A 72,089-nucleotide genomic window follows, 5' to 3' on the forward strand; every position below is an offset into this window, starting at 1 on the left:
CGGGGGTAGACGGAAGCTCCGCTACCCCAGTAGAGGCAAATTTAAGAAGAAGTAAAGAGGCTCCTCACTAAGCGATTATGTAGATTTTAGTGCATCAATACCACTAACGTAGCACTCGAAAAGGACATAACTTGTACGAGCAACTCATCTTTTACTAACAAGATCGAGTAGACAGAACCACCCCACATACACTGGCAAATGCAAAGATTACTTCTTTTCTGACAAACACAATAACTCAGCCTAATGGCGCGCCGGGGGAAAATAGGTATCAGAAGGACACACCAGCCCAACCACTAAGTGTTGGAAATGTGCCCTAAAACCAATCATATGATGATACTTTACGGACATTTCAAATGTTAAACTAATCTAGTTTAACATATAAAGGGCAAAGATTATTGTTTGAGCCGTCTCATATAAATGTTATATGCTTAAACGATAAAGTCCAAGGAATATGTGATTGGGAGAATGCAATCTAATGAAGTTAGATTAATGAGACCATTCTTTCGTAGACACATCCTAAATGTTCCTGATCATAGGATTACCAATTGGGCATTGACAGTCCGTTAAGATCAGTACGTACTGTGTCTTCTCTCAGGGAGAGTGACTAGTCTCGAGTCATTGGTGTGTGTGACATCAAGACAAGTACGTAGGTGCTCAATAAGAGAATGAGTTCACTGAACTTGATCAACGAAGAGTTCTTATATTCCAAGTCACATGAGAACTCATGGTTGGGATAATGCAAAGTAGTCCTTTGACCTGAGGCATCACAGTTGTCTTGTGGTTAAGTCCTTGATCTTTGATTATGTCAAAGTCACCCCCTCGGGGTGTCCACGGCATCGTTGGGGTTAAGCCACTTAGCTATGGAGACAAGTGAATGCGCAACAAGGGATCTCTAACCTTCAAACAGTTGAGGGAGAATACTCTATGATATGATTTGGAATCTCTGGCCAGAGTATGAATGAGATTAGGGAATGCGTTCCAAATCACATTCAAGGAAATCATATAAGCAAACGATTCACATTGGATAGTAGACATGAGTAAATAAACTATCATACCAAACAATGTGGTCAAGAGTATTAGATTAGAGAAAGACCGTATTGCATTTGTAATCCCGAACTGAATAGGTTCTCTATCCTCTTCTGATTAGCTTGGGTAACCATGATATGCTGCTAGGTGTCACTCATGGTTTGTGGAAGCCCTAAACGTGTGTAATCACTAAAGGGAGAATTGAAAATAGTTTCAATTCACAATCGATGTAAAATGGTTTTAATCGCCCACTACCTCGCTAAAAGGAACCTAATGGATCGCACACCATAAAAGGTGGAGATTGAAGATTAAACGGAGATGAGTAAGAATGATTAAATGGTTTAATCATTTATTTATGGCAAGGATTAATTAATATGTTAATTAATCAAACGAATAAGTTCGTTAAAGACTTCGGGATAGTTTTGGACCTTAAGGCCCAATGGGCTTCGAACGTCAAGCCCATTAACTTAAGTTGTAGGACAATTTAATGAATGAAGATTCATTAAAGCCCAAAAGCCCAAAATCCCCTAAATGGCCGGCCATAGTGTGATGAATTAGGGTTTTGGTTATTTAGGTCACTTAAAGAAGTGACTATATAAATGACTTTATAACTAAATATTCATTAAGTGATTAAGGGTTTATTTTGGGGGAAAATTGGTGAGAATTGTCTCTCCATTTTCTCTCTAAAGAGGCCAACACCTTGGAGGGTACATCTAGCAATCCTACTACTCCAAGGTCACTCATTTCTTCTACAATCAAACCTTGGTGAAGAGACTTAGAGGTTCCCTATTTTGGGAACTTGGAGAAACCTATTTTCTATCCAAATCCATGGATCTAAGAAGCAAGGAATGAAGGCCCTATCTCTTTGGGTGATTAGCCTTTGCTTATGCAAAGAGGAATCTACAAAGGTAATAATTTCAACTCACTTTGTTTTGAGTTGATTATTGGTTCACCAATCTACTAGGCTTTGAATTTCATGGTAATGTTTTGTTTTTGAGTGCATGCAAGCATGATTCCGCCTTTAATTGTTAATTGCATGCTATATGATGTTGCTTGAATGAACATGTTTTTCAAAATAAATCCTTCAAGTGGTATCAGAGCCTAGGTCTAGTAGTTGGTGAATCCTTTTGGGTTTTGTAGTTCATAAGTTTATGATCTAAAAGTTGTAATTGTTACAAGCTTTATTCTTGCTTCTTTGAATGAAAATTTTGTTTGAAAATTTGCCATCTCAAATGTTGTAGATGTAGTTCATATGAGGATGAATATTGGAGCTAAAATTTGGTGCCATGATTTTAGGGATTTTCGGCCAAATCCAAAGGGTGATTTTTTGGGTTCATGTTTGTCTTGTTAAAAATGTTTTAAGGTGACTTTTGGAACCCCTAAGTACCCTAGGATGTTAGCACCATTTTGAATGGTAAAAATTTGAGTTTTATTGCATGAAAACATTCATGGAGCTCTTATGGGTTTTCATGGATGTTCTTCATATGTTCTTGATGTTCTTGCCAAGAACACAAAGGTTTGTGTTTTGATTCAAAGTTTTGATTTATTTCATAAAGTTTATGATATATGTTTTTCAAATGATTTATCATGTATTTAAAGTGTTAAATATTTGTATAAATGATGATGGAAACATCAATCATCAAAACATATATTATTTTTTTTTGAAAGTATTTAAAGTGTTAAATATTTGTATAAATGATGAAAGAAATATCAATCATCAAAACATATATTATTTTTATGAAAGGTGAAAGCACTACTTGATTGTTTTTGACAAAACTAATAAATCAAAACACCCACCACTCCTTTTTATCCCTAAAAACCGGCCACCCTAATAAAATAGGGTATTTTTGGGGCTTTTATGCAATTACATAAAGTTTTGATACTTTTGTGTATTTGTACTTTGACCCGAAAGTTTACGTTTTGACGTTAAGGCCTAAAAACGCTAAAGGACAAATTGTTTTGCTCCTTTAATGAAGTTTTGAATTTATTTAAATTTTCGGTTCTAGTTGTATTTACATGAAGTAGTGACTTTTGTGTTTTTACAAAGTGACCCCAAAAGTTTATGTTTTCGCAATATGGCCCAAAAAGTTGTGGTTATTGCATGATGGCCCAAATAGGATGAGAACAAAATTGTTTTGTCTCTTTAAATGAGAATTGGATTTTCATTTTGTTTAGCTCCACTTAAATCAATTTTATGGATACAAAAACCAAATGAAAATGTTGCATTCAATTAATTAGTTAAAGCGTTAATTAATTAAAGGATGATTATGAACCTAAGCCTAATATAATTGAGCTATGTGAAAGGCGTTTCAAATTTGTTTGAACCATGGGAATGTGTAGATTAGATTTTGGTTGTAATTTGATTTGATCAAATGTTGTAAAAGGGCATAAGTCCTTCTTTACTTTAAGGTAATTTGTTTTATGCAAATGTTGTAATGAGCATAAGCTCATCCTTTACTTTGAAGTATTTCTTTCTTGCTTTATATGATATGCATGAAAATGAAGTAATTGGGTCCAACGCCCCTATGACAACACGCCTTAATGTGATTAAACGCGTAACTAAAATCAATCTCCATCCCTAGACCGAGATTCAACACAAGGCTCGTGTTGAATCTAAACAAAGGTTCATAGTCATCCTAAGGCCCTAAGGCAACTATATAGTCCATCAAATGAATGCAAACCTTATGTTAGTAGTAACATATACTTTTGCTTTAAAAACCGTTTTAAAAGCATAGTGGGAGTATTATGTACAACTAAAACAATCATATGGACCAATAGTTGTAATAGGACCAAAATTGTTTTAATAGAGATTAAAATGTATATTGATATGTGATGAGACCTAAAACCCTCAACCAAACCATTATTAAGTTGATAAGCGAAGAGTGCTTTGAACACTCTTTCGTGGCCTTCCACCGTGGTAGGCTTCAATCGTTTGTGACTCATACACCGTATTCGTCCAGTTCTGGGGTTGCAAAGTATGTGCTTACATTCAGGAGAAGCCTATAAACATATGATGAAGTGAAAGGTAGGCAACGAGTGTGGCCAATATGGAGTTCTTCTGAGGCCATTCTTGAACCCCTACTTGAACTAGCATGGTGGGAATGACTTAACTAAGTGCAATGGTGCCAATATGGAGTTCTTCTGAGGCATCATTCTCTAGAGGCCAAACGAGATGGGTACTTGCATTAGTTGCAAATGAGTAAGCGTACTCTCTCATTATTATTGTTGCTAGCCAATATGGAGTTCTTCTGAGGTGGGCTTGGTAATAGTGAGCCTCCCATAACCTACTAAGAGTTTCATCCAAAACTCTCGAATTCCAATGAGGGATATGGAATTTGCCAAAAATAGTGGGTGGTGCTATTTTGATTTAAAGACCCGAATCAAATGGCTTAAATTCAATCAATTTATATTCGTTATGTATTTGTTTACCAATATATTTGCAAACGCTATCCAACACTTGACAAATAAAAGCCGAACGTTTAGTTTACGGACTTGGTACTACAAAACCATAGATTGTCTTTAATGGCTTGTAAAAGTACCTAAGTAGTCTCATCCTCACAATCTTCCTATTGATAATGTATCATTAGAAGAATATGTTAGAAAAGGTCTATCATAGAGAGGACAACACTTTTAATGTCATAATTCTTCAATTACAAATTGTTGTATGAAGAAATAAGAGTTGCTTTGAACAACCCTTAGTCAATACAAACACTTAGTGCTTATTTCTTTGTTAATTGAACAAAGAACTTGAGAAGTAAGCACAAGGGCATGGACACTTTATGTGCCATGATTCTTCACTTACAAATTGTTGTATGAAGAAATGAGAGTTGCCTTGTACAACTCTTGAAAGTTTGTAATTATGTTTAGAACATAATGGTTGGTTGACAAAAATAGTCCATTAACATGGACTTATGATGATTTTGAATCATTGAGTGTTGAAGTGTTAAACCACTTAACGAGACGGAAACTAGGCAAGGACTTCACCTTTGTTTCCCTATCCTAATGGTTCACTAAGTTTATGGTAAACTATGTAGTGAACAATAATCACATACTCTCCAAATTGTTTGATGTGTATAACACAATTGAAAAAGGTTTCAAGAGAGATAGTGGGAGTTTAGGGACCATGACTAATGTAGTCAAAGGTGAAAGTCAAATAAAGAAGATAAATAACTCCAAGGGAACAAACTTTCTTTATGAAAGGATGGACATTGGAAGGGGTATTTGCAAGAAATGTCTTACATGTGTCAAAGAACACACCTTTCGAAGGTGTTGTAAATTGTTCTTGAATAGTTCAAAACAGTTGGTTCTTCTACTTGAATGTATGATTCCGTATTAGTAACTATGTTTTACAAATCGTTGTAAAAGTGTGACTAATAAGAAGTAGAAGATATATGAGAGAAGAAAAGGTGCTTCACATACGGAACGTGAATAAGATATAGATCTCTGCGAAAGCAGATAGTACTTACTTCCTCATATGAACTACCAAAGAAATTGGATTATAGTAATCTAATTGATCGTCTCTATAGTAGAGATGATATGGTAGTGTTAACTGTTTAGAATATAATGATGCTTAAAACCCAAAAGGTTGCAAGGTAGTGACTAATCCCAACTAAATTGTGATACCTTTAAAACATAAGTTACGAGTTGGTGAAACAAGGATGCTTTGGATCGTTAGATCCGGATCCAATACCTTCTTGTTAAAATTGTATAGAGGCGAAATGTTCGAATCTTTATTCTTTTGGAAAGAAGAAAGAATCACAAAGTTGTTGAGGTTAATTCACTTAGATGTTAGTGGCACTTGTCCACAAACATAAAAACTACTCATGTTGGATAACATTCACCGAAGATCACTCTCGGTTGGACTATAGTTTATTTTGAATAAACACAAGTCCGAATACTTTGCAAAATGTTTCAAAGAAATTCAAGGAATGTAAATAGATGAGTAAGATATCTAAAGTATTTACCTCTTTAGATTTGATCCAAGGAAAGGTAACACTTTAGATGAGTTTCCTTGAATGATATCAAGGAAAATAGCATCATAAGATAACGTATTTCTCCATTAGGAGAAGAACGAACTCGAATAAGATTTAGTTCGTTAGATGTTATCTATTACCCATATATAGGATATATACTTCTAAAAACAATATGATTGTCAATGAGAAGATCTTCCAATATTTTCATGACTCCATAAGATGTAGTTGGAAAAGAAAGACAAATCTTAAGCATGTTAACGATTTGAGGTTGTGTGCTAATAAGCAATATTTGTTTGATAACAATCTTGTGGGATATCCTTAAATTAAATTTTGGATATCGCTTCTATAATCCAACTAACAAATGTTGTTTTGTTGGGAAGTTCATTGTAATCCTACAATGTGATTTGCCTAAGAGCAAATGAACGAGAGATAGAACTCAAAGAATGGGTTCTTTGAGAGACAAGGAAGTAATCAACAAATATAACAACCTAGTTCCTATACCTCAAGCTCCAAGGTAGTCAATAAGGATTTATAAACCGTCTCAGTTGAATGGTTTTGAACTTTATGACTATGTCATAGAGTTGCACCTCTTAATTCGAAAGAAGTAAGAATGAAAATCCTTATACACTGAGTGCATATACGATATATACTCAAGGAAATGGTAAAGTACCATTTGACTTGAAATAATGAAACCTTCATAGCTAATTGGTAGCTTAAGGTGACTACAATCAAAGAAAATGGTTGACTTTGAAGAAACCATCTTTGAGATAGTCTTAGTTTCAATTAATTCGAAGATTGCTAGCTACAACTAAATGGTGATTCAATGTTTGGACATTATTAAGATAGTCTTGATAATATATGTCTAAAACTATGAATCACAAGACATGTAAGTTGTAGAGATCCATCCATCATGGATCTTAGCAAGCTAGTGGGAGCTATTTGCATCTTATGAGAAAAAGATCAAATCGTTTGATTGCTTATAAAGATGTAAATGAATCTTTTGTTTACTAGGTTTACAAAAGATTAGTGGGAGTTAATCATGTTCCTAAAATTTAAAATATATATGATATATTAATTTTGGAAATGAAATGAATTCTTCTTCGTTAAAGTTATGACTTTAAGCATTCTATAAACGATAGAATGTATATGGGAGATATAGTCTATATACATGGGAATGAAATCTATATTGATAGATTTTAGGATATAATTGGATTGTATCAATCCCTAATAATAGACAAGAGATGCTGGGAAGTTTCTCATATGATGATAAACTTCAATCAAATGGACAATTCTAGTAAGACTAAGAAGTTGTTGACTCCCAAAGAAATAATGCGTAAATAGAATCCTTTATGCGTAAGCAGAAAGGTGATTTATGTATTTCATATTGTATGAAAAACATTGATATGAGTTGTACCTAGAACGGTACAAGACGATATCAATACAAGCCCAGGATCAGAACCATGGCAACTGTCAAGTGAGTCCTTAAGTATTTAAGAAATACTAAAAGATAAATTCCTCAAAGATCGAGGAAGAATTAGAGTAACGTAATGGAAGCGTAAATGTATTAGATTATGAATCTAATCCATCATTGGATGTTTCTTCATTACGAATGAAGAAATAAACAAATATCTCTTTATTATGACTAAAGAGATATTTGGATGGAAACATTAAAGTAATGACTTTAGTGTGTTCCATTATGAATGCAAGATATATTGCCATATAGAAGTTTACAACAATGTTGTTTGGATGGGAAAGTTCATTTATGAACTCTCTATACGGTTCCAACCAGAAAGTGTATGACACTAATGGGGCGATAGCTCAAGCCTGGGAATCAAGGGCTCATCAAGATCCGAACACAAATGAGAGACTGAACCACATGATTGAGAATCATGTATAATGGTGACGTCGATATTCTCAACGTTGCTTCTATGGATAACATATAGATATCCATTGTCTAGGCCTACTTTTCAGCCATTTATGAAATGACTACAGAAGAGGTATCATCACTGATGACCAATGCTGATTGGCTCTAGTGCAAGTGGGAGATTGTTGGAAATGTGCCCTAAAACCAATCATATGATGATACTTTATGGACATTTCAAATGTTAAACTAATCTAGTTTAACATATAAAGGGCAAAGATTATTGTTTGAGCCGTCTCATATAAATGTTATATGCTTAAACGATAAAGTCCAAGGAATATGTGATTGGGAGAATGCAATCTAATGAAGTTAGATTAATGAGACCATTCTTTCGTAGACACATCCTAAATGTTCCTGATCATAGGATTACCAATTGGGCATTGACAGTCCGTTAAGATCAGTACGTACTGTGTCTTCTCTCAGGGAGAGTGACTAGTCTCGAGTCATTGGTGTGTGTGACATCAAGACAAGTACGTAGGTGCTCAATAAGAGAATGAGTTCACTGAACGTGATCAACGAAGAGTTCTTATATTCCATGTCACATGAGAACTCATGGTTGGGATAATGCAAAGTAGTCCTTTGACCTGAGGCATCACATTTGTCTTGTGGTTAAGTCCTTGATCTTTGATTATGTCAAAGTCACCCCCTCGGGGTGTCCACGGCATCGTTGGGGTTAAGCCACTTAGCTATGGAGACAAGTGAATGCGCAACAAGGGATCTCTAACCTTCAAACAGTTGAGGGAGAATACTCTATGATATGATTTGGAATCTCTGGCCAGAGTATGAATGAGATTAGGGAATGCGTTCCAAATCACATTCAAGGAAATCATATAAGCAAACGATTCACATTGGATAGTAGACATGAGTAAATAAACTATCATACCAAACAATGTGGTCAAGAGTATTAGATTAGAGAAAGACCGTATTGCATTTGTAATCCCGAACTGAATAGGTTCTCTATCCTCTTCTGATTAGCTTGGGTAACCATGATATGCTGCTAGGTGTCACTCATGGTTTGTGGAAGCCCTAAACGTGTGCAATCACTAAAGGGAGAATTGAAAATAGTTTCAATTCACAATCGATGTAAAATGGTTTTAATCGCCCACTACCTCGCTAAAAGGAACCTAATGGATCGCACACCATAATAGGTGGAGATTGAAGATTAAACGGAGATGAGTAAGAATGATTAAATGGTTTAATCATTTATTTATGGCAAGGATTAATTAATATGTTAATTAATCAAACGAATAAGTTCGTTAAAGACTTCGGGATAGTTTTGGACCTTAAGACCCAATGGGCTTCGAACGTCAAGCCCATTAACTTAAGTTGTATGACAATTTAATGAATGAAGATTCATTAAAGCCCAAAAGCCCAAAATCCCCTAAATGGCCGGCCATAGTGTGATGAATTAGGGTTTTGGTTATTTAGGTCACTTAAAGAAGTGACTATATAAATGACTTTATAACTAAATATTCATTAAGTGATTAAGGGTTTATTTTGGGGGGAAATTGGTGAGAATTGTCTCTCCATTTTCTCTCTAAAGAGGCCAACACCTTGGAGGGTACATCTAGCAATCCTACTACTCCAAGGTCACTCATTTCTTCTACAATCAAACCTTGGTGAAGAGACTTAGAGGTTCCCTATTTTGGGAACTTGGAGAAACCTATTTTCTATCCAAATCCATGGATCTAAGAAGCAAGGAATGAAGACCCTATCTCTTTGGGTGATTAGCCTTTGCTTATGCAAAGAGGAATCTACAAAGGTAATAATTTCAACTCACTTTGTTTTGAGTTGATTATTGGTTCACCAATCTACTAGGCTTTGAATTTCATGGTAATGTTTTGTTTTTGAGTGCATGCAAGCATGATTCCGCCTTTAATTGTTAATTGCATGCTATATGATGTTGCTTGAATGAACATGTTTTTCAAAATAAATCCTTCACTAAGAACCAAGGGCAGGTCATGTTCTCATCACTCCAAACAATTCAATATTAGAGCAGCACATCACCAGTAGCCGAGCACCATGGACCTAGTGGTCTAATTCCCCCTGTTATGCACAACTTAGCATAAGTCGGCCCCAACTTTGTGCTCACAGTTGTGCCTACTTGCTCCTCGGGTCTTGGCCGTCCTCAATCGGTCACCATGGCTCCCAGCTATGCTAATTTTACCTCTTAACCGCACCAACCAAGCCCACGACACTTCAAACTTCGAAGTATCCAACGACGAAGTAGAATATGAGGCTTTAACAGCAGCCCCTACTAGCAGAAGACTGAGGCATGAAGAAGCTTACAATCCTTTCAGATTCTCAGCTGACCACTAACCAAGCTTTAGAATAACACATGATGAAACATCTAAGTATAGGGTAATACTTGTAGAAGGTCTGGGAGCAGCTTCATGCGCTTCCCACTTACACCCTTACATGGTTTCTACAAACAGTTTGAAGTCTCAAACAGATTGCCGAACAAGGCTCATAAGCTGAGGATTATTTTAATTATCCAACAGTCCAACTTTCTTCAGTTTTACGCACAATGACAACTTCCAAGCTCTCTAGTGCAAGAGGGTAAACTAATTCCCCGCACTTATATGGGTATGCTCTCTAATACGAGAGGGTAAATTTGATGTGAGAATTACTTGACACACAAATTAAACCCTATTGATGACAATTGTAGTAATGATGCAAGTAGGGATCGTTCTAGACCGGGGATTAACTAGGGATGCTAATCAACAAATATAAGACTCAAGAATATAAGAAGAAACTTAAAAACACAAAAGTAGGTTGTAAAACACTAAACTAGACTCAAAGAGTTCAAAACACTTTAAGGCACAAACTAAACAAACTTAAACACACTTCGATACAAGAAAGTAAATGGGAGGTATTGGTTTGGATGAGATTGAGATAACAACAAAAAGTAAAACTAAATAGATGGTTGATGGATTAGCTAGAGATCCATTCTTCACACATGACACACTTGTACATGAATTGATTTCCAGTTGCTTTTCAATAGATTATGAAACTCAACACCCCAGATTAACCGTGATGCACTAATTAATTCTCAGATTTTCCTTGATTTATTGAATTGGATGAATGCATACGACAATCCAAATTATTCTCCAAAAGTCCTCTACATGAATGCATAATAGAGATACAATTAAAGATCATTACGTTCTATGAAAATCATAAGTGTTAACGAGGCATTCGTAACTATGAATGCATGATACGTTTGCCAAGAATTCAATTAACGCGATTGTGACTAGCAACCTTCACTACCAATGAATATAAACTTGTAACGATTAGGTGAAACTCATTTATATCCTAGCATCAAATTCATGCATGAAAACTAAGTATGCATCCTTAATCAACATACAAGAATTAGTTTTGAAGAAAGTAGTTAATTGAATTGCATTCACAACTTATTAAATCACAATTGGAAGAAATCAATTCATATCTCAAACATGTTCATGGCTTCGAACTTCACCCTAGCTAAGTAAGGGTTTAGTTCCTCATACTTGCAATTAAACAAAAACAATTGATATTAAACATAGAGAAACAAAGTAGAAGACACCTAGAATGCTCCAACAACTCCAATGGAATGGCTAGCACAACTCCAAGCACTCCTCCTTCTTTGCAAGCCTTGGAACTAATGGAAATGTGTATGAATGGCTGTGTGTCATCCTTGAAGGCTGAATGGTGCTTATATAGAGGTTGGAAATGTCAAGCAATTGCAAGGTAATGGACAAGGGAAAAAAAACCCACGGCAATGAAGGAAGATGCTGCCAGCTTTTTGCCTTGTGTGTGTGTGCTGTCTTTGTGCTCTTTCCACCTAGAAATAATCATGCCAAAGCCACCCAAAGCTATAAGTGGGAGACCAACAAGAAATCCACTTCATAGTGGTCCAATTTCCTTGCTTTTCTGCTGTCCATTCACTCCCCTTGTTTTATTTCTTTTCTTTTGTTTGCTTTCAATTCCAATCTGCAAGTTGTCGTCAGCTAGACCTTCCCTTACTCAAATGCCTATAACTTCTTCTAGAAAAATGATATTAACAATCCGCGAAATGTTCTAGAAAATAGACATCTGTAGCTTTCCAAGCATATAAGGCTCATTCTCTAATTCATTCTGAGCTGTTCGCAATTTGCTCCCAAAGTCAGCTGATCAAAGTTGTAGAAATCTGCCAACTCCATTCCATTGCCGTGTGTGTGTGTTTGTGTTGTCATCATCACTTCCCACTCTTCCATGCTTTAATTTCTGATTCCTTGCTGCCCATGTGGTGTGTGTGTTGCTGTTTTCTTTCCTTCTTGCTGCCCATGTGGTGTTTATACTTGCACATGCATGTTCTTCATCCATTTAGCTAGCAATAAACACATTTTCTGCCATCACATGGCAGCTATGATGTTTGAAGTTGTAGGCCAACACTTTGCACACACACATGTAGATTTCTAGCCCATTGAATCATCAAATTCGTCCATCCTCATGTCTCCATGTTTGCACCATCCAATCTTGGCCCAAAAATGCTCCAAAGTGCTCCAAAATGCATCTTCTTGCATCCTTGGCCCATAGAACCTACAAACACACAAAAATGGCTTAAACTACTAACATAACTAAGAACTAAGAACATAAATGCACGAAAACAAACATACTAAGTCGCATAAATATGCTCCTATCAAATTCCCCCACACTTAGCTTTTGCTTGTCCTCGAGCAAAACAAAGAAACAAAACATAAGAACAAAACAAAACCTAAACCTTCCAACATTTACCTTAGGGATTTTCAATGCAACATGACATGCAAAAGATCATCATAACCACGTATTTTGGCCTTCCCTACCCTTGAGCACATACTTAATCATAGTCACCATATACTAGTTCACATATAACCAATTAAAACGATGTTTTGAATGTAGTAACATGCCTTAGAGAATTTGCTCAATTCCTTACAAGATACACTCTTATTTTCACTCTGAATTTCTGACTACACACCCTACACTAGGTGTATGTGAGAAGATTGATGTAAACATGAAAACGAACACTCACATATGTTTAAAGCAAAGAAAGCAATTTCTGGAGTTATTAAGCATGTATAGATATGATCTCATGACTGGAATGCTACTACTTAGATGCGAGAACCAGGGATACCATATGCTCGTACCAATCCCAAACTCCACATATTGAAACACATAACACTCAAGATTGAAGTTAAGGGTTGTAACGGGGTTAGGGGTGATTGGCTAACAATGAAAGGTAAGGAAACAAACGTTTTTTAAAGCATAATAAGCAAAGTAATGAAATTGATGCTTAGAATTCCTTTTGAATGCAGCAACTAACTTTAAACACAATGGGGTTATTCATTCAACTTTTTAGGGCCGATTTCAACTTTTTGGACCCTTTCTACAACAAACAACACTTGTGAGCCTTTCCTCACTTATTTCAAACTCTTTTTTTTTTTTTTTTTTTTTTTTTTTTTTTTTTTTAACCCGTGCCTTATTACTTTCTTTTGGCACACTAAACACAAAACTCTCATTCCCCCACACTTGTTTTCTGCATAAGGACAATCAAAAGGAATTCATTTTAAGTCATGCTTCATTATGCTTTAAAAACAAGGGTAAGGATAGTCCTAATCTAGGCTAGGTAAGGGAAATGTGGTTTAACAAAGAAAACAGGCTAAACAAGGCTCAACGGGGTTAAACTTAAACAAATATGCACGGGATAAGCTTTTTGGCTCTAGTTCACTACAGAACTTCATCTTGAATATGTGTTATGCAAATCAATGTCATGCTTTGAATGGAACGGGCATAAGTTCTAGTATTTGGAACTAAATGATGAAACGCCTTCTAAGTAGCAACCAGGCAAAGAATGATGAGATCATGCAACGACTTTAGAAAACAAATATGCACAGATTAATAACTCTCCAAAGAACGTATTAGGCTCAAGTCTCTCAAGGTTGTAGTGTTAGTTTGAGTTCCTTCCTTCAAGCATGTTACAAAAACTGATTTTTTTTTTTTTTTTTTTTTTTTTTGTGATTACATGTGAATTCGTAAACTATAACTATAACCAAGCATAAATCAAGAGCATATCAAACTTCCATCCATGTTTATAACTTTCTTTAACAGTCATGCAATTAAAAACCAAATCCTCATTATTTGTGTTGGAAGGTACCCTAAGACACAAACAAACACACAAAAACAACTCTTTTTGGCTTTTTCAAAACAATTTTTTTTATTTTTTTATTTTTTTATTTTTATTTTTTTTTTATTTTTGTCAAATTTTCGGATTTTTATGTCAAAACATACTAACATGCTTAAAAACACACTAAAAACACTTAAAACAGCAAGAAACAACATTGTAAGTGATAGGTGAATAAAATCCCACGAAAATCATGCAACAGCAACTTGTTTACCCCCCCCACACTTAAATCTAACATTGTCCTCAATGTTTCAAACATAAACTCACAAAAAAGCAAACAAACAAACAACGAGGAAACATGATAAACATGGCAAAGTAAAAGCAACAGAGAGGAGGGTTAAAGAATGCAAACACCTGGTTTTGGAGTCGGAAATTCCTAGGTCTTCTCTATTTCCATGGGTTGCCTCCCAAGAAGCGCTTTCTTTAACGTCGTGCAGCCGGACGTCTATCATTCATCAATGATCTTTGGTGCCCACGGCATGGAGGGATAGATCCTCCACCACATGCTCCTCAAACAGGTCGTAATAGGGCTTCAATCGATGCCCATTAACCTTGATTTCATGTCCTGTTTTCAAGCTTTGGACTTGGACTGCACCATGAGGAAAGACATTAGTAACAATAAATGGCCCAATCCACTTGGAACGTAACTTACCGGGGAATAACCGAAGGCGAGAGTCAAATAGGAGCACTTTCTGTCCCTTGGAGAATGTTTTGGTACGAAGCATCTTGTCATGATACGCCTTGGTCTTGTCCTTGTAAATTCGAGCGTTCTCATAAGCGTCATGCCTAATCTCCTCGAGTTCATTTAGTTGGAGCTTTCTATGCACCCCGGCTGCATCTATGTCCATGTTGAAGGTCTTCACAGCCCAATGCGCCCTATGTTCCAATTCAACGGGCAAATGACATGGTTTACCATAAATGAGACGAAAATGTGACATACCTAGAGGGGTTTTGTAGGCCGTACGATAGGCCCACAATGCATCGTCCAAGCGCAAACTCCAATCTCTCCTTGAAGGCCCCACGGTTTTCTCAAGAATTTGCTTGATCTCCCGATTTGAAACTTCCGCTTGCCCATTGGTTTGAGGATGATAAGGGGTGGATACCTTATGCGTCACTTTGTACTTCTTGAGCAAAGCTTCAATGGTTCGATTACAAAAGTGAGAGCCTCCATCACTAATGAGAACTCTAGGCATGCCAAACCTAGCAAAGATATTAGTTTTCACAAAATCTGCAACAACCTTTGAATCGTTAGTTCGGGTGGCTTTGGCTTCCACCCATTTGGAAACATAATCAACAGCTAGCAAGATATAAGTGAAACCAAAAGATGGAGGGAAAGGACCCATGAAATCTATACCCCAAACATCAAAGATTTCAACACTAAAAATGGGGGTTTGCGGCATTTGTTGTTTAGGACCAATATTGCCCGTTCTTTGGCATCTATCACAAGACATGCAAAATGTTCTAGCATCCCTAAAGATGGTAGGCCAATAGAAACCACATTCTAACACCTTAAGTGCTGTTCTTTGAGTGCCAAAGTGTCCCCCACAAGCATAAGTGTGACAAAAGGTTAGAATTGCATTAAACTCATAATCGTGTACACACCTACGTATAACTTGGTCAGGGCAATATTTCCATAAATACGGGTCATCCCACACATAAAACCGTGCCTCTTTCTTCAATTTATCACATTGGTGTTTAAGTAATTCACTAGGAACATGTTTAGACACCAAATAATTCACCAAATCAGCATACCACGGTTCACTTACCTTGACGGACATCAGTTGCTCATCTGGGAATGTCTCTATGATAGGCACGACATCCTCCTCATGCACCATACGGCTCAAGTGGTCAGCCACCACGTTTTCACTTCCCTTCTTATCCCGGATTTCGATATCGAACTCTTGGAGAAGAAGCATCCAACGAATAAGTCGTGGTTTGGCTTCCTTCTTGGTGAATAAATACTTCAATGCTGCATGGTCAGTATAAATAATAACTTTAGTACCAAGCAAATAAGAACGGAATTTATCTAAAGCAAATACAACAGCAAGAAGTTCTTTTTCAGTGGTAGAATAATTCAATTGTGCATCATTTAAAGTCCGAGAGGCATAATAGATAACATGCGGCCTCTTTTCCTTCCTTTGCCCCAAAACAGCTCCTAATGCATAATCGGAAGCATCACACATAAGCTCAAAAGGAAAGCTCCAATCTGGTGGAACTATGATAGGGGCCGAAGTTAGCATTTCTTTTAGGTGATTGAATGCCTTCTCACACTCCTCGTTGAAGTCAAACGCCACATCTTTTTGGAGGAGACGGCAAAGAGGGTTTGAGATCTTGGAGAAGTCCTTGATAAATCGCCTATAAAATCCTGCATGACCAAGAAACGAACGAATCTCTCGAACCGAAGTAGGAGAGGGTAAGTAGCGTATAAGATCTATTTTCGATTTATCCACTTCAATTCCTCTTTCTGAAACAATATGCCCTAGAACTATGCCTTGTCTAACCATAAAGTGACATTTTTCCCAATTAAGCACAAGGTTAGTTTCTACACATCGTTTCAAAATTATTGTGAGATTTTCCAAACAACCATCAAATGAATCACCAAACACACTGAAATCATCCATAAATACCTCAATAATCTTTTCCACAAAATCTGAAAAGATACTTACCATACACCTTTGAAACGTGGCCGGAGCATTGCATAAACCAAAAGGCATGCGACGATAAGCAAAAGTACCAAAGGGGCATGTGAAAGTTGTCTTTTCTTGGTCATCCGGCGCTATGACAATCTGATTATATCCAGAATAACCATCAAGGAAACAATAAAAAGAATGACCGGCTAACCTTTCAAGCATTTGATCAATGAACGGCAAAGGGAAGTGGTCCTTCCTTGTGGTGGCGTTGAGCTTCCTATAATCAATGCACACTCTCCAACCTGTTTGGATACGGGTTGGCACAAGCTCATTCTCGGCATTTTTCACCACTGTCACTCCGGACTTCTTTGGAACACATTGCACCGGTGATACCCAACGACTATCAGAGATCGGATAAATTACTCCACAATCAAGAAGTTTGATAATCTCCTTTTTCACAACTTCCATCATTGGAGGGTTGAGACGGCGCTGAGCCTCTCGAGTTGGTTTAGCCCCCTCCTCTAGAAGTATGCGATGCATGCACGTAGTCGGGCTAATTCCTCTAATATCGGCCAAAGTCCACCCAATGGCCGTCTTGTGCTCTTTCAACACTCGGATCAACTTCTCCTCCTCTATGGCCGTGAGTGATGAGGAGACAATGACGGGCAATGTCTCGTTATCTCCCAGAAAGGCGTACTTTAAATGATCGGGCAACGGTTTAAGCTCAAGTACGGGTGCCTGAGTTACTGAGGGTAACAACTTATTAGTGGAGACTGAAATTGAAATTGGGTTAGAAGGCTTACCATGATATTGAGGTAGTGACTCAAGGGCAGCCACTATCTCGGCCTCCTCCACACTTCTAGGCACGGCAAAACCAGATTTTTGCCCAATTCCTTGTGCAATTGTTGTTTCAAGTGTATCCCTCTCCAAACAATCGAGAAAATCCTGCGCCAAATCATCAATTATATCAATAGAAAAGCAAGAATGATCGTCCTTAGGAAATTTAATACTTTCAGAAAGATTGAAATCAATGACTTCCCCATCAAATTCCATCGTTAAAGTTCCTTTAAACACATCTATCTTGGTGCGGGCTGTTTTCATGAAGGGCCTCCCTAATAGAATCGGCAATGGGGTGGAATGGGGTGAATCTTCCATGTCAAGCACGTAGAAATCCGCTGGAAAAATCAAGTCACCAACCTGCACCAAAACATCTTCCAAAACACCCTTTGGATATGCATTAGAACGATCGGCTAATTGAATTATCACACCATCATTTTTAAGCTCACCTAAGTTCATAGATGCATAAATAGAGTATGGCATAACATTAATTGAAGCCCCTAAGTATAACATGCATTGTTCAAACTTAGTATTACCAATAACGCACGGAATTGTAAAACTACCCGGATCTTTGCATTTAGGGGGTAATTTCCTTTGTAACACGGCAGAGACATTTTCACTTACTTGAACCACCTCTTTGTTCGAAATCCTTCTCCTTGTTGTACAAAGTTCTTTTAAAAACTTAGCATACCTCGGGACTTGCTTAATCGCATCAAGGAGCGGGATATTGACTTGAACTTTCCGAAAGGTCTCTAGAATGTCCTTCTCAGCTTCTTCCTTCTTTGATTGCCTAAACCTGCCAGGAAAAGGCACATTTAGTGGAATAGAACTAGAAAAAGTTGAATTGGGACTTACCTTGGTGGTTTGGGATGGTTTAGGAGGACTAGATGAATTCGGCAAGGTTTGGTCATCCTTGGCCTTGGGCTTTTCTCCCTGTGCTTCTTCTTGCAGCAACTTGTCCTCCTCGTCTTGACTTGATTTGGATGTATTTGAGTCCGTTCCAACCTGTTTACCACTTTTTAACATGATGGCCTTAGCGGTTTCAAATCCTCCCTTCGGGTTCATAACGGTTGAACTAGGCAATCTGCCTTGTTCTCTAATTTGCCCCATAAATTCTGCAATTTGACCCATTTGCTTCTCCAAATTGTCCACCCGTTTGTCTTGGATTTGTCTCTCCTTATTTTGAGTTTGTACTTCCTGCGTCAAAGTAGTAAGTAACTTAACAATGTGATCATTATCCAAAGACATACCTGAGGTTGTTGGGGCAGATTGCACTTGGTTTTGATTGGGGACGAATGGCTTTGTATAAAAGCCCGGTGGTTGCTGCCTAAATCCTCCTTGTTGTTGGGGTTGTTGAGGATCCCGCCATTTGAAATTTGGATGGTCTCTCCACCCCGGATTGTAGGTATTAGAGTATGGATCATGGCGTGGTTGATTTTGGTTCCCAAAACCCACGGCATTGGCAGATTCCCAACCCCCATTCTCAATCAATTGAGGGCATTGATCATTTGCATGTCCTTGCATAGAGCACACGCCACACACACTTGGTCCATGAATCTTCATTCCCTCGGCCAACTGAGAAACAATAGAAGTAAGGTTAGCTAATTGGGATTGAATTTCGGGCATAGAACTTACCTCATTCACTTGTGGCCGTGGGTGGTCTCTTTGTCCAACACCTTCGTATTGTTGTGCATTATGTGCTCGGTTGGCAATTAGAACTTTTGCAGCCCCCGGAGTTTTATCCACCAGCGCACCTCCCGCCGAGGCATCAAGCATTTGGCGTTCCATGGGAAGGAGTCATTCGTAGAAGTATTGAATGAGCAGCTCCTCCTTCATTTGATGTTGTGGACAAGAAGCAACAAGTGATTTAAAACGTTCATAATAAGAAGGAAACGATTCACCTTGATTTTGTTGGATGCCACTAATCCGTTTCCTCAAGAGAATGACTCTTGAAGTTGGGAAAAACTTCTCCAAGAAAGCTCTTTTCATACTATCCCAAGATGTAACCGTTCCGGGTGCTAACTCGTAAAGCCAATCCTTCGCCTTTTCCAAAAGTGAGAATGGAAAAACCTTCATCATCAGAATGTTCCCGTCGACATTTATGGGTGTCATGCTCGAACAAACAACCTCGAATTCCTTGAGATGCTTGTTTGGCTCTTCCATGGAAAGCCCATGGTATTTCGGAATGTGGTGCAACAAGCTTGACTTCAACTCGAATTCATCGGTCTTGCCTTAGGCAGCCGCGGGGTATTGAATGCATAATGGTGCGGCATTGGTCAACCCCGAGGCCGAAAGCTCTTTAATGGTCCGATTGTCCGCTGCCATAACTTCTTCTTTCTCTTCTTCAAACTCAGATTCAGCCTCTGAACTTGAACTAGGTTCACTAGGTTCGGGATGCCTCCTCTTTCTTCTCAAATCACGTTCAAAATCGTTGTTAAAGTCCAAGATATGCACAGTTTGAGAACTCCGCGTCATGCATTAGTACCTAAACCAAGAAAACAAAACAAAATAAGAAACTAGGTAAATTACACTAAAAACACACGGCAAAAACACAAGGGATTAGCAATTTGCTAATCCCCGGCAACGGCGCCAAAATTTGATGTGAGAATTACTTGACACACAAATTAAACCCTATTGATGACAATTGTAGTAATGATGCAAGTAGGGATCGTTCTAGACCGGGGATTAACTAGGGATGCTAATCAACAAATATAAGACTCAAGAATATAAGAAGAAACTTAAAAACACAAAAGTAGGTTGTAAAACACTAAACTAGACTCAAAGAGTTCAAAACACTTTAAGGCACAAACTAAACAAACTTAAACACACTTCGATACAAGAAAGTCAATGGGAGGTATTGGTTTGGATGAGATTGAGATAACAACAAAAAGTAAAACTAAATAGATGGTTGATGGATTAGCTAGAGATCCATTCTTCACACATGACACACTTGTACATGAATTGATTTCCAGTTGCTTTTCAATAGATTATGAAACTCAACACCCCAGATTAACCGTGATGCACTAATTAATTCTCAGATTTTCCTTGATTTATTGAATTGGATGAATGCATACGACAATCCAAATTATTCTCCAAAAGTCCTCTACATGAATGCATAATAGAGATACAATTAAAGATCATTACGTTCTATGAAAATCATAAGTGTTAACGAGGCATTCGTAACTATGAATGCATGATACGTTTGCCAAGAATTCAATTAACGCGATTGTGACTAGCAACCTTCACTACCAATGAATATAAACTTGTAACGATTAGGTGAAACTCATTTATATCCTAGCATCAAATTCATGCATGAAAACTAAGTATGCATCCTTAATCAACATACAAGAATTAGTTTTGAAGAAAGTAGTTAATTGAATTGCATTCACAACTTATTAAATCACAATTGGAAGAAATCAATTCATATCTCAAACATGTTCATGGCTTCGAACTTCACCCTAGCTAAGTAAGGGTTTAGTTCCTCATACTTGCAATTAAACAAAAACAATTGATATTAAACATAGAGAAACAAAGTAGAAGACACCTAGAATGCTCCAACAACTCCAATGGAATGGCTAGCACAACTCCAAGCACTCCTCCTTCTTTGCAAGCCTTGGAACTAATGGAAATGTGTATGAATGGCTGTGTGTCATCCTTGAAGGCTGAATGGTGCTTATATAGAGGTTGGAAATGTCAAGCAATTGCAAGGTAATGGACAAGGGAAAAAAAACCCACGGCAATGAAGGAAGATGCTGCCAGCTTTTTGCCTTGTGTGTGTGTGCTGTCTTTGTGCTCTTTCCACCTAGAAATAATCATGCCAAAGCCACCCAAAGCTATAAGTGGGAGACCAACAAGAAATCCACTTCATAGTGGTCCAATTTCCTTGCTTTTCTGCTGTCCATTCACTCCCCTTGTTTTATTTCTTTTCTTTTGTTTGCTTTCAATTCCAATCTGCAAGTTGTCGTCAGCTAGACCTTCCCTTACTCAAATGCCTATAACTTCTTCTAGAAAAATGATATTAACAATCCGCGAAATGTTCTAGAAAATAGACATCTGTAGCTTTCCAAGCATATAAGGCTCATTCTCTAATTCATTCTGAGCTGTTCGCAATTTGCTCCCAAAGTCAGCTGATCAAAGTTGTAGAAATCTGCCAACTCCATTCCATTGCCGTGTGTGTGTGTTTGTGTTGTCATCATCACTTCCCACTCTTCCATGCTTTAATTTCTGATTCCTTGCTGCCCATGTGGTGTGTGTGTTGCTGTTTTCTTTCCTTCTTGCTGCCCATGTGGTGTTTATACTTGCACATGCATGTTCTTCATCCATTTAGCTAGCAATAAACACATTTTCTGCCATCACATGGCAGCTATGATGTTTGAAGTTGTAGGCCAACACTTTGCACACACACATGTAGATTTCTAGCCCATTGAATTATCAAATTCGTCCATCCTCATGTCTCCATGTTTGCACCATCCAATCTTGGCCCAAAAATGCTCCAAAGTGCTCCAAAATGCATCTTCTTGCATCCTTGGCCCATAGAACCTACAAACACACAAAAATGGCTTAAACTACTAACATAACTAAGAACTAAGAACATAAATGCACGAAAACAAACATACTAAGTCGCATAAATATGCTCCTATCAAATTCCCCCACACTTAGCTTTTGCTTGTCCTCGAGCAAAACAAAGAAACAAAACATAAGAACAAAACAAAACCTAAACCTTCCAACATTTACCTTAGGGATTTTCAATGCAACATGACATGCAAAAGATCATCATAACCACGTATTTTGGCCTTCCCTACCCTTGAGCACATACTTAATCATAGTCACCATATACTAGTTCACATATAACCAATTAAAACGATGTTTTGAATGTAGTAACATGCCTTAGAGAATTTGCTCAATTCCTTACAAGATACACTCTTATTTTCACTCTGAATTTCTGACTACACACCCTACACTAGGTGTATGTGAGAAGATTGATGTAAACATGAAAACGAACACTCACATATGTTTAAAGCAAAGAAAGCAATTTCTGGAGTTATTAAGCATGTATAGATATGATCTCATGACTGGAATGCTACTACTTAGATGCGAGAACCAGGGATACCATATGCTCGTACCAATCCCAAACTCCACATATTGAAACACATAACACTCAAGATTGAAGTTAAGGGTTGTAACGGGGTTAGGGGTGATTGGCTAACAATGAAAGGTAAGGAAACAAACGTTTTTTAAAGCATAATAAGCAAAGTAATGAAATTGATGCTTAGAATTCCTTTTGAATGCAGCAACTAACTTTAAACACAATGGGGTTATTCATTCAACTTTTTAGGGCCGATTTCAACTTTTTGGACCCTTTCTACAACAAACAACACTTGTGAGCCTTTCCTCACTTATTTCAAACTCTTTTTTTTTTTTTTTTTTTTTTTTTTTTTTTTTAACCCGTGCCTTATTACTTTCTTTTGGCACACTAAACACAAAACTCTCATTCCCCCACACTTGTTTTCTGCATAAGGACAATCAAAAGGAATTCATTTTAAGTCATGCTTCATTATGCTTTAAAAACAAGGGTAAGGATAGTCCTAATCTAGGCTAGGTAAGGGAAATGTGGTTTAACAAAGAAAACAGGCTAAACAAGGCTCAACGGGGTTAAACTTAAACAAATATGCACGGGATAAGCTTTTTGGCTCTAGTTCACTACAGAACTTCATCTTGAATATGTGTTATGCAAATCAATGTCATGCTTTGAATGGAACGGGCATAAGTTCTAGTATTTGGAACTAAATGATGAAACGCCTTCTAAGTAGCAACCAGGCAAAGAATGATGAGATCATGCAACGACTTTAGAAAACAAATATGCACAGATTAATAACTCTCCAAAGAACGTATTAGGCTCAAGTCTCTCAAGGTTGTAGTGTTAGTTTGAGTTCCTTCCTTCAAGCATGTTACAAAAACTGATTTTTTTTTTTTTTTTTTTTTTTTTTGTGATTACATGTGAATTCGTAAACTATAACTATAACCAAGCATAAATCAAGAGCATATCAAACTTCCATCCATGTTTATAACTTTCTTTAACAGTCATGCAATTAAAAACCAAATCCTCATTATTTGTGTTGGAAGGTACCCTAAGACACAAACAAACACACAAAAACAACTCTTTTTGGCTTTTTCAAAACAATTTTTTTTATTTTTTTATTTTTTTATTTTTATTTTTTTTTTATTTTTGTCAAATTTTCGGATTTTTATGTCAAAACATACTAACATGCTTAAAAACACACTAAAAACACTTAAAACAGCAAGAAACAACATTGTAAGTGATAGGTGAATAAAATCCCACGAAAATCATGCAACAGCAACTTGTTTACCCCCCCCCACACTTAAATCTAACATTGTCCTCAATGTTTCAAACATAAACTCACAAAAAAGCAAACAAACAAACAACGAGGAAACATGATAAACATGGCAAAGTAAAAGCAACAGAGAGGAGGGTTAAAGAATGCAAACACCTGGTTTTGGAGTCGGAAATTCCTAGGTCTTCTCTATTTCCATGGGTTGCCTCCCAAGAAGCGCTTTCTTTAACGTCGTGCAGCCGGACGTCTATCATTCATCAATGATCTTTGGTGCCCACGGCATGGAGGGATAGATCCTCCACCACATGCTCCTCAAACAGGTCGTAATAGGGCTTCAATCGATGCCCATTAACCTTGATTTCATGTCCTGTTTTCAAGCTTTGGACTTGGACTGCACCATGAGGAAAGACATTAGTAACAATAAATGGCCCAATCCACTTGGAACGTAACTTACCGGGGAATAACCGAAGGCGAGAGTCAAATAGGAGCACTTTCTGTCCCTTGGAGAATGTTTTGGTACGAAGCATCTTGTCATGATACGCCTTGGTCTTGTCCTTGTAAATTCGAGCGTTCTCATAAGCGTCATGCCTAATCTCCTCGAGTTCATTTAGTTGGAGCTTTCTATGCACCCCGGCTGCATCTATGTCCATGTTGAAGGTCTTCACAGCCCAATGCGCCCTATGTTCCAATTCAACGGGCAAATGACATGGTTTACCATAAATGAGACGAAAATGTGACATACCTAGAGGGGTTTTGTAGGCCGTACGATAGGCCCACAATGCATCGTCCAAGCGCAAACTCCAATCTCTCCTTGAAGGCCCCACGGTTTTCTCAAGAATTTGCTTGATCTCCCGATTTGAAACTTCCGCTTGCCCATTGGTTTGAGGATGATAAGGGGTGGATACCTTATGCGTCACTTTGTACTTCTTGAGCAAAGCTTCAATGGTTCGATTACAAAAGTGAGAGCCTCCATCACTAATGAGAACTCTAGGCATGCCAAACCTAGCAAAGATATTAGTTTTCACAAAATCTGCAACAACCTTTGAATCGTTAGTTCGGGTGGCTTTGGCTTCCACCCATTTGGAAACATAATCAACAGCTAGCAAGATATAAGTGAAACCAAAAGATGGAGGGAAAGGACCCATGAAATCTATACCCCAAACATCAAAGATTTCAACACTAAAAATGGGGGTTTGCGGCATTTGTTGTTTAGGACCAATATTGCCCGTTCTTTGGCATCTATCACAAGACATGCAAAATGTTCTAGCATCCCTAAAGATGGTAGGCCAATAGAAACCACATTCTAACACCTTAAGTGCTGTTCTTTGAGTGCCAAAGTGTCCCCCACAAGCATAAGTGTGACAAAAGGTTAGAATTGCATTAAACTCATAATCGTGTACACACCTACGTATAACTTGGTCAGGGCAATATTTCCATAAATACGGGTCATCCCACACATAAAACCGTGCCTCTTTCTTCAATTTATCACATTGGTGTTTAAGTAATTCACTAGGAACATGTTTAGACACCAAATAATTCACCAAATCAGCATACCACGGTTCACTTACCTTGACGGACATCAGTTGCTCATCTGGGAATGTCTCTATGATAGGCACGACATCCTCCTCATGCACCATACGGCTCAAGTGGTCAGCCACCACGTTTTCACTTCCCTTCTTATCCCGGATTTCGATATCGAACTCTTGGAGAAGAAGCATCCAACGAATAAGTCGTGGTTTGGCTTCCTTCTTGGTGAATAAATACTTCAATGCTGCATGGTCAGTATAAATAATAACTTTAGTACCAAGCAAATAAGAACGGAATTTATCTAAAGCAAATACAACAGCAAGAAGTTCTTTTTCAGTGGTAGAATAATTCAATTGTGCATCATTTAAAGTCCGAGAGGCATAATAGATAACATGCGGCCTCTTTTCCTTCCTTTGCCCCAAAACAGCTCCTAATGCATAATCGGAAGCATCACACATAAGCTCAAAAGGAAAGCTCCAATCTGGTGGAACTATGATAGGGGCCGAAGTTAGCATTTCTTTTAGGTGATTGAATGCCTTCTCACACTCCTCGTTGAAGTCAAACGCCACATCTTTTTGGAGGAGACGGCAAAGAGGGTTTGAGATCTTGGAGAAGTCCTTGATAAATCGCCTATAAAATCCTGCATGACCAAGAAACGAACGAATCTCTCGAACCGAAGTAGGAGAGGGTAAGTAGCGTATAAGATCTATTTTCGATTTATCCACTTCAATTCCTCTTTCTGAAACAATATGCCCTAGAACTATGCCTTGTCTAACCATAAAGTGACATTTTTCCCAATTAAGCACAAGGTTAGTTTCTACACATCGTTTCAAAATTATTGTGAGATTTTCCAAACAACCATCAAATGAATCACCAAACACACTGAAATCATCCATAAATACCTCAATAATCTTTTCCACAAAATCTGAAAAGATACTTACCATACACCTTTGAAACGTGGCCGGAGCATTGCATAAACCAAAAGGCATGCGACGATAAGCAAAAGTACCAAAGGGGCATGTGAAAGTTGTCTTTTCTTGGTCATCCGGCGCTATGACAATCTGATTATATCCAGAATAACCATCAAGGAAACAATAAAAAGAATGACCGGCTAACCTTTCAAGCATTTGATCAATGAACGGCAAAGGGAAGTGGTCCTTCCTTGTGGTGGCGTTGAGCTTCCTATAATCAATGCACACTCTCCAACCTGTTTGGATACGGGTTGGCACAAGCTCATTCTCGGCATTTTTCACCACTGTCACTCCGGACTTCTTTGGAACACATTGCACCGGTGATACCCAACGACTATCAGAGATCGGATAAATTACTCCACAATCAAGAAGTTTGATAATCTCCTTTTTCACAACTTCCATCATTGGAGGGTTGAGACGGCGCTGAGCCTCTCGAGTTGGTTTAGCCCCCTCCTCTAGAAGTATGCGATGCATGCACGTAGTCGGGCTAATTCCTCTAATATCGGCCAAAGTCCACCCAATGGCCGTCTTGTGCTCTTTCAACACTCGGATCAACTTCTCCTCCTCTATGGCCGTGAGTGATGAGGAGACAATGACGGGCAATGTCTCGTTATCTCCCAGAAAGGCGTACTTTAAATGATCGGGCAACGGTTTAAGCTCAAGTACGGGTGCCTGAGTTACTGAGGGTAACAACTTATTAGTGGAGACTGAAATTGAAATTGGGTTAGAAGGCTTACCATGATATTGAGGTAGTGACTCAAGGGCAGCCACTATCTCGGCCTCCTCCACACTTCTAGGCACGGCAAAACCAGATTTTTGCCCAATTCCTTGTGCAATTGTTGTTTCAAGTGTATCCCTCTCCAAACAATCGAGAAAATCCTGCGCCAAATCATCAATTATATCAATAGAAAAGCAAGAATGATCGTCCTTAGGAAATTTAATACTTTCAGAAAGATTGAAATCAATGACTTCCCCATCAAATTCCATCGTTAAAGTTCCTTTAAACACATCTATCTTGGTGCGGGCTGTTTTCATGAAGGGCCTCCCTAATAGAATCGGCAATGGGGTGGAATGGGGTGAATCTTCCATGTCAAGCACGTAGAAATCCGCTGGAAAAATCAAGTCACCAACCTGCACCAAAACATCTTCCAAAACACCCTTTGGATATGCATTAGAACGATCGGCTAATTGAATTATCACACCATCATTTTTAAGCTCACCTAAGTTCATAGATGCATAAATAGAGTATGGCATAACATTAATTGAAGCCCCTAAGTATAACATGCATTGTTCAAACTTAGTATTACCAATAACGCACGGAATTGTAAAACTACCCGGATCTTTGCATTTAGGGGGTAATTTCCTTTGTAACACGGCAGAGACATTTTCACTTACTTGAACCACCTCTTTGTTCGAAATCCTTCTCCTTGTTGTACAAAGTTCTTTTAAAAACTTAGCATACCTCGGGACTTGCTTAATCGCATCAAGGAGCGGGATATTGACTTGAACTTTCCGAAAGGTCTCTAGAATGTCCTTCTCAGCTTCTTCCTTCTTTGATTGCCTAAACCTGCCAGGAAAAGGCACATTTAGTGGAATAGAACTAGAAAAAGTTGAATTGGGACTTACCTTGGTGGTTTGGGATGGTTTAGGAGGACTAGATGAATTCGGCAAGGTTTGGTCATCCTTGGCCTTGGGCTTTTCTCCCTGTGCTTCTTCTTGCAGCAACTTGTCCTCCTCGTCTTGACTTGATTTGGATGTATTTGAGTCCGTTCCAACCTGTTTACCACTTTTTAACATGATGGCCTTAGCGGTTTCAAATCCTCCCTTCGGGTTCATAACGGTTGAACTAGGCAATCTGCCTTGTTCTCTAATTTGCCCCATAAATTCTGCAATTTGACCCATTTGCTTCTCCAAATTGTCCACCCGTTTGTCTTGGATTTGTCTCTCCTTATTTTGAGTTTGTACTTCCTGCGTCAAAGTAGTAAGTAACTTAACAATGTGATCATTATCCAAAGACATACCTGAGGTTGTTGGGGCAGATTGCACTTGGTTTTGATTGGGGACGAATGGCTTTGTATAAAAGCCCGGTGGTTGCTGCCTAAATCCTCCTTGTTGTTGGGGTTGTTGAGGATCCCGCCATTTGAAATTTGGATGGTCTCTCCACCCCGGATTGTAGGTATTAGAGTATGGATCATGGCGTGGTTGATTTTGGTTCCCAAAACCCACGGCATTGGCAGATTCCCAACCCCCATTCTCAATCAATTGAGGGCATTGATCATTTGCATGTCCTTGCATAGAGCACACGCCACACACACTTGGTCCATGAATCTTCATTCCCTCGGCCAACTGAGAAACAATAGAAGTAAGGTTAGCTAATTGGGATTGAATTTCGGGCATAGAACTTACCTCATTCACTTGTGGCCGTGGGTGGTCTCTTTGTCCAACACCTTCGTATTGTTGTGCATTATGTGCTCGGTTGGCAATTAGAACTTTTGCAGCCCCCGGAGTTTTATCCACCAGCGCACCTCCCGCCGAGGCATCAAGCATTTGGCGTTCCATGGGAAGGAGTCATTCGTAGAAGTATTGAATGAGCAGCTCCTCCTTCATTTGATGTTGTGGACAAGAAGCAACAAGTGATTTAAAACGTTCATAATAAGAAGGAAACGATTCACCTTGATTTTGTTGGATGCCACTAATCCGTTTCCTCAAGAGAATGACTCTTGAAGTTGGGAAAAACTTCTCCAAGAAAGCTCTTTTCATACTATCCCAAGATGTAACCGTTCCGGGTGCTAACTCGTAAAGCCAATCCTTCGCCTTTTCCAAAAGTGAGAATGGAAAAACCTTCATCATCAGAATGTTCCCGTCGACATTTATGGGTGTCATGCTCGAACAAACAACCTCGAATTCCTTGAGATGCTTGTTTGGCTCTTCCATGGAAAGCCCATGGTATTTCGGAATGTGGTGCAACAAGCTTGACTTCAACTCGAATTCATCGGTCTTGCCTTGGGCAGCCGCGGGGTATTGAATGCATAATGGTGCGGCATTGGTCAACCCCGAGGCCGAAAGCTCTTTAATGGTCCGATTGTCCGCTGCCATAACTTCTTCTTTCTCTTCTTCAAACTCAGATTCAGCCTCTGAACTTGAACTAGGTTCACTAGGTTCGGGATGCCTCCTCTTTCTTCTCAAATCACGTTCAAAATCGTTGTTAAAGTCCAAGATATGCACAGTTTGAGAACTCCGCGTCATGCATTAGTACCTAAACCAAGAAAACAAAACAAAATAAGAAACTAGGTAAATTACACTAAAAACACACGGCAAAAACACAAGGGATTAGCAATTTGCTAATCCCCGGCAACGGCGCCAAAATTTGATGTGAGAATTACTTGACACACAAATTAAACCCTATTGATGACAATTGTAGTAATGATGCAAGTAGGGATCGTTCTAGACCGGGGATTAACTAGGGATGCTAATCAACAAATATAAGACTCAAGAATATAAGAAGAAACTTAAAAACACAAAAGTAGGTTGTAAAACACTAAACTAGACTCAAAGAGTTCAAAACACTTTAAGGCACAAACTAAACAAACTTAAACACACTTCGATACAAGAAAGTCAATGGGAGGTATTGGTTTGGATGAGATTGAGATAACAACAAAAAGTAAAACTAAATAGATGGTTGATGGATTAGCTAGAGATCCATTCTTCACACATGACACACTTGTACATGAATTGATTTCCAGTTGCTTTTCAATAGATTATGAAACTCAACACCCCAGATTAACCGTGATGCACTAATTAATTCTCAGATTTTCCTTGATTTATTGAATTGGATGAATGCATACGACAATCCAAATTATTCTCCAAAAGTCCTCTACATGAATGCATAATAGAGATACAATTAAAGATCATTACGTTCTATGAAAATCATAAGTGTTAACGAGGCATTCGTAACTATGAATGCATGATACGTTTGCCAAGAATTCAATTAACGCGATTGTGACTAGCAACCTTCACTACCAATGAATATAAACTTGTAACGATTAGGTGAAACTCATTTATATCCTAGCATCAAATTCATGCATGAAAACTAAGTATGCATCCTTAATCAACATACAAGAATTAGTTTTGAAGAAAGTAGTTAATTGAATTGCATTCACAACTTATTAAATCACAATTGGAAGAAATCAATTCATATCTCAAACATGTTCATGGCTTCGAACTTCACCCTAGCTAAGTAAGGGTTTAGTTCCTCATACTTGCAATTAAACAAAAACAATTGATATTAAACATAGAGAAACAAAGTAGAAGACACCTAGAATGCTCCAACAACTCCAATGGAATGGCTAGCACAACTCCAAGCACTCCTCCTTCTTTGCAAGCCTTGGAACTAATGGAAATGTGTATGAATGGCTGTGTGTCATCCTTGAAGGCTGAATGGTGCTTATATAGAGGTTGGAAATGTCAAGCAATTGCAAGGTAATGGACAAGGGAAAAAAAACCCACGGCAATGAAGGAAGATGCTGCCAGCTTTTTGCCTTGTGTGTGTGTGCTGTCTTTGTGCTCTTTCCACCTAGAAATAATCATGCCAAAGCCACCCAAAGCTATAAGTGGGAGACCAACAAGAAATCCACTTCATAGTGGTCCAATTTCCTTGCTTTTCTGCTGTCCATTCACTCCCCTTGTTTTATTTCTTTTCTTTTGTTTGCTTTCAATTCCAATCTGCAAGTTGTCGTCAGCTAGACCTTCCCTTACTCAAATGCCTATAACTTCTTCTAGAAAAATGATATTAACAATCCGCGAAATGTTCTAGAAAATAGACATCTGTAGCTTTCCAAGCATATAAGGCTCATTCTCTAATTCATTCTGAGCTGTTCGCAATTTGCTCCCAAAGTCAGCTGATCAAAGTTGTAGAAATCTGCCAACTCCATTCCATTGCCGTGTGTGTGTGTTTGTGTTGTCATCATCACTTCCCACTCTTCCATGCTTTAATTTCTGATTCCTTGCTGCCCATGTGGTGTGTGTGTTGCTGTTTTCTTTCCTTCTTGCTGCCCATGTGGTGTTTATACTTGCACATGCATGTTCTTCATCCATTTAGCTAGCAATAAACACATTTTCTGCCATCACATGGCAGCTATGATGTTTGAAGTTGTAGGCCAACACTTTGCACACACACATGTAGATTTCTAGCCCATTGAATCATCAAATTCGTCCATCCTCATGTCTCCATGTTTGCACCATCCAATCTTGGCCCAAAAATGCTCCAAAGTGCTCCAAAATGCATCTTCTTGCATCCTTGGCCCATAGAACCTACAAACACACAAAAATGGCTTAAACTACTAACATAACTAAGAACTAAGAACATAAATGCACGAAAACAAACATACTAAGTCGCATAAATATGCTCCTATCAGTAAACTAATTCCCCGACACCCATCTGGGTATGCCCTCCAGTGCGAGAAGGTAAACTAAATCCCCAACACCTATCTAGGTTTGCTATGAAGTGCAAGAGGAAAAGCTAATTCTCCGACACCTATCTGGGTTTACTTTTCAATGGAAGCGGGAGGTAAACTGCCCATGAATTTTCACACAACTACTCATTTTGATGTGATTACTTAACAAATTTCATATTGCATAAATCTTTATCATGTTGTGATGTAAGCCACATAGCTCAAAAGATTGAATACTCGAAGATCAGCTAACTAGCAAATGGTTAGGGGTAGCAGCGGATGACGAACTCGACAACTCGACGCCCAAGAAGCCAAAAATGACGACCATAGTGACTCCTATGATTATCAGTTTTTTTCGAAGAAGAGTGCTTAACCGACCATTCTATGGCTGAAAATTTTGCAAGACATTTCAAGCAACAAAAGTTTCAAGAAAAAAAAAGATGGAGTAAATCAAAGAAAGCAGTTTATTAAATTTCTAGCAAATTAATAAACTTATATGAAGGTTGCCAACATCTGACACAAGCTAAATAGAGCACACTACTCATTTAGCAGCTTGGATGACCTTAGGCTCTCTAGTAACCACCATTCCCTCAGCACCTACTTCGTACTTAACAGTTTGCTCATCCGACATTTCATCTTCAGCAACTCCAATCTTGGCAGCTCCATCCTTTATTGCTTAACCGATGGCAGTTGAGAAATCAAACTCAAATAGTTTCCTCCATCTTGGCAAGTAGCACAGATGTGGCAGCAGCAGAATGAGCAGGCTTTGACGCCTCTTCAACAGCCAAATCCACTGTTCCAAGTGACAGACTTTCCTCCCCTACTTCTCGTAGTGGCAAGTCTTTAAGAAGCGAATCCAGATTTGGCCACAGATGGACACTTTATTCTATCTCTGGACCCGGACGTTGGAGACAGCTCGATGTCAAGTTTTCCAAAGGTGAACAAATGATTTCTTCTCAACTAAAGGTCTAATAAGTAAGCTAATATACCAGCATTGTGCCCCAGCACCTTAAGCCTCGGCGTTAGCCGTGTAGCTACCCTTAGCCCTAGCCAAGCCAAGTTGCCTAAACCGTAGCCCATGCCATGCCACTTCTTTGACCCATGCCAAGCCCTGGCCACAGCACCTCCTCTGCCTATGCAGAGTTGACTTCTGGGCCCTGCGAGCCGACTTGGCACACCACCCCGACGACTCACGCGACAGCACCACCCAAGAAGAAGACAAAGAAAATTAATTTTTTCTTACATTGGTGCAGCATAGAAAAGATAAAGAAATCAATGGAAGCTGGTTTTTTACACAGGCAAGCGAAGAAGAACGTTAAGGAAAGGGGAACAAATATCCTCTAGCTTTCTCTCTTTCTTGTAAGGACAAATAATTACCTTCTGAAGGTGATTCAATCCCATACGTAAGGTAGGCTTAAATAGGTTCTGGTGGCGATTTATTTCCCTTTCCTAGAAGAATCTAATTCCAAGTCAAAGTGAGAATCTGCATCAAATTAGGAAACGATCTTACGTTTCCCTAAGTAGTTGGAGATCTCTACACCTACTGCCTTTTCTTACGAGTAGCCCAGCAGGTGTGGGGGTATTTGTGGAGCCAAAAATAATTCAAAAAATCATAGAGATGACAAGTGGACTTTTGGGTAAAAAAGACGAGATTAACTTTGAGGCACACCAGAATTCTCACACGCATGTAACAGACAATAACAGCTCAATCAAGGAAGAGTCAGATGTGATCAATATGGAATTTATTTTATTTTCTCTAATCACTCCTCATCAATCCCTTATTGATTTTATTCAAAAGGTAACTCCCGAAGCTTCCTATTTAAATTATGAATCTTGTTAATTGCAAGATAAGATATTATTTCACATAATATCTTGCAATTACCACCCAAATACACCATAAAAGGCCAGCCACTCCTCACCTTAAAGGTTTGCCACTTTCCTATACATATCCCTCTTATCCTACTAAAATGCTAAGCCATTTGCTACCCACAAGCTCCTAAATACATTTTTTTTTTAGAATTCTAACTTTGGCATCAGAGATTCTTCAGCGAAAGCAACGAAAGCCCCCTACCAAGTCATCATGGTCTCGTGAGGCTTTTGACCTTATTCGACAGTGTTATTATTTTGCAAGTGCATTTTTGTCAAAGGAAGAGACGGCATAAATTTGCATCCACCCCACACCTAGCTTTCTTGGAGAACAATCTTCATTCCAACAAGGAAGAAAGAAGTCAGAGGAAATTTGTTCCCCCTCACCTATTTCTTCTTCTATTGCCTTTGCAAAGAGTCGTCCCTTGTCCTTGTTCTTCTTCTCCACTCCACCAAGGTAAGAAAAAATTTAATTTTCCTTTTTAATTTTCTAGAGCCCCAGAGCTTAAAAATAGGCTTGATGATGGCCAAGGATGTGTAAGAATCATGGCAAGGGTGCCACGGTGCTAGTGTGTTACATGTGGTGCAGTGGGAGTCGGCTGGTGTGGACCAGCGTCGGTTCGGCTGGGTTAAGATGTATAATGCGCTAGGGCGTAGGGAGGCTAACTTGGGTTAGGCCTCCATGGTTGCAGGGCAAGGGCCTATGCAGGCAAAGGGAAGAGAGGGAAAGAGATCGGTGTGGGTTGGCTCTCTGGTTTCTGCAACTTGGTTCGAAACGCCTGGGCCTTGTTAAGCTCTCTAAGCGTGAAGGAAAAAGGAAGGTGGCACGGGCCTCCTCCTGTGTTAGGTTGAGCAACGCAAGCCGCGTGTAGGAGAGAGACCCCCGTGCTACGCAAGATAGACAAAGGCACTAGGCCGTAGAACCTAGCATGCTACTGGGCTCCTACGGTTTAGGCCGAGCTGGTGATTGGGCTATGGGGCTTATATGGCATTGGGCTCTGCGGCCTTCTTTATTATTATTTTTTTTTCTTCTCGCGCGCTGCTTTATGAATAATTTTACTTTGCACTTTTTTTTGCAAAAAAATTGAGATGTCTTCCTCTGATCGTAAAAGTGATGAATATCCTCAACCTTTGTACCGTTAAGGTGGGTTACTTTAAGGCTGCACATGTCAAGATTAATTTTGATGAGTTGTTTCAAGACTTTCTTGGGATATACAAGCATGCGATTTCATTTGGGGTTCGTGTCAAGTGGGTGAAGAATGATAACAGCCATGAATCATGTGGCGAGGGTGCCAAGTCTAGGAAGAGGACTAGCAAATTCCATCCATATTACTTCGTCTTGGGATTTATTTTTCCCATGCCTTGTCTTTTCCAGGAGGTAATTTGATCCATGAAGTGCACGCTTGCTGAGTGCTCTTGGGATGTAGTTCGTGCAATTGAGGGGTTCTTGAACTTGAGCAAGTTCTTTGATCTTGGCTTGACCATTAATAAGTTCTGGTACTTCTTCGAAATTGGTAACAATGAAGGTGTGGAGTAGCTTAGGTCTCGCTATAGGTTGCTTTATGCTTCTTGCAAAAGTGATCAAGAGTAGGCAAGAGATACCTTGGAGGTTAGTGGGGAGTAGGAGTCTAACTTTTCACCTGAGTTGCCCGTCTCAACTGAATTTATCAGTGGTAAGTGAATTGCTTCATTCTCGGCTTGCTTGAAATTTTGTTGAGCTGCTCTTAACTTCAGTTTATTGATCATCCTGAGGATCACCGTCTTGTGATACGAAGAACTTCGTTCAGCCATGAGGATCGTCGTCGTAGGGTTATGTCCTCGTCTCCACTCTATGGTCTAAATCCTTGAACGTGTAGGGTTTTGTTCATCATGATTTCAGAAGTTCCTACCATTGTATCCTTTTTCCAGGGATTTATCAAGAAACTTTTCTTGGAAAAATTAATGCACCAATTTGTTGATTCAAATTTTCGTCATCTCTTACTTTGACGAAAATGCACCTATAAAGCAATCAACACATTTGATCAAAGACCTAGGGCTCATGCGCCCACAAGGTGGGGAGGTTAAGCTAATGGATCTTCGATGCCTAAGTTAGTTCTCTGAAAGGAGTAAGTTTTTAGGGCTTTAGGGGTTGAAAAAGCTTACTAAAATTTGGTAGAATTGGAGAGGGCCAGCCATGGTGTAGGGTTTTTACCCTACACATGGTTGTTGGAAGTATGCCCACAAAGCCACTCATTTGATGCAATAGCTTTTGGAATACTCATTTTGTTAAACTATTATTTGTTTAATGAAGGGCAAAGCAATAGGGGAATCCAAGGAATGTATTCGTTCTAAGAGATAAGTGATCTAAATAAGCTAGAATAATGAGACATTTCTCTTATGTTCATTCCTAAAACGTTCCTAGCCATAGGATTGCCAATTAGGCATTGACAATCCGCTAAGGTTAGTATGTGTTATGTTGACTTAAGCGTGAGTATGACTTGTCTTAAGGCATTCAATGTTGGACACTAAGACATACACATAGGTGCTTAAAAAGGTAATCGAGTACACTGAACAACGATCAAAAGAGAGTGTCCATGTAAGAACTCATAAGTTGCAATATGCAAAGTAGTCCGTTGACCTGAGGCATCATAGTTGTCTGATGGTTAGGTCTTTGATCCTTGACTATGTCAAAAGGAATTCCATGAGAGTGTCCATGGCATTGTTGGGGTTAAGCTATCTAGTCATGTAGGCATATGAATGCATAACGAGGGATCTCTAACCTTTCATGGTGGAAGGAGAATACTTTAAGATATGATTCGGGAGTCTTTGGCCAAAGCATATGAAAATGACTCAGGAAGAATTTTCCAAATCATACTCAAGTGAATCATATAGAGAAGTATCACATTGGAAAGTAAATATGAAACAAACTATCTCTTAAAAAATGTGATCAAGAGTATTGTATTAGAGAATGACAGTATTGCATTGTAGTTGTAACTGGATAGGTTCTCCAACCACTTCTACTTAGCTTGGGTAGCCATGACATACTGCTAGGTGTCACTCATGGTTTCTGGAAGCCCTCAAGATTAGCAATTACTAATCTTCATCAAGGGGAGAATTGAAATGTGATTTCAATTCACAATCGATCATTAAGCATAACAATCGCCCATTGCCTCGCTAACTAGAACCTAATGGATCATACACTAAGTAAGGATGAATGGGAAGATATAAAATAGATGGATAAGTGATGCGATGAAAGTTAAGCACTCAAATTAAACCCTCTTGTTGTCAAATTGTAGTATAAATGCAAGTAGGGATCGTTCTAAACCGGGGATTAGGAGGGCTAGCTAAAACCTCTAAACTTACTCAAAAACATAAAAACAAAGTTAAAAACGTTTGTATAGACTTAAGGGACTCAAAACAGATTCTAAAGACTCAAAACTGCCTAAAAACACAAACTGGGCATATTTGACTCTAACACAATTTTGGACGAATTTAGTGTTTTGGGTTGAATCAAAACACTCAAAAACACAAACAAAACTGAAATTTAACACTTTGAAACAAGAAAGTAAAATGGGGATTTTGGTTTTGATGAATTTGAAACAAACAAACAACTTATAAAACTAGGCAAATTGTAAGACAAATTTGAGGAATACGATGATGGATGGATTAGTTAGAGGTCCGTTCTTCACACATGACACACTTGTACATGAATCTATTTCCAATTGCTTTTCAATAAACTATAATGCTCAACACCCCAGATTAATCGTGATGCACAAATTAACCCTCAAATTTTCCTTCACTCATTGAATTGGATGAATGCATGCGACAACCCAAATCATTCCCTAAAAGTCCCCTGTATGAATGCATAATAGAGATACAATCAGAGATCATTACGTTCAATGAAAATCATAAGTCTTGACAAGGCAATTATAACTATGAATGCATGATACAATTGCCAAGAATTCAATTAACGCGATTGTGATAAACAACCTTCACTACTCATGAATATAAACTTGTAACGATTAGGTGAAACTCATTTATATTCTAACATCTAATTCATGCATGAAAACTAAGTATGCATCCTTAATAAACATACAAGAATCAGTTATGAATAAAATAGATAATTGAATTGCAATCACAACTTATCAAATCACAATTGGAAGAAATCAATTCATATCTTAAGCATGTTCATGGCTTCAAACTTCCCCCTAACTAAATGGGGTTTAGCCACTCATAATTACAATAAAATTAGAAAATAACAAAGTAGACATTGAAAGAAAGAACGAAGTACACCTAAAACGCTCCAAAGTTCCAAGCTTGAAATACCAAGGACCTTTGTTTTCACCACCTTGTTGTAGCACAAGTGTCTAGAATGTGTATGGATATATGGATGGAATGGATTTGCACGGCTAAGAGATGAAAGTGTATGGATTGGTGAGATGTAGTATGGCTAGATGAATGGATGGAGGTCACGGCAAGGAAATTGTGTTTGTTAATGAAAATCTTTTGATGGATCAAGATTGTCCTTAGGAAGGGGAATGGTGGATGTATTTATAGGCTAAGGAGATGACCACTTCAATTCCTTGCATGTGCATTTTTGAAGGAAATATTGTGAAAAACATGTTCATTTGAGCAACATCTATAGCATGCAATTAACAATTAAAAGGCGGAATCATGCTTTCATGCACTCAAAAACAAAACATTAACCATGAAATTCAAAGCCTAGTAGTTAGTGAATCAAGACTCAACTCAAGAACAAAGTGAGTCGAGAAATTTATACCTTTGTTGATTCCTCTTTGCATAAGCAAAGGATAATCACCCAAGAGATAGGGCCTTCATTCCTTGCTTCTTAGCTCCGTGGATTTGGATGGAAGAATTGGTTTCTCCAAGTTCTCAAAGTTGAGAACCTTTAAGTCTCCACACCAAGGAAGGATTGATGAAGAAATGAGTGACCTAGAGGAAGTAAGATTGCTAGCTATGTTCCTCTAGGGTGGCCGGCCTCTTAGAGAGCAAAAAGAGCTTTTGTTCTCATCTTTTCTCCCAAAAGAAACCCTAATGAAGAAAAGGCTATAAAGTCATATTTATACCTACCTTAATTGGAGTGGCAAACTTGTAATAAGTCCAAAACCCACTCCTTTATCAATATGGCCGGCCATAGGGTGTTATTGGGCTATTTGGGCCTTTGTGAACATTTAGTCATTAAGTTGTCATACAACTTAAGTCAATGGGCTTGACGTTCGAAGCCCATTGGGCCTTGAGGCCCAAAACTAACCCGAGGTCTTTAACGAACTTTATTCGTTTGATTAATTAACATATTAATTAATCCTTGCCATAAATAATTAAACCATTTAATTATCCTTACTCATCTCCGTTGTTTCTTCAATCTCTACCTTACACGGTGTACGATCCATTAGGTTCCTTTTAGCGAGGCAGTGGGCGATTAGAACTATTTCAAATCGATTGTGAATTGAAACTTACTTTCAATTCTCCCTTTAGTGATTATACACGTTTAGGGCATCCACAAACCATGAGTGACACCTAGCAGTATGTCATGGTTACCCGAGCTAATCAGAAGAGGTGGAGAACCTATTCAGTTTAGGATTACAATGCAATACGGTCTTTCTCTAATACAATACTCTTGACCACATTGTTTGGATTGATAGTTTGTTCATGTTTACTATCCAATGTGATTCATTTACTTATATGATTACCTTGAATGTGATTTGGAATGACTTCCTAAATCTCATTCCTACTCTGGCCAGAGATTCTTAATCATATCATAGAGTATTCTCCCTCAAATGGTTTGAAGGTTAGAGATCCCTTGTTGCGCATTCACTTGCCTCCATGGCTAAGTGGCTTAACCCCAACTATGCCGTGGACACCCGCGAATGAAGTGACTTTGACATAATCAAAGATCAAGGACCTAACCACAAGACAACTATGATGCCTCAGGTCAAATGACTATTTTGCATTATCCCAACCATGAGTTCTCATGTGACATGAGTATGAGAACTCCTCGTTAATCGTGTTCAGTGGACTCATTCGCTATTGAGCACCTACATGCTTGTCTTGGTGTCAATTACACCAATGACTCGAGACCAATCACTCTCACTAAGAGAAGACATAGCACATACTGATCTTAATGGACTGTCAATGCCCAATTGGCTATCATATGATCAGGAACGTTTAGGATATGTATACGAAAGAGAATGGTCTCATGAATCCAACTTCTTTAAATTACATTCTCCTAATTATATATTCTTTGGACTTGATGCGAAATATATTAAGCACACAAATTAAACCATCTTTTGACAAATGTAGTAAAGTATGTAAGTAGGGATCGTTCTAGACCGGGGATTAGGAGGGATTGCTAAACACTTGGAAACTGACTTAAAAACTCAAAAACAAAGTTTAAAACACTAAACTAGACTCAAAGAATGCAAAACTAAAGGTTAAAACACTTAAACAAACCTAAAACTCAAAACAGCAACCTAATGACTCAAAACTGCCTAAAAACCACTTTCTGGGCAGTTTTGAGAACCTAACAAGAACTTGGACGAATTTGGGTGAAAACTTGAATCAAAACACTTAGAAACACAAATCAAAACACCTTCTAACTAATCTAAGACTTCAAAATAAAGGGGGATTTGTTTTGGACGAAAAGTGAAAACAAAACAGAAACTTTGAAACAAAACAGATTGTAAAATGTTTTTGGATGAAAAGGATGGATAAAAGGCTAGTTAGGAGGTTCTTCTCCACACATGACACACTTGCAAACAAAACGATTTTCAGTTGTTCTTCCAATAAATTATGAAACTCAACACCCCAAGTTAATTAGATACGCTTAAATTAACCTTCAAGTTCTCCTTAAGTTAATGAATCGGATGGGAAAGCGCATACAACAATTCAAAGCATTCCTCAAAGGTTCCTTACGTGATGAGCACAATAAAGATACAATCAAGAATCATGGAGCACAATGAGAACTATAAGTGTTGACGAGGCATTCGTTACTATGATGAGCATGAAACTAGTGCCAAGAATTCATTCAACGCGATCGTTTTCAAGCGACCTTCACTACTTGTGATTATAAGATTGTAACTATTAGGTGAAACTCCCTCATAATCTAGCATCATATTCATGCATGAAAACTAAGCGTGCACTCTCAATCAACATACACAAATAAGTTATCAATCAAGTAGATGAACGAATTGAATCCACAACTTATGAAATAACAACTGAATGTAATCAAATCATATTGCAAGCATGTACATGGTTTCGAATCACCCCCCAACTAAGGGGGTTTAGTTCCTCATACTCACAACACAAAGTTTATTGAATTGAAACATTGAAAACATAAGAAAGATTACACCTAAAAGTTCCAGCAATCTGCAATAGACTAGCAAGCACATTCAAGAGCACTCCTTCTTCCTTCTTGCTGCGGCACCAGGTATGGAGATGGTTTGAGATGGTTTTGGATGAGGTAGAATGGTGGAAAAATGTCTAGGATGGGTGTATGGCACGGCTAGGAAGGTTTGGGGTCAGAAGATATGGATTTGGGTGAAGGTTGGGCACGGCAAAGGTAGTGGTGATGTTTCTGGCATGAATGGGACTGAATGGGCAGATTCTTGGGTATTTGAATGATGATGAATGGATGGAGGATGTATGGAAGTGTTTAGGGTTGATGGGTGGTGCGGCTAGGGTGGTTTTTTGGCAGAAATTTTGGTGAATGGTGAAGGAATAGGGCTGTTGAAGATGGAGAATGGTTTCTGGCGTGAAGAATTATTTTCTGGATGAGTGGGAATGTTTTGTGGCTGCAACAAGGAGGTTTATTTAAAGGAAAACAGAAATTAAAACCCTAGGTTGATTAGGAAATCAGAAATTAAGTCTAAGGATTCTAGAATTAGGAAATAAATCAGAAAATTAAAGGAAAGGGCAAGGGAAATTCGGCTAGGGTTTAAAACACAAAAGGAAGGTGTTTTAAAGCATAAAAACAGGAAATAAGGAAGAGGAAATGCAAAGGGAGGTGCGGCAAGGGTTCAAAAGGGTTCTAGGCTTTTGTTTTGTGTCCTAGAATGCTTAGAAAGTCTTCATAATTGCTGGAACTTTTAGGGACAATTAGGAAAAATCAAACCAAAGTAGGAAACCTTGGCTTAACTTTCTTATTTCAAGTAGGAATCCTTGTTGGAGGGGGAATCCTTGTTCTTCTAGGAATCCTCATGTGATTAGGAATCCATCTTCAATTAGGAATCCTTCGTTGATTAGGAATCCTTCGTTGATTAGGAATCCTTCGTCGATTAGGAATCCTCCTTCATGTAAGCACTTTCCTACTTCAACTAGGAAACCTTGTTCAAGTAGGAATCATCATCTTCAAATTCGTCCAAACCTTGGCTCCAATTATGTGATAATCATTCCAAGCCCAATTTTGCTCCAAAAAGCTCCAAAATGCATCTTCTTGCATCCTTTGGCCTTAAAACCTGAAAACACATAAAACTAGCTTAAAAGACTACTTTAACTAAGAAAACACCATGGAAATGCATAAGAACTAGCTATGAGACAGCTTAAAACAATAATTTATGCCCTTGATATTAAACTAGATTAGTTTAACATGTGAAATGTCCGTAAAGTATCATCACATGATTGGTTTTAGGGCACATTTCCAACAAGTTTGTATGGGTGTGTGATGTCCATGTTTCCCTTTACATTTGCACACACATGACCTCCATCATTTCAGCCACAAAACAAACACATTTTCTGCCATGTTTCTCCTATACATTTACACACATATTCTTCATCATTTCAGCCACAAATCAACCCATTTTCTGCCCATGTGTGTGCCTTTCCTTTGCCCATGCGTGTGTGTTTTTCCTTTGCATTTGCACACACATGTTCTTCATTATTTCAGCCAACAATCCACCCATTTTCTGCCCATGCCAAGCCCTCCATGCTGTGCAGTTTGCATGTGTGTAGCTGTCCATGTTTCTCTTTCTAGCTGTGCATTTCCACTTGCTCCAAAGCCAAATGAGTGAAATCATAACCCCATTTTCTGCTGAGTGTTGATGACAAAGCAAAACACAAATCAAGTGCCTTTACTTTCTCATTTTATTAGCCAAATCTGCTTAGCCCTTTTCTGAACCTTTCAGTGTTACAATGCTCATAACTTCTTCTAGAAAAATGATATTAACAATCCGTGAATTAATCCAGAAAATAGACATCTGTAGATTTCCAAGCATATAAGGCTCATTTTCTCATTCATTCTGAGATGTTCGTAACATGCTTCCAAAGTCAGCTAATCTGCACAGGCAGTTTTGACGAATTTGTTACTTAATATCTCACTTGTGCTACTTTTCTTTTCTTTGCTTGATAAATCACACAAAACACAAAAACATAGTAAATAGCTCAAAAATATAAGGAACTAACTAAGAAAAGACAAGTGAATTTTATGTAAAATATATATAAATATGAGCTTATCAGTAAGCAATTAAATAGTTTAACTGAGAATGGTCGAGACTAATTAATTAGTTATTTAATTATACGAAAGGTTCGTATTGGAGCTTTTAAGTTAGTTTTGGGCTTCGAGGGCCCAAAATGGTTTTGGTCCACTAGGTCCATTATGTTTAAGTTGTATGACAACTAAAACTCAAATGGGCAAATAGCCTAATCACTTAAGGTGGCCCGCCACAGTGAGGGAAATGGTAGTTTTGCTTAATTTCAATTTTGCCTCACCTAAGAAAGAGATATAAAAGCATCTTTATAGATTTCACCTCTTTAGGGTTTCTTTGAGACAAAGAGTGAAACATTTTCTCTCTTTCTCTTTACAAAGAGGCTAACCTACCTAGGAGGATTTACGAGTATCAAATTCGTTCTAGGTGATCAATTCCATCTTCACACCATCATCCTTGGTGTGGAGACTTAGAGGTACCAAACCTTTGGCACTTTTGGAGTTCCTTTCCTCACATCTTCAAGTAGCCAAAAGAGAATCAAAACGTACAAAATGACAAGGAATATCCAAGGACCTAGGATGTGACTTGAAGGCCCTCCACTTGGGTGAATCTGATAGGAGCATATTTATGTGCCTTAGTTAGCTAGTTCTTATGCATTTTCATTATGTTTTCTTAGTTTAAGTGGTCTTTTAAGCTAGTTTTATGTGTTTTCAGGTTTTAAGGGCATATTACATAAGAAGATGCAATTTTGAGCTTTTTGGAACAAAAGTGAGCTTGGATTGAATAACACATGCTTGGAACGAAAGGTTTGGACGAAATTGAAGATTTGAAGATTTGAGGATTCCTAGTCCAAGAAGGATTCCTAGTCCAAGGAGGAGTCCTAATTGAAGAAGGATTCCTAATCAACGAGGGATTCCTAGTTGAAGATGGATTCCTAGAAGAATGAAGATTCCTACTCAAACAAGGTTTCCTACTTGAAGTAGGAAAGTTAAGCCTAGAAGTTGCTATTTTGGGTTGATCTTTCCTAAACCTAAATGGCCTTAAGTTTCAGCAAAATTAGAAGGTTCCTAAGCGTTGGAAGACACGAAGAAGGGTTTTAGAATATTTCCTCATCCTTGCTGTGGGTTAGGGCGTATTTCCTCTTGGTTTTGGGCTTTCTAGAAGCCCTATCCTTATTTCCTAAATCCATGCCGCACCTAGCCCTTGTAGAATCTGTTTTCCTTGCCTTGCAAGGCATTCTAGAAGCCTTATCCTCCTTCTCCCTTATCTGCCGCACCCTTTAACCTATTTCCTTGTGGATTCTGATTTCCTAATCCTTTTTCCTTGTGGTTTGGGTTATCCAAGTCCATATCTGATTACCCTAGGGTTTTAGGTGCCTATATATACTCTCATTCACCCCTTGGCTGAATTACCACCTCTCATATACATCATTCACGCCAGAAACACAAAGCCACTCTCTGCCGAGCCTTCCACCACCATTCTGCCATAGTTCCTGTCCTTAAACACCCTTGCCGCAACCCCCATCAATCATAAACCCTTCCATACCATTCCCTACCCATTCTCCCATACAAATACCACCCAAACCCTGCTCTTAGACCAAGTGTCGCAGCAAGGAGGAAGGAGGATTCGTGGATGTACCTGCTGTCCAAATTGGATCATCTAGGTGTTTTCTTTCTTTGGATCTTAATGTCTAAATTTATGTATGTTTGCTTTGCGAGTATGAGGAACTAACCCCCCTTGGCTAGGGGGGATTTGAAACCATGTTTGTGCTTGCTATATGATTTGATTACTTCTAATTGCGTTTCATAAGTTGTGAATTTAATTTGCTTATCTACAAGAATTAAAATTGATTTGTGTATGTTGGTTGAGAATGCACGCTTAATTTTCATGCATGAGTTTGATGCTAGGATATAAGGGAATTTTACCTAATCGTTATAAACTTATATTCACAAGTAGTAAAGGTTGTTGATCACAATCGTGTTAAGTAAATTCTTGGCATAAGTTTCATGCGCTTTCATAGTAACAAGTGCCTCGCCAATGCTTATGATTTCCATAGAACCTAATGATCTTTGATTGTTTATCTATTATGCGCTTTCATGTAGGTAACTTTTAAGGAATAATTTGATTGCGATGCGCTATTTCCATTCAATTCAATGACTAAAGGGAAATCTGAAAGTTAATTTAAGCGTACCTAATTAACTTGTGGTGTTGGGAATTCATGGTTTATCGAAAAGCAATTGGAAATCGTTTTGTATGCAAGTGTGACATGTGTGGAGAAGAACCCCTTAGCTAGCTTTCCATCCATTCACTTTAACCAAATTCGTTTTAGAATCTGTTCAATTTCAAAGTTTTGTTTTGTTCTCAATTTTCGTCAAAACCAATTCCCCCTTTATTTTGAAGTGTTAGATTAGTTAGAAATCAATTTAGTTTGAGTTTTTAAGTGTCTTGAGTCAAGTAATAACTTAATTTCGTCCAAATTTGTGTTAGGTGTTCAAAACTGCCCAGATTGTGTTTTTAAGGCAGTTTTGAGTGTTTAGGTGCTGTTTTGAGTCTTTTGGTTTGTTTTGGTGTTTTATAGTTTAGTTTTGCATTCTTTGAGTCTAGTTTAGTGTTTTAAACTTTGTTTTTACATTTTTGAGTCAGTTTTTAAGTGATTTAGCAATCCCTCATAATCCCCGGCCTAGAACGATCCCTACTTACATTCCTTACTACAATTGATAAAAAGAGGGTTTAATTTGTGTGCTTATATATTTCGCATCAAATTTTTGGCACCGTTACCGGGGATTAGCAAACTAATCCCTTGGATTGTTTTCTTTCAGTTTGTTTTATTTAATTCCAGATTCTTACTTTGTTTTTGCTTCTTGTTTTAGGTACTAGTTTATGACTCGGAGTTCTCATCCGATTCGTGAACACATCTTGGACTTTGACGACGATTTTGAGCGCGAATTGAGACGAAAAAGGAAGAATCCAGAACCTAGTGAATCAAGTTCAAACTCAGAAGCCGAAGTTGAGTTTGAGGAAGAAGAACCCACGGCAAGAGGGGGTGAAGTAGAGGAGGCCATGGCACAAGACAATCGTACAATCAAGGAGCTTTCGGCTTCGGGATTGGACAATGCCGCACCTCTATGTATTCAATATCCCACGGCTGCCCAAGGAAAGACCGAGGAATTCGAATTGAAGTCAAGTTTGCTACATCACATTCCAAAGTACCATGGGTTGTCCATGGAGGATCCTAACAAGCACTTGAAAGAGTTTGAGGTGGTGTGTTCAAGCATGACTCCAATCAATGTTGATGGAAGCATATTGAAGATGAAGGCCTTTCCCTTTTCTCTCATGGAAAAGGCGAAAGATTGGTTGTATGAATTAGCTCCCGGAACGGTCACATCTTGGGAGAGCATGAAACGGGCTTTCTTGGAGAAGTTTTTCCCAACTTCTCGAGTCATTCTCCTACGAAAAAGGATAAGTGGAATTCAACAAGAGGAAGGTGAGTCTTTTCCTACGTATTATGAACGTTTTAAATCTCTTATTGCTTCTTGTCCACAGCATCAAATGAAGGAGGAGCTTCTTCTACAATACTTCTACGAGGGGCTTCTACCAATCGAACGTCAAATGCTAGATGCCTCGGCGGGAGGAGCTTTGGTGGACAAGACCCCCACGGCAGCCAAGACATTATTCTCCAATCGAGCGTTGAATGCCCAACAATACGAAGGTGTTGGACAAAGGAGCAACCCACGGCAACACCAAGTAAATGAGGTAAGTGCCATAACCGAACTTCAAAATCAAATGGCTAACCTTACTACTTTGCTTTCTCAGGTGGTGGAGGGTCCAAAAGTACAAAACGTGGCAGCTTATGGCGTATGCTCCATGCAAGGACACCTTACGGACAAGTGCCCACAATTGATAGAGAATGGAAGGTGGAGACCCTCAATGCCGTGGGATTTGGCAACCAATACCAACCGAGGAATGACCCATTTTGTAATACTTACAATCCCGGTTGGCGTGATCATCCAAATTTCAAATGGCGAAAACCCCAACAAGGCCAACAACGAAGCACATTTAGGCAACAACCCCCGGGTTTCTATCAAAAGCCGTTTGCACCAAATCAACCCCAAGCATAACCCGCCCAAAAATCAAGTTTTTCTATTGATAATGATCAGATTTTTAATTTACTAACTTCTATGGCGCAGAACATGCAAACTAGGGACAAGAAGGTGGACGAGTTGGAGAAGCAAGTAGGGCAAATTGCCGAGTTTATGGGGCAGTTTCGAGAGCAAGGCAAGTTGCCTAGCTCAACCGTGGTCAATCCAAAAGGTGGATTCGAATCTGCAAAAGCTATAACGTTGCGAAGTAGGAAGCACGTAGGATCTGACACCCAACACCCCAAATCACGTTCTAACGAAGTGGAAGAGTTGATGATTGAAGAGGAAGAACAAAAGCCACCCACGGCAAGGAAGGAACTCCCATTGCCGCAAGTCCTCATGGCTCCTAAGCCATCCAATCTGTCCAATAAGGGTAAGAACGTGTCCAATTCCATTCCTACTAATGATTTCCCTTTGAATGTTCCTTTTCCTAGTAGATTCAAGCAAACAAAGAAAGAGGAAGCCGAAAAGGACATTCTAGAAACGTTTAGAAAAGTTCTAGTCAATATCCCTCTTTTGGATGCAATTAAGCAAGTACCAAGGTATGCTAAATTCTTTAAAGAACTTTGCACCACTAGGAAGAGGATTTCGACCAAGGAGGTTGTAAAGGTAAGTGAAAATGTCTCAGCCATCTTGCAACGCAAACTACCCCCTAAATGCAAAGATCCGGGTAGTTTTACAATTCCTTGTGTCATTAGTAATTCTAGTTTTGAATCTGCCATGTTAGACTTAGGTGCATCTATAAATGTCATGCTATATTCAATTTATGCATCTATGAACCTAGGAGAGTTGAAAAATGATGGTGTGATTATACAATTAGCCGATAGATCTAATGCCTATCCAAAGGGAGTTTTGGAAGATGTTTTAGTGCAGGTTAATCATTTGATCTTTCCGGCGGATTTCTACGTGCTTGAGATGGATGAGTCAGACCATGCCGCTTCGTTGCCCATCCTACTTGGAAGGCCATTCATGAAAACTGCTCGTACGAAGATTGATGTGTTTAAATGGCACTTTGACGATGGAATTTGATGGGGAAGTTATTAATTTCAATCTTTCTGATTCTATGAAATATCCTAGTGAGAATCATTCATGTTTTGCTATTGATGTAATTGATTCTTTGGCACAGGACCATTTTGACAAATTGAACGACGATGCACTTGAATTGGTCATTGCACGAGGAATAGACAAGCAAAATGTTGGAGCAACCACCATGGAAACCCACGGCATGCATGGAACCTCCTTTGCCGTGCCCTCTAGTGATGAGGTCATTGAGATGGTGGCTGCCCTTGAGTCATTGCCATCACAAACTGGTAAGTTTTTTGACCCAATTTTAAGTTTAGTTTCGTCTAATAAAATGCTCCCCTCAGTTGTGCAGCCACCTACACTTGAACTTAAGCCATTACCTAGTCACTTGAAGTATATTTACTTGGGAGAGGATGAGATGTTGCCCGTTATCATCTCCACTTCACTCACGGCACAAGAAGAAGGTAAATTAGTGAGGGTGCTAAAGGGGTACAAAATAGCGATTGGATGGACGTTGGCCGACATCAAAGGAATTAGCCCCACAACTTGCATGCATCGCATACTTTTGGAGGAGGGGTCTAAAACATCTCGAGAGGCTCAACACCGACTCAACCCTCCTATGATGGAAGTTGTGAAGAAAGAAGTCATCAAGCTTTTAGATTGTGGAGTTATTTATCCAATCTCGGATAGTAGGTGGGTTTCGCCCGTTCAATGCGTTCCGAAGAAATCCGGAGTGACGGTGGTAGCAAATGCGGAGAATGAACTTGTGCCTACTCGCATTCAAACTGGTTGGAGGGTGTGCATCGACTATAGGAAGCTAAACGCCACCACAAGGAATGATCACTTCCCATTGCCATTCATTGACCAAATGCTTGAGAGGTTAGCGGGTTATGCTTTCTATTGTTTTCTTGATGGTTATTCTGGTTATAATCAAATTGTCATAGCACCCGAGGACCAAGAAAAAACCACTTTTACATGCCCTTTTGGTACATTTGCATATCGTTGCATGCCCTTTGGTTTATGTAATGCACTTGCCACATTTCAAAGATGCATGATGAGCATATTTTCGGATTATGTTGAGAAAATAATTGAAGTTTTCATGGATGATTTTAGTGTCTTTGGTGATTCTTTTGATGGTTGCTTGCATAATCTAAGTTTGATCTTAAAACGTTGCGTTGAAACTAACCTTGTTCTTAATTGGGAAAAATGTCATTTCATGGTTAAACAAGGCATAGTTTTAGGTCATATAATCTCTGAAAAAGGTATTGAGGTTGATAAATCAAAAATAGATCTTGTACGTCACTTACCCTCTCTGACTTCGGTTAGAGAGGTTCGTTCTTTTCTTGGCCATGCAGGTTTCTATCGTAGGTTTATCAAAGATTTCTCAAAGGTGGCACAACCTCTTTGCCGTCTCCTACAAAGAGAAGTGGCGTTTGAATTCACCAAGGAGTGCACAGCATCATTCAACCAACTCAAGGAGTTGTTGACCATAACACCCATCATTGTTCCACCGGATTGGAGCCTACCTTTCGAGCTTATGTGTGATGCGTCCGACTATGCTTTAGGGGCTGTTTTGGGACAAAGGAAGAACAAGAGGCCGCATGTCATCTACTATGCCTCCCGGACGTTGAATGATGCACAATTGAACTATTCCACTACGGAAAAAGAACTTCTTGCCGTTGTTTTTGCTTTAGATAAGTTTAGATCATATTTAATTGGTACTAAAGTAATTGTTTTCACTGACCATGCAGCGTTGAAGTATTTGCTCACCAAAAAGGAGGCCAAGCCCCGGCTAATTTGTTGGATGTTGCTACTACAAGAGTTCAATATAAAGATTCGTGACAAGAATGGAAGTGAAAACGTGGTGGCTGACCACCTAAGCCGAATGGTGCATAATGAGGAGTTCCTACCCATTGTCGAGACATTCCCCGATAAACAATTGCTGTCCATTAAGGTAAGTGAGCCTTGGTATGCCGACTTGGTGAATTTTTTGGTGTCAAAACACGTTCCAAACACCCTAAACAGAAACCAACGTGATAAATTGAAAAAAGATACTAAATTTTATGTTTGGGATGATCCATACTTGTGGAAATATTGTTCGGATCAGATTGTACGTAAGTGTGTGCATGATATGGAGTTTAATTCAATTTTAACTTTCTGTCACACTTATGCATGTGGGGGACACTTTGGGACACAACACACTGCCCTTAAGGTTTTGGAATGTGGTTTTTATTGGCCAACTCTATTTAAAGATGCTAGAACCTTTTGCATGTCTTGTGATCGTTGCCAACGAATGGGTAATATTGGGGCAAAGGATCAAATGCCGCAAAATGTCATACTTCCTGTTGAAATTTTTTATGTTTGGGGCATCGATTTTATGGGTCCTTTTCCTTCATCGCATGGTTTCCTTTACATATTACTCGCTGTGGATTATGTCTTAAAATGGGTGGAAGCAAAAGCCACCCGTACTAACGATTCTAAGGTGGTTGCATATTTCGTGAAAACTAACATTTTTGCTAGGTTTAGGATGCCTCGAGTTCTAATTAGTGATGGCAGTTCCCATTTTTGTAACCGCACCATTGAGGCATTGTTGAGGAAGTACAATGTCACCCATAAGGTTTCTACACCTTACCATCCTCAAACGAATGGCCAAGCCGAGGTTTCGAACCGAGAGATCAAGCAAATCCTAGAGAAGACCGTGGGTCCAACAAGAAAGGATTGGAGCATGCGCTTGGACGATGCACTGTGGGCTTATCGAACGGCCTATAAAACTCCTCTTGGCATGTCACCTTTTCGGCTTATCTATGGTAAGCCATGCCATCAGCCCGTGGAGCTTGAGCACAAGGCATTTTGGGCGGTCAAGACCTTTAACATGGATATTGATGCCGCTGGAGTACATAGGAAGCTCCAATTAAATGAGCTTGACGAGATTAGATATGAAGCATATGAGAACGCTCGAGGAGAAGACCAAGGCTTTTCATGACAAGATGATTCGTGGCAAATCATTCTCAATCGGGCAGAAAGTGTTACTCTTTAATTCCCGACTTCGGTTGTTTCCTGGTAAGTTACGTTCCAAGTGGGTTGGTCCGTTTGTTAATATTAATGTTTTTGTGCATGGTGCAGTCCAAATCCGAAGCATGAAAACTGGACAAGAATTCAAGGTGAACGGACACCGATTGAAGCCATACTATGACAACTTTGTGAAGCATGCTGTGGGCTCCAATAAGGAGTGAATGAGTTCTTCGTCTGGCTGCAAGACGTTAAAGCAAGCGCTTCGTGGGAGGCAAGTCATGCATGCAACAAAGGAAGACTAAGGAATCACTCCAATTCCAAATTTGCTTTCCTAAACCCTTCTTTTTGTTGTTTATTTCGTTTCTGCCATGTTGCTATGTTAGTTGCTGTTTGTTTGTTTATTTGTTATTCGTGTTAGTTTATGCTTGAAACATTGAGGACAATGTTTGATTTAAGTGTGGGGGGGGGTAACCAAAGTGTTTTGATGCAACTTCGTAGGGTTTATCACCCATAACTTCCAATGTTGTTCCTTGCTGTTTTTATGTGTTTTTAAGGCAGTTTTGAGTGTTTAGGTGCTGTTTTGAGTCTTTTGGTTTGTTTTGGTGTTTTATAGTTTAGTTTTGCATTCTTTGAGTCTAGTTTAGTGTTTTAAACTTTGTTTTTACATTTTTGAGTCAGTTTTTAAGTGATTTAGCAATCCCTCCTAATCCCCGGCCTAGAATGATCCCTACTTACATTCCTTACTACAATTGATAAAAAGAGGGTTTAATTTGTGTGCTTATATATTTCGCATCAGAATCCCTTATGTAAACAAGGATAAGCTTCAAGGGTAATGAATCTCAAAAACCTTTCTTCTCCTTAATGTTGTTAAAGAGTCTTGTGGTTAACCATTCACTAGGCTTTGAAAGTCATGGGTTTTAGAATTGTTTTTTAAAACATGCCTACTTTAAAGTTTAATTGTTAGCTTATGTGTTCAAATATTCTCACTTGTTCTTAGTTAGGACAAAATGTTTCCTTCAATGGCGGCATCCTATTGGCCAAAGTGTGTATGGAGAGAATATTCTCAAGATATTAAATAGGAAACAATATCTTGAGATAATGGTGTAAATATCCCTAATTGATTTAAATAGGGATTACTTAATTGAATGGAGTCAATCATCAATTCAAAATGTATTAAAGATAGGATTTGGGTAATTAATCCTTCTCTTTAATGCTTTGACTTTTCCTTTTCAAGGGTAGGTGAGATGTGGGCAGTTGTATTCAGCTGCATGGACCTTCAGGGGTGCAACAAAAGAATAAATTTAGGCTAATTTTTAAGTAACTTTTTAAAAACTATTATGTAGACTATCCTAATTTAATTTTTATAAACTTTTTAACTTAAAAATATTTAGATTCCGATAATATTGAAAAATCACTAAACCGACACTATGAAACTCATGGAATACTATGAAAGAATATGAAACAAATAATAGAAACAAACGAAATACATATAAAACACATGAATAAACAAAACACATATGAAACACACGAAACACATACTAAACACGTAAACACATACAAAACACATTATAGAGATGTATAACACACGAAACACTTGAAACATACCAAACACATATGAAACACAAACCTATAAACATCATATTCTTCAATCATCCTCTATATATAAGCATAGGCTGAAACTCAAACCTACACACATAATATTCTTCAATCATCCATCTTTCATAGTGTTTCTATTTCCTCGAAATCATCCATCTTTCATTGATTTTTTTTGTTTCCTCAAAATCATCACTCTCTTATCAGTAGGTTATAGAAGAAGACGAAGCTTGGCAATTCAAACGACACAATTCCAAGCAACCCTGCAGCTGATGAAAAAGAAATCAACAACGAAGATGTTGAACTTGGATTCTCACTTATGCAATATGGGCACCATGCCGAAGCTAGCTTTCATGGTGTTGGTCTAGGCCATGAATTTGTGCATTGTAATAGAGAATAATGCCATGACCAGATGATGATAAACTATTTTATCTAACGTCCAAGATATCTTTATCATGATTTTTTGACATAGTATCGGATGAGGAAAGAGCTTTTTGAAAACATCTTGAACATAACTATGCACTATGACAACCACTTTGCAAGGAAGATAGATGTCGTAGGCCAACTGAGTCTATCACCATACCAAAAGCTCACATATGCATTTCAAATGCTAGCCAATTGGTGCTCTGCAGATTCAATTAACGAATATTGTCGACTAATGGAGAGCATTACTATTGAGAACCTCAAGTGATTTTGTAAGGCAATTTAAGCCATATGTGGACATACATACTTCTGAAAGCCAAATCATGAAGACTTGATAAGGCTTCTACGCAAGATAGACAAACGAAGGCTTCCTTGGCACAACAAGAAGTCTCGATTATATGCATTGGGAGTGGAAGAATTGTCCTACCGCTTAGGCTGGCCAATTTAAGGGTCATCGCAACAAGCCAACCATTGTGTTTGAGGCTATGGTGTTTTATGACACTTGAATGTAGCATACATTCGTCGGTGCTTCTGGATTAAACAACAATATTATTGTTCTTTGGTCTTCTCCTTTATTACATGATGTTGTCAATGGATGGGCACCAGAATGAAGGTAGAAGGTAAATGGTAATGTAAATTAGCTAGGTTACTTCAACTGATGGTATTTATCCTAGCTGGTCTACATTTGGGAAAAGTTATTCTTATCCCGATTGTGAAAAAAAAGAAATTGCTTTCATAGAAACAAAAGTCTTACAAGAAAGATGTGGAGAGAGCGTTTAGGATCCTACATGGTCCATGGGCCATTGTTATAAGGCTGCCCGATTCTGGAAGATGGAAGACCTACATTCAACCATGATAACTGATAGGATTTTTAATACCTACGTAAAGAAGGTTAAAATCATACAAAATACTTGCAAGAGTACAAGGTAGTTGTAGTATATATGTTCATGTAAGGTTGTTCTCCGCAAAGATTATTTAAAAATTTATTTGAAACCTATTCCTAATTAATTACCTAAATACGGAATTTGAAAGAAGTGATTAGGAATTTTAGTAATATTAAAAACGAATTTTAATTAACAACCAAATAATAAATTCGGCCAAAATTAAAAGGATAAAAGAAAAAGAGTTTTTAAAAACCAATTTATAAGCACTACGGTTCTGCCATCACCCTAGCAATTTTGTGTATTTTTACCAATTACTTATGATTTACACATGCAACTTTGAAGGTTAGGTTTTCCTAATATATGTCCTACTTGGAACCTCCAACATAGAATGTATATCTAACATGGAACCCGTCGTTCGGATCAAAATATGAACATGAAAGACTCATTACGTTTTGTGAAAACCCTTTGAAAAACAATGCAAGCCTTAAGACGTGGTGTTCATCTTAAATGAAATTACAATTATTGACCACGAGAAGCCAACGCCAATTTCAAGGAACCTTCTGACCAAAATTGCATCAAATTACTTTTATAAAGATCCTAATGGTGTCATGCATTAAAACAATTAGATTGTTTAAGCACAATGATTAATAATTTAAAGCATGCATACAATGACAGGCAATTAAATAAAAACTACATATTCATGCTAAGGCTCAAGACTTCGCCCTACCCATACGGATTAGTTACACATATTCATAATCAAAATTCAAAGAAATATTATTATGAAGAAAAAGATTGAAAACACCTTAAAGTAAAAGTCTAAAATTCCTCAAGAACCCTAGCCAATGTCCTATCTCCCAAAGTTGCATGAAAAGAAGAGAGGCAACTAGAGTCGGCCAAAGACCTTATTTATCTACATAAGTTATCAAATTGGTCCTAATAAAAGTCTTAAAATCAGACTAGGAAACCAAATAAAAATAAAATATACTAAAAAACAAAATACCAATTAAGCTAGGAGAATCTGCAAAGAAACTATCCAGCCACATTTTAGCCCTAAATCTCCTCCAAATTCACCCCATGATAGCTTGTTTCAAGGATTAGAACAATTTGAACGCATCCTTAGAGAGGCTGAGTCCAAAATAGGCCATCTTGCTCTCCAAAACTCGCAATCAAGCACAAAACGTCACTTTTATAGCACCGCGCACTGCTCCTTTATTCTATCACCAGAGAATAACCACTTGGTGGAAAAATCTGAAATTTTGACACGATCAAGCTAATTGATCACGGATGTCCTCTAATTAGAATTACTCCAAATCCCTTAATCATTTTTTGCTAGAGAGGAAGTCGAAAGTCCTATATTGAAAATACAATTCAAAATATCAAAATTCTTCCAAAATAATAACCAAAATAAACTAAGATTAAGGTAACATATGTAATATAAAATTTACTCATCAATGGCATGCATAATTTTACACAACATGATTGTTGAAGATCAGTACATAGAAATTGAAGAAGATTCTGATGAAGATGTGGATGGCAACTAATCAACATAAGCGAGGGCCATGGTAAGAGACGTTGGGTATCTAGATGTAACCACATACGAGACCTGATAGGGTATGGTCACACTTAATGAGTATATCTAGAATTCAAGCTCCTCAAGGTGACACACTCCGAAAAGATTTGGTTGAGCATATATGGCACTGAGAAGGAGAACAGTGATGATGGTCTTTCCTTGTAACAAAATGAATTTAAATGTGTTGGTCTTTCCTTGTAACAAAATGAATTTAAGGAGAACGGTGATGATGGTCTTTCCTTATATCAGACGTCCAAAATATGCTAGTGTGTTGGTCTTTCTTTGTATTAATTTTAAATGTGCTAGTGTGTTGGTATTTCTTCGTAATATATTTAAGTGTACTAGTATTTTGGTCTTTCCTTGTAATAAATTTAAGTGTGCTTGTATGTATTGGTCTTTCTTTGTTGAAAAATGATTTTGAAAAATTAAAACAATTAATAAACCACAATTAATACATTTTGATTAATAAACTACATAAATTAATACAAATGATCATTAATAAACTACTTAAAATTAATACAGACGATAATTACTAAACTACATAAAAATTAATCCATACAATAATTAATAAACTACATATAAACTAATATAACAATTACTAATCATAATAATATTCATCATCATCATTTGCTTGACTTGCGCCTTTTCTCTTTAATTCCATTCACTTATCTCTTTCCGGGGCCTTGTAAAAGAAGAAGATGGGTCACCGAATCGTTACCTTGATTGCTAACTAAAATAAAACAATCCAAGGGATTAGCAACTTTACTAATCCCCAGCAACGGCGCCAAAATTTGATGTGAAAATTAAGTTGACACACAAATTAAACCCTATTGATGACAATTGTAGTAATGATGCAAGTAGGGATCGTTCTAGACCGGGGATTAACTAGGGATGCTAATTAACACAAATAAGACTCAAAAACACTAAACTAGACTCTATAGACTCAAAACTAACTCAAAACACTCAAAACAGCAAATAACAATAAAAAAGACTCAATTCTAGACCTAGAAAGTGATTTGGACGAAAATAGAACTTCAAAGACTCAAAAGACTTAAAAGAAACAAGTTTTGACTCTAAAAACAAGACTTAAAAGTAAGGGGTTTGGTTTTGACGAAATTGGACTTTAAAACATAAACTTTGAAAACAAACTTATCAAAAACGATTTTGGATGAAAAAAGAATGGTGAAAGGCTAATTAGAGGGTTCCTTCTCCACACATGAAACATATGCATACGACTCGATTTCCAGTTACTCTTTCAACAAACCATGAATGACAATGCCCCAAATTAACTAGATTGCACCAATTAATTCTCAGATTTCCCTAGATTCATTGAATTGAATGGAATACGCATTACAACCAAATTATTCTTATCAAGGACCCTAACTATGGAATACGCATGATAGAGACACATATCAAAGATCATTAAGTTCAATGGAAATCATAAACATTGACGAGGCATTCATAACTATGGAATACGCATGTTACTCTTGCCAAGGATTTACTTAACACAATCGTGACTAGCGACTTTTACTACTCATGAATATAAGTTCATAACGATTAGGTGAAATTCCCTTATACTCTAGCATCAAATTCATTCATGCAAACTAAGTGTCGACCCTCAATCAAAATACATAAACATGTTATCAATCAAATAGATAAGTAAACCACATTCACGATTTATGAAATCATAACTGGAGGAAATCAAGTCATATAAAACATATGATCATGGCTTTGAATTCCCCTCTAACTACAAAGAAATTAGTTCCTCATGTTCGCAAATAAACAAAGATAATTAAATTTAAACATTGACATAAAGATAGAAAACACCTAGAAACGCTCCAACAATCCAAGCTCCTTGAATGGCATGCACGGGCCCAAGAGTCTCCTTCCTTCTCCTTTGCAAACTCACGGCACAAGAGGGATGTTTGGGTGAATGGTGTAGTGAAAATATGGTAGAGGGTGGTGACTAAATGGTGCAGCAAAGGATGGTATTTATAGGCTGAAATTCGCAGCCCCTATGTAGCAAAGGAAAAGGATTTAAAGGCCTAATTTGTATAGGATAATAACACACAATCCGTGAAGGAAAAGGCTAAGGCTTTTAGAAACCAAGGGGGAAAGGAATAATCAGGTTTCTAGAAGTTCTAGAAAGGTTTAGGGCGCCAGATTTTTAGGAGAGGAGATAAGGCCTTCTAGAAAGCTTGTTTTGTGGCTGATTTCCTAGAAAAACAAGGGATAAGGTGCAACACCTTTGTAGGAGTGGATAAGGGCTTCTAGAAACCTATTTTAATGTGTTTTAATTCCGAAAATAAATCCCCTTTGCAACTGGAATTAAGTTAGGATAGGATTAGGATAGGATAAGATAAGATAAAGTTGGATAAGATTTTGGATAATGTTCCTTCTTTTGAGCTGATTTCTTATCTTCCTTGACTTGGATTTATTTCTTCACTCTTTTCAGCACATTCCTAGCCTCTTGAACTTCAAATTCGTCCATCCATCTTGCTCCATTCATAAGCTATCCATTTGGTGCCCAAAACTGCCTCAAAATGCTCCAAATTGCACTTTCTTGCCATCTTTATCATATGGACCTACAAACACACGAAAATAGCTTAAAACACTATAATAAACACAAACCAACTATGAAAATGCAAGAAAACAAGCTAACTAAGTCGCATAAATATGCTCCTATCACCAAACCGGAAAGATTGGAGCTTACGCTTGAATGATGCATTGTGGGCGTATCGTACAGCCTACAAAACACCAATTGGAATGTCCCCATTTCGGCTAATCTATGGGAAACCATGCCATCTTCCGGTTGAATTGGAGCACAAAGCACATTGGGCCATCAAAACTTTCAATATGGACATTGATGCCGCAGGACTCCATAGAAAGCTTCAATTGAATGAGCTTGAGGAAGTTAGGAATGAAGCTTACGAGAATGCTCGCATTTACAAGGAGAAAACAAAGGCATTCCATGACAAGATGATTCGTAGCAAGAAGTTCTCTATCGGGCAGAAAGTGTTACTTTTCAATTCTCGCCTTCGGTTGTTTCCAGGTAAGTTGCGTTCTAAGTGGATTGGTCCTTTTATTGTTACTAATGTTTTTCCACATGGTGCAGTTCAAATTCAAAGTTTGAAGACGCAACAAGAATTCAAAGTCAATGGACATCGTTTGAAGCCATATTTCACAACTTTTGAGGAGAAGGCCGTGGAGGAAGTCTCCCTCCATGCCGTGGGCCTTATTCCAGCTTGATTGGAGGCATCGTCCGGCTGGAAGACGTTAAAGCAAGCGGTTCGTGGGAGGCAACCCATGCGAATAAAGACGACCTAGGAAGCTCCGGCATCACAACCAGATTTGCGTTCCTAAACCCTACTCTTTATTGCTTTTATATTGCCATATTTGTCATGTTTGCTAGTTGTGTTATTTGCTTGTTTTTTGTGTGAGTCTATGTTTGAAACATTGAGGACAATGTTTGGTTTAAGTGTGGGGGGGGGGGGGGTAAACAAGTGTTTTTATTGAAAAATTCGTAGGATTTTACCACCTAACATTTCAACGGTTGTTTTTCATTGTTTTTAAGTGTTTTTAGTGTGTTTTGAAGCATTTTAGTGTGTTTTAACATGAAAATCCGAAAATCCCATAAAAATTTGAAAAATTGTTTTGAAAACCCAAAAAAGAGTCGTTTTTGTGTGTTTGTTTGTGTCTTAGAGTACCTTCCAACACAATGATGAGGATTTGGTTTTTAATTGCATGACTGTTAAAGAGAGTTGTAAACATGGATGGAAGTTTGATTTTCTCTTTTGTGTATGCTTGGTCATCGTTGTTGTTTATGAATTCACATGTAATCACAAAGAAAAAATCAGTTTTTGTAACATGCTTGAAGGAAGTAACTCAAACTAACGCTACAACCCTGTGAGACTTGAGCCTATACATTCTTTGGAGAGTTAATAATCTGTGAATTTGTTGTTTTCTAAAGTCATTGCATGATCTCATCATTCTTTGCTTGGTTGCTACTTAGAAGGCGTGTCATCATTATAGATCCAGTTATTAGAACTCATACCCATTTCATTCAAAGCATAAAATTGATTAGCATAACTAATAAGATGAAGTTGTTTAGTAGTTACCACCAGAGCCAAAAAGCCTTCATACCATGCATTTGTTTTGTAGGTTCACCCTTTTGAGCCTTAGTTAGCCATTTTCTTTGTTAGCCACAGTATCCTTACCTAGCCTAGATTAGGACTATCCATACCCTTGTTCTTAAAGGATAATAAAGCATGACTTAGAGGGAATTCCTTTTGATCAACATTGTGCAGAAAAATAAGTGTGGGGGAAGGAAAATTTTGTGTGCCAAAAGAAGTAGAAGGGCACGGGTTAGAAAAAGAAAAAAAATAAAAGAGCAAAATTCGTAGAAAAAGAAAAAATGAAGAAAAAAATGTGAAAAGAATGAAGAAGAGTTGAAAAATGTGTGAAAAGAAGCTCTAAAGTGTTGGTTGTTGAAGAAAGGGTCCAAAAAGCTTGAATTTGGCCCTAAGTGTTGCATGAGTTTCCCCTTGTGTTTCAAAATTGATTTTTGCATGCAAAATTGAATTCTAAGTGTCAATTTCCTTACTTTGCTTATTATTCTTTAAGAATGTTTGTTTATTCTACCCTTTCTTTGTTAGCCAATACCTTAGCCCCGTTACAACCCTTTGCTTCTATCTTGATTGTTATGTTTTTCAATATGTGGAGTTTGGAATTGGTATGAGCATATGATATCCTTGGTTCTCGCATCTAAGTAGTAGCTTTCCATTCATGAGATCATATCTAAATGCTTATTAACTCCCGAAAATGCTTTCTTTGTTATACATATATGTGAGCGTTCGTTTTCATATTTACATCAATCTTCTCACATATAACTAGTATAGGGTGTGGAATTAGAAAATCTGTGTGAAAATTGAGTGCATATCTAGTAAGGAATTGAGCAAATTCTCTAAGGCATGTTACTACATTCAAAATCATGTTTTAATTGGTTAAATGTGAACTAGTACGTGATGACTATGATTAAGTATGTGCTTAAGTGTGACGATGACTAAAATCTGTGGGAATAATGATTTTTAATATGTCATGTGCATTGGGAATCCCTGAGGCAAACGTTGGAAGGTTTAGGTTATGTTTTGATACTTTGTTTCGTTTTTTTTTTGTTTCTTCGTTTTGCTCGAGGACTAGCAAAAGCTAAGTGTGGGGGAATTTGATAGGAGCATATTTATGCGCCTTAGTTAGTTAGTTCTTATGCATTTATGTTGTGTTTTCTTAGTCAAGTTAGTCTTTTAAGCTATTTTCATGTGTTTTCAGGTTTTAAGGAAAAAGTAAGCAAAAAGATGCAATTTGGAGCATTTTGGAGCAAAATTGAGCTAGAATGGAGCTCATGCATGTGGAGCACAAAGAATGGACGAATTTGAAGGATTGAAGAGCTAGGAATGTGTTTCAAAGTTGAAGACTTGAAGATGCAAAGTTTCCTAATTGAAGTGGGAAAGTGCTTAATTGAAGATGAAATCCTAGTCAAACATGGATTCCTAGTTGAAGAATGATTCCTAAGTGAAGTTGGATTCCTAGAAGATTGAAGTTTCCTACTCAAACAAGGTTTCCTACTTGAAGAAGGGAAGTTAAAGCTAAAGAATCAGCTCAAGTGAAGAAACCTCATCCAAAACATTATCTAAACCCTATCCTATCCTATCTTATCCTAATCCTAATCCACCAATATTTCAGCTACTTGGGAGGATTCCTAGCTATATTAGGATGCTTAAAATCAGATTTCTAGAAAACCTAATCCTTTCCTACAAAAATGGCGCCTAGAACCTTTCTAGAAGACCTTTGCCTTGCATTGCAATTCAGCCACTTTCCCTCCACTTTGTGCCGTGAGTTTTTACCCAATCCCCTTGGGATTTTGGTTTCTAGAAGCCCTTATCCCTTCCTAGATAAGTGCCGCACCTTATCCTCCCATTCCCTTTGGATTTCTGATTTGGTTTCCTTCAAGGATTGTGTTTTATTTTCCTATGCAACTTAGGCCTTTAAATCCTTTTCCTTTGCTACCTAGGGGCTGTGATTTTCAGCCTATATATATGTAGTGCCGCACCCTTTCATTCTCACCACCCTCTACCAGATTTTCACTACATCATTCACCTAATCATCCCTCTTGTGCCGTGAATTTGCAAAGGAGAAGGAAGGAGACTCTTGGAGCCGTGCATGCCATTCAAGGAGCTTGGATTGTTGGAGCGTTTCTAGGTGTTTTCTATCTTTATGTTAATGTTTAGATTTATTTATCTTTGTTTATTTGCGAACATGAGGAACTAATTTCTTTATAGTTAGAGGGGAATTCAAAGCCATGATCATATGTTTTATATGACTTGATTTCCTCCAGTTATGATTTCATAAATCGTGAATGTGGTTTACTTATCTATTTGATTGATAACTTGTTCTTGTGTGTTAATTAAGGATGCATACTTAGTTCACATGCATGAATTTGATGCTAGAGTATAAGGGAATTTCACCTAATCGTTATTAACTTACATTCATAAGTAGTAAAAGTCGCTAGTCACGATTGTGTTAAGTAAATCCTTGGCAAGAGTAACATGCGTATTCCATAGTTATGAATGCCTCGTCAATGTTTATGATTTCCATTGAACTTAATGATCTTTGATATGTGTCTCTATCATGCGTATTCCATAGTTAGGGTCCTTGATAAGAATAATTTGGTTGTAATGCGTATTCCATTCAATTCAATGAATCTAGGGAAATCTGAGAATTAATTGGTGCAATCTAGTTAATTTGGGACATTGTCATTCATGGTTTGTTGAAAGAGTAACTGGAAATCGAGTCGTATGCATATGTTTCATGTGTGGAGAAGGAACCCTCTAACTAGCCTTTCACCATTCTTTTTCATCCAAAATCGTTTTTGTTAAGTTTGTTTTCAAAGTTTATGTTTTAAAGTCCAATTTCGTCAAAACCAACCCCCTTACTTTTAAGTCTTGTTTTTAGAGTCAAAACTTGTTTCTTTTAAGTCTTTTGGCCTCTAGAGAATGTTACCTCACAATGATATGATGTTGGCTCCATTCCTCTTAGTTAAGTTCTTTCCCACCATGCCGGTTTAGAAAGGGGTTCAAGTATGACCTCACGATGATACGATGTTGGCCACACTCGTTGCCTACCTTAACCTCATCAAATGTTTTAAATAAACTCCTCCTGAGTATAAGCATGCACTTTGCATTCCCCCATGATAGGGTGAAGGCAGTGTACAAGTCATAAACGCTTGGAGTCTACCATGGTGGAAGGCCACGAAAGAGTGTTCAAAGCACTCTCACGCTTATCAAACTTAATAATGGTTTGGTTTGAGGGTTTTAGGTCTCATCACATATAAATATACATTTTAATCTTATTAAAACAATTTTGGTCCTATTACAACTATTGGTCCATATGATTGTTTTAGTTGTATATAATACTCCCACTATGCTTATAAAACGGTTTTTAAAGCAAGAGTATATGATACTACTAACATAAACTTTTGCATTCATTTGATGGACTATATAGTTGCCTTAGGGCCTTAGGATGACTATGAACCTTTGTTTAGATTCAACACGAGCCTAGTGTTGAATCTCGGTCTAGGGATGGTGATTGATTTTAGTTACGCGTTTAATCACATTAAGGCGTGTTGTCTTAGGGGCGTTGGACCCAACTACTTCATTTTCATGCATATCAAATAAAGCAAGAAAGAAGTACTTCAAAGTAAAGGTGAGCTTATGCTCATTACAACATTTGCATAAAACAAATTACCTTAAAGTAAAGAAGGGCTTATGCCCTTTTACAACATTTGATCAAATCAAATTACAACCAAAATCTAATCTACACATTCCCATGGTTCAAACAAATTTGAAACGGCCTTTCACATAGCTCAATTATATTTGGCTTAGGTTCATAATCACCCTTTAATTAATTAACACTTTAACTAATTAAATAGAATGCAACATTTTCATTTGGTTTTTGTATCCATAAAATTGATTTAAATGGAGCTAAATGAAATGAAAATCCAATTCTCATTTAAAGAGACAAAACAATTTTGTTCTCTACCTAATTTGGGCCAATATGCAATAACCACAACTTATTTGGGCCATAAAGCAATTAACCTTAACTTTTGGGCTATATTGCAAAACTTTTGGGGTCACTTTGTAAAAACACAAAAGTCCACTACTTCATGTAATTACAACTAGAACCCAAAATTTTAATAATGCAAAAACTTCATTAAAGGAGCAAAACAATTTGTCCTTTAGCGTTTTTGGACCTAAACGTAAAAACGTAAACGTTTGGGCCAAAGTGCAAATACACAAAAGTATCAAAACTTTATGTAATTGCATAAAAGCCCCAAAAGTACCCTACATGTAGGGTGGCCGGTTTTGGAGAGAAGTGAGTGATGTGTGTGTTGATTTGTGAGTTTTGACATAAAGCATGCAAGTGCACAAGTGGTGTGTGTGAAAGGGAATTAATCATTTCACACCCACCATTATTTCTATCACCATTTAAACAAATATCTAAAACATTTAAACATTTGAAAAACATAAAACATAAACTTTATGAAATAAATCAAAACTTTGAATCAAAACACAAAACTTTTTGTTCTTGGCAAAAATGTCAAGAACAATGAAGAACATTCATGAAAAACTCAAAAATTTCCATGAACATTTTTCACCCAAAAACATTCCAAAACCATTCAAACTTAAGGGAAATAACATATAACCAAACTAGGGTACATAGGGGTTCCAAAAGTTACTTTAAAACACTTTTAACAAGTCAAACAAGAACCCAAAAATCCACCCTTTGGATTTGGCCGAATTTCCCCAAAATCATGGCACCAAATTTTAGCTCCAATATTCATGCTCATATGAACTACATCTACAACATTTGAGATGGCAAATTTTCTAACAAAATTTACATTCAAAGAAACAAGAATAAAGCTTGTAACATATTACAACTTTTAAATCAAAACTATGAACTACAAAACCCAAAAGGATTCACCAACTACTAGACCTAGGCTCTGATACCACTTGAAGGATGATTTTGTGAAAACATGTTCATTTGAGCAACATCATATAGCATGCAATTAACAATTAAAGGCGGAATCATGCTTGCCTGCACTCAAAAACAAAACATTACCCATGAAATTCAAAGCCTAGTAGATTGGTGAACCAAGACTCAACTCAAATCAAAGTGAGTTGAGAAATGTATACCTTTGTAGATTCCTCTTTGCATAAGCAAAGGCTAATCACCCAAAGAGAGGGCCTTCATTCCTTGCATCTAAAATCTATGGATTTGGATGGAAGAATAGGTTTCTTCAAGTTCCCAAAATTGAGAACCTCTAAGTATCCACACCAAGGTAAGATTGATGAAGAAATGAGTGACCTTGGAGTAGTGGGATTGCTAGATACACCCTCCAAGGGGGCCGGCCTCCTAGAGAGAAAAGGAGAGACATGTTCTCTCCAATTTTCTCCAAAAGAACCCATTATGAATTTTAGGCTATAAAGTTCTTTATATAGTCACTTCTTTAAATGACTTAAGAACCAAAAACCCTAATTCAACACACATGGCCGGACACATAAGGGATTTGGGATTTTGGGCCTTTGCGAATCTTTATTCATTAAATTGTCATACAACTTAAGTCAATGGGCTTGACGTTCGAAGCCCATTGGGCCTTAAGGTCCAAAACTATCCCGAGGTCTTTAACGAACTTATTCGTTTGATTAATTAACATATTAATTAATCCTTGCCATAAATAATTAAACCATTTAATTATTCTTACTCATCTCCATTGTTTCTTCAATCTCCACCTTACACGATGTACGATCCATTAGGTTCCTTTTAGCGAGGCAGTGGGCGATTAGAACTCTTTCAAATCGATTGTGAATTGAAACTTACTTACAATTCTCCCTTTAGTGATTATACACGTTTAGGGCTTCCACAAACCATGAGTGACACCTAGCAGCATATCATGGTTACCCAAGCTAATCAGAAGAGGTAGAGAACCTATTCAGTTTAGGATTACAAATGCAATACGGTCTTTCTCTAATAAAATACTCTTGATCACATTGTTTGGTTTGATAGTTTATTTATTCATGTTTACTATCCAATGTGATTCGTGTGCTTATATGATTACCTTGAATGTGATTTGGAACGACTTCCTAAATCTCATTCATACTCTGGCCAGAGATTCTAAATCATATCATAGAGTATTCTCCCCCAAACGGTTTGAAGGTTAGAGATTCCTTGTTGTGCATTCACTTGCGTCCATAGCTAAGTGGCTTAACCCCAACGATGCCGTGGACACCCGCGGATGGGGTGACTTTGACATAATCAAAGATCAAGGACTTAACCACAAGACAAACGTGATGCCTCAGGTCAAAGGACTACTTTTCATTATCCCAACCATGAGTTCTCATGTGACATGAATATGAGAACTCTTCGTTGATCGTGTTCAGTGAACTCATTCTCTATTGAGCACCTACGTACTTGTCTTGATGTCACACACACCAATGACTCGAGACTAGTCACTCTCCCTGAGAGAAGACACAACACGTACTGATCTTAACGGACTTTCAATGCCCAATTGGCAATCCTATGATCAGGAACGTTTAGGATGTGTCTACGAAAGAAAGGTCTCATCAATCTAACTTCTTTAGATCGCATTCTCCCAATCACATATTCCTTGGACTTATCGTTTAAGCATATAACATTTATATGAGACGGCTTAAACAATAATATTTGCCCTTTATATTTAAACTAGATTAGTTTAACATGTGAAATGTCCGTAAAGTATCATCATATGATTGGCTTTAGGGCACATTTCCAACATAGCCATGGAGGCAAGTGAATGCGTAACAAGGGATCTCTAACCTTCAAACCGTTTGAGGGAGAATACTCTATGATATGATTAAGAATCTCTGGCCAGAGTATGAATGAAATTTAGGAAATCGTTCCAAATCACATTCAAGGTAATCATAAAAGTAAGAGAATCACATTGGATAGTAGACATGAATAAACTATCAAACCAAACAATGTGGTCAAGAGTATTGTATTAGAGAAAGACCATATTGCATTGTAATCCTAAACTGAATAGGTTCTCCACCTCTTCTGATTAGCTTGGGTAACCATGACATACTGCTAGGTGTCATTCATGGTTTGTGGAAGCCCTAAACGTGTATAATCACTAAAGGGAGAATTGAAAGTAAGTTTCAATTCACAATCGATTTGAAAGAGTTCTAATCGCCCACTGCCTCGCTAAAAGGAACCTAATGGATCATACACCGTGTAAGGTAGAGATTGAAGAAACAATAGATATGAGTAAGGATAATTAAATGGTTTAATTATTTATGGCAAGGATTAATTAATATGTTAATTAATGAAACGAATAAAGTTCGTTAAAGACCTCGGGTTAGTTTTGGGCCTCAAGGCCCAATGGGCTTCGAACGTCAAGCCCATTGACTTAAGTTGTATGATAACTTAATAACTAAATATTCACAAAGGCCGAAACAGCCCAATAACACCCTATGGCCGGCCATATTGATAAAGGAGTGGGTTTTGGACTTATTACAAGTTTGCTACTCCAATGAAGGTAGGTATAAATATGACTTTATAGCCTTTTCTTCATTAGGGTTTCTTTTAGAGAAAATTGGAGAGAACATGTCTCTCCCTTTGTCTTTAAGAGGCCGCCCCCTTGGAGGAGATTAGCTAGCAATCTCTCATCCTCCAAGGTCACTCCTCTCTTATTCAAGTCTCTCCTTAGTGTGGAAAAATTAGAGGTTCTCTATTTTGAGAACTTGGAGAATCTTTTCTATCATCCTCCTCCAAGAAATCGATGGATCTAAGAAGCAAGGAATGAAGGCCCTCTCCTTTGGTGATTAGCCTTTGCTTATGCAAAGAGGAATCAACAAAGGTATAATATTTCTCAACTCACTTTGTTCTTGAGTTGAGTTATGGTTCACCTAACTACTAGGCTTTGAATTTCATGGGTAATGTTTTGTTTTTGAGTGCTACAAGCATGATTCCGCCTTTAAATGTTAATTGCATGCAATAGATGTTGCTCAAATGAACATGTTTTTCCTAAAAATTTCCTTAAAAAATGTCATTCTTCCTGTTGAAATTTTTGATTTCTGGGGTATTGATTTTATGGGTCATTTTCCTTCCTCACATGGCTTCCTTTATATCTTACTTGCTGTGGATTATGTGTCGAAATGGGTGGAAGAAAAAGCCACCCGAACTAATGATTCTCGAGTGGTTGCAGATTTCATTAGAACTAACCTATTTGCAAGGTTTGGCATGCCAAGAGTAATCATAAGTGATGGAGGTTCTCACTTTTGCAATCGAACCATTGAGGCGCTGTTGAGGAAGTACTATGTCAACCATAAGGTTTCAACACCTTATCATCCTTAAACCAATGGGCAAGCCAAGTGTCTAATAGGGAGATCAAGCAAATTCTAGAGAAGACCGTTGGGCCAACAAGGAAGGATTGGAGCTTGCGTTTGGAGGATGCATTATGGGCATATCACATGGCATATAAAACACCCATTGGCATGTCCCTATTTCGGCTCATCTATGGCAAACCATGCCATCTTCCCGTAGAATTGGAACACAAGGCGTATTGGGCCGTCAAAACATTCAACATGGACCTTGATGCCGCTGGAATTCATAGAAAGCTCCAATTAAATGAACTTGAAGAGATTAGGCATGAGGCTTATGAAAACGCCCGCATTTACAAGGAGAAGACGAAGGCTTTCCATGACAAGATGATTCGAGGGAAATCATTCTCCATTGGTCAGAAAGTGTTACTCTTTAATTCCCGCCTTCGCTGTTTCCTGGTAAGTTGCATTATAAGTGGGTTGGCCCGTTTGTTGTTACTAATGTCTTTCCCTATGGTGCAGTCCAAGTTCAAAGCTTGAAAACAGGACAGGAATTCAAAATGAATGAACATCGATTAAAGCCCTACCACGAGAATTTTGAGGAGCATGTTGTGGATGATGTACCCCTCCATGCCGTGGGTACTAGTGAAGCTTAACATGGTAGATTCGTCCGACTGGAAGACGTTAAAGTAAGCGCTTCTTGGGAGGCAACCCATGCATTCAACAAGGAGAAGATGGAACTTTGATTCCACACCCAGATTTGCGTTTCTAACCCTTCTCCTTACTACCTTATTTTTCCATGTTTAATTCATTGTTGGTTTGTTTGTTTGTTTTTGTGAGTTTATGTTTGAAACATTGAGGACAATGTTTGATTTAAGTGTGGGGGAGGGGGGTAAACAAGTGTTTTTATGCAAATTCGTGGGTTTTTATCACCTATTACTTACAATGTTGTTTCTCACTGTTTTTAGTGCTTTTTAAGCTGTTTTGGTGTGTTTTGAAGTAAAAATCCGAAAATTTGAAATTTTTTTTTTTTTTGAAAAAGCCAAAAAATGTTGTTTTTGTGTGTTTGTTTATGTCTTAGGGTACCTTCCAACACAATGATGAGGATTTGGTTTTTAAGTGCATAACTGTTAAAGAAAGTTGCAAACATGGGTGGAAGTTTGATATGCTCTTTGGTTTATGCTTGGTTGTAGTTATAGTTTACGGATTCAAATGTAATCACAAAGAAAAAAAATAAGTTTTTGTAACATGCTTGAAGGAAGAAACTCAAACAAACGCTACATCCCTGAGAGACTTGAGCCTAAACGTTTATTGGAGAGTTATTAATCTATGCATTCTTGTTTTCTAAAGTCGTTGCATGATCTCATTATTCTTTGCTTGGTTGCTATTTAGAATGCGTTTCATCATTATAGATCCAAATACTAGAACTCATGCCCGTTCCATTCAAAGCATGACATTGATTTGCATAACACATATTCAAGATGAAGTTGTTTAGTGAACCATAGCCAAATGGCCGAATCCACCCTTGTCATATGTTTTGTAGGTTTAAACCCCGTTGAGCCTTGTTTAGCCTATTTTCTTTGTTAACCACATCATCTCTACCTAGCCTAGAATAGGACCATTCATACCTTGTTCTTGAAGTATAGTGGAGCATAACTTAGAAGGAATTCCTTTTGAGTGACATTATTGCAGAAAACAAGTGTGGGGAAAGAATGTTTCAAGGTGTGTGTTTGGTGTGCCAAGGACAAGGGCATGGCATAAAAGAGAAAAAGAAAATTTCGTGAAAATAAAAAAGAAAAGAAAAAGAGTTCTAAATAAGTGAGAACGAACTCACATGTGTTGGTTGTTGAAGAAAAGGTCCAAAAGTTTGAATTTGACCCTAAGGTGTTGCATGAATCTTTCCTTGTGTTTAAAAGTGGATTTCTGCATTCTACAGTGAATTCTAAGTGCCTAATACATTACTTTGCTCACTATTTCTTTAAGAACGTTTGTTTACCTTTACCTTTCTTTGTTAGCCAATACCTTAGCCACGTTACAACCCGTGACTTCTATCTTGAGTGTTGTGTGTTTCAATATGTGGAGTTTGGAATTGGTGTGAGCATATGATATCATTGGTTCTCACTTCTAAGTAGTAGCATTCCATTCATGAGATCATATATATACATGCATTAATAATTCCAGAAATTGCTTTCTTTGTTGAAAAACGTATGTGAGTACTAGTTTTCATGTTTAAATCAATCTTCTCACATATACCTAGTGTAAGGTGTGTAGTCAGAAAGTCTGAGTGAAAATTCAGTGAATATCTAGCAAGGAATTGAGGGAATTTTCTAAGGCATGTTACTACATTCAAAACCATATTTTAATTGATTAAATGTGAGCTAGTGAATGGTGACTACGATTAAGTATGCTTGAGGGTAAGGACTGCTTAAATCTATGTCAGTGGTGATCTTTGGGATGTATGTTTCATTGAAAATCCCTGAGGCAAATGTTGGAAGGTCTAGGTTTTGTTTGTTTTGTTTTGCTTGAGGACTAGCAAAAACTAAGTGTGGGGGAATTTGATAGGAGCATATTTATGCGACTTAGTTAGCTTGTTCTTGTGCATTTATGTTGTTTTTCTTTAGTTATTTTAGTGTTTAAAGTCATTTTCGTCCAATTTCAGGTTTATATGGCTAATGTGGCAAAGAAGTGCATTTGGAGCCTTTTTGGAGCAAAATTGGGCTTGGAATGGATGACACATACTTGGAACCAAATGGATGGACGAAATTGAAGATCAAAGGAGGCTAGGAATGAATAATGAAATGAAGAAGTGAATGATAGTGAATGGATGCTGGAAGGTTGCGGCCAAGGCTTAATTATATAGCAAAATATATCAAAACCCTAGGGAATAAAGGTTAAGGTGCGGCAGGAATAAAGGGAAAGAGAAAGGAAAGTTTTAATTATGTAGAAGGATTTTAACTCTAAATCTGCTAGGAAAAGGCTAAGTCAAAGTCAAAATCCAAAAGGAAAAGGAAATAGGGTGCGGCAAAGGGTCCTACAGGGATAAGGGAAAGGGATATGCACACAAGGAAAGGGAAACAAGGATCCCTTGCACGGCAAGGGAAGAAAGGTGGAGGAAAGGTGCGGCATCCCTCTTTGACTGGGATTAGGGTTTCTAGAACATATAATTAAGTGTCCCAAAGTATTTAGGAACCCTTCTTTGTAGCTGAAACTTAGGTGAATTAGGATTTAGGAAAGGTAAGGACAAGATAAGGCAAGTTTGACTAGTCTTTCCTCTTTCTTGATGGTTTCCTTATCTTCCTTGCTCTTACTTTATTTTCTTCTTCTCCTTTGCACATTCCTAGCTTCTTTAGATCTTCAATTTCGTCCAATCACCTTGCTCCATGCATGTGCTATCCATTGCAAGCCAAAAACTGCTCTAAAAATCTCCAAAATGCACTTTCTTGCTACTTTAGCCCTTTGGACCCACAAACACACGAAAATAGCTTAAAATACTAAAATAACTATGAACTAACAACATAAATGCAAGAAAACAATGCAAGAAAACAAGCTAACTAAGTCGTATAAATATGCTCCTATCAGAAAACTTCGACCCATGTTTGTAACTTTCTTTAATAGTCATGTAATTAAAAACCAAATCCTCATCATTGTGATGGAAGGTACCCTAAGACACAAACACACAAAAACAACTCTTTTTGGGTTGTTTTTCAAAACATTTTTTTCGATTTTTTCTTTCTTTTTATGTTATATGACACAGAAACACTTCAAAACACACTAAAAACACTTAAAAACAGTGAATAACAACATTTGGAGTGATAGGTGAATAAATTGAAGGATTATTTTGTTAAAACATGTTCATTTGAGCAACATCATATAGCATGCAATTAAAA

This window comes from Malus domestica, chromosome 08 (genome assembly GCF_042453785.1).
Source record: "Malus domestica chromosome 08, GDT2T_hap1".
In the NCBI taxonomy this organism is placed as follows: domain Eukaryota; kingdom Viridiplantae; phylum Streptophyta; class Magnoliopsida; order Rosales; family Rosaceae; genus Malus; species Malus domestica.